Source organism: Malurus melanocephalus, unplaced genomic scaffold, assembly GCF_030028575.1.
Source record: "Malurus melanocephalus ecotype Western Australia unplaced genomic scaffold, MMel_1.1 scaffold_190, whole genome shotgun sequence".
Classification (NCBI taxonomy): domain Eukaryota; kingdom Metazoa; phylum Chordata; class Aves; order Passeriformes; family Maluridae; genus Malurus; species Malurus melanocephalus.
In genome coordinates this window covers 123,947-180,674 of record NW_026623422.1, presented here as the reverse complement: position 1 = coordinate 180,674, position 56,728 = coordinate 123,947, and the positions used below count along the sequence as shown (strand labels likewise).

The window sequence follows — 56,728 nt, the reverse complement described above, 5'->3', positions numbered from 1 at the left end:
TGCGGGCGGGGAGCGCCGGGGATGCGGGCGGGGAGCGCCGGGGATGCGGGCGGGGAGCGCCGGGGATGCGGGCGGGGAGCGCCGGGGATGCGGGCCCGCTCGCTCCCCCCGTGTCGGTGTGTGAGCCGCGGGTCGTGCCCGCGGAGGGAGGAGAAAGGAGCCCCTCGGGGAGCGCCCCCGCCCCGCTGTCACCCCGGCACGGCGCTCAGGTGAGGCGTTGTGCCGGTGACAGCTCGGCGTTGTGCCGGTGGCCGCACGGTTGCCGTCGGGTCCCGRAGCCAGGCCGGCGGTGCCACTTCCATTCATGGCAAGAGAGGCGCCGCCGTTGCCATGAATGGAAGTTGGGAGCCAGCTCCTGGGTCCCAGCCCCGAAAGAAGCATCGGGCGCTCGGGCACCGGCAGGATCGGGCCCGTAAGGAAGGGATGCTTTTGTTGGAGGACGCGTTCTGGAGCTGCTGGGGGAAGAGATGGAGGGCGGCATGAAGCGGCAGATCATTTTTCAATGAAAATAGCGTACAGCTGTGCCTGGCGCTCTTTGTGCGCGGCTCAGCATTTGCTTTCACCCAGGGAGAAGTTGGATTGCGTGATTTATTTCCCTGATTTTTTTCTTTTCTCCACCCCCCGTTTTTCATATTTTTTTTTTTTATTAGCCGTTTGGTTTAGTTAAGTTAGGGTTATTCCCCTCTTTAAAAGATAAAAATTAATGATTTTTTTTCTGCTGAGAAGGGGCTGGCCGCCGGCCGAGAGCCATAGTGAAGGACCAGGGAATCATTACTCAAAAAAAAAAAAAAAAAAAAAAAAAAAAAAAAAAAAAAAAAAAAAAAAAAAAAAAAAAAAAAAGACCAGAAAAAGCCGGGGATTTGTGGTAGCACTTTAATTTGTGCACTTGACATTGCAGATTGGAACCAGATGCGGTGCTGGCTGGGGGAGGGGGCGCTGGTGGCAGTAGGTGGCGCAGCGAAGTCATCCCTTGAACCCATCACCTCCGCCAGCCTGGCTGCCAGCCAGCCCCGGGGCTCCCGCAGGGATGGGGGAGACTTGGGATCGCCCCTGTGGTTCTCCAGAGGATTGTCTTAAACACCTCTTAAAAGCACCAGTGCTTGCCCTGCATTTACCCTTTGGTCTCCMTTTGCCCAAGGATAGGCTGGACAGGGCTCTGAGCAACCTGGTCTAGTGGAAGATGTTCCTGCCCATTTCCCAAAGAAATTGGAATGACATGATCTTTTGGGTTCCTTCGAGCCCAAACCATTCTATGATTCTATGACTGGTTCCATTGCACAGCAAAGATTGCCTTGGGTTTAATGGGTTGAGCACTARTCCATCTGTGAGCATCAAAACTCATTGCAATGAACTTCTCAGAGCACCCCTGGGTGCCGAGCAAATGATGCACTCAAAGAAACAAAAGTACCTGAACCTTTCTCCTGCCTCCTCCACTCTCCCCAAAGCCAGAGCAATTAAAGGATATGAAGCTGAACAGATGATGGATAAGCAACATTATAATACACAGGGGGAAACTGATTGTGTTGACCGTGGGTTAATGAGTGCCTTGCAAAATAATTTCTTATTGCTTCTTTTATGCCATCAAATTACCTTCATAAATAGCCTTAAAATTCATCTCGCTGCAATTTCATACGATTATAATGGGAGAAGAGGAAGAATTACTCTTCCTTCCTGCTGCTCTGCAAAACTAATAAAAGGGCTGTGATCCCAGCCCTGGGAATCTTGCTCTCTGGATGGCAGACTCTAAGCTCATAACGTGCAGCAGAACAAGGCGGTTCCCACACCACAGGCACTTGYTGGCAGAGCTGTTTGGTGCCATTGTACGAGCAGATGTGATCTTTGACTAACACCAGTGTGGTGGGGAACGTGCCCTGTTAGGCTGGCACGGCCGTCCTTGCCCTTTCCACGTGCCCAGGTCTGCTCTGGCCGTCTCACACAATCCAGCTTTGTTCTTACAGCTGTGGTCAGCACAGCACGTTGGGCTTCCAGGATTGTGGAACATGCTCCTCATGCAAAACTGGCTGGAACAGGCTGGGATGAAGTGCCTGYATAATTCTTCACTTAAGTATTTATCCAGAGCATCCATCTAAAATGTCAGGGCTTTGTTCGGTTTTTATATGAATGAATATCGACGAGGTATTTCACAAGGCTTAGACAGAGCAGTCTGTTGGTCTTTGGTACCCTTTCACATCTTCCCCACGGAAGGAGCTGATGTTCTTTGTCCTCTTCTTTTGCAGAACTGCCTGAGGAGGAGGGATGCCGGGTTGTTAAATCAGTTACAAGAGCTGGATAAGCAAATAAGTGATCTCCGCCTGGACGTGGAAAAAACGACAGATGAGCACCTGGAGACAGACAGCCGTCCAAGTTCAGGTAAGGGCAGWGCTCAGCAGAAATTCAGCCTCCCTTGGTACCTGGAATAAAACTGGCTGTAGATTTTTGTGCTGGATTTTTCAGTACTGCAACAGTTCACACTCTGATCATTAATTCCTGCTAACAGAGTTTACCCATCACTSGAACGGCTGCTGTTTGCAGACAACSTATTCAGAGGAACATTTTGAGYTTAATTAGATTTTTAGTGTTTGGGGCATTTGTTTYTCCAAGGCCACCCTCACATTAGTTCAAAAAGTTCTAATTGTCCTGTATGTTAGGAAGGAGGCTGAAGGAAAAATGGTCAAAAGAAGCCCCACCATCAGGAGGAAGATAYCAAAAGTGATCATACAGCCAAAAAGAAACATTGAATCAAACCACTGCATCCCCCATATACTGAATTTCATCTCATTCTGTGTTGAAGCCAGTAAGTGGAATTTAACKATGAGGAGCCTTTCCTAGAGGCCTCTACACTTGTCCTGAAGACACACTAAAAAATGGAAAATCCTCCAACTGGCAGTTGTTAAGCCATTGCTGATTTCTAGTCTGATTCTGTCTTGCTCCAGCACTGGTATTTTTATATCCTTTTCTCCCCTAAAGAAAGGTTTTTTTTAATACCCAGCTTTTCCTCCTCTTGGAGGTACTATACAGTRTAATTCCTGGCTTTTATTTGATGAGCTAAACAGGTCAAGTTCTTGAAGTCATTCATTGTAAGGCATTTTTCCAAGTTTCTAAATAGCTTGGTGGCCTCTTTCCAATTTTTTAGCTTTGTTTTAAGAGTGCTGGATTCAAGGACTGGGCTCACCATTCCAATGTTTCTTACCAGGGCCATGTTAGACTGCTGAAGTCATTTCCCTGCTGCTATTCATTAGTCTCTTTGTACATCCAACAATCTCATTAGATTTTTTTTTTGCCATATCATTAAGCTTGATTGAGCTGCTTTTCCACGCTGACTAAGCCCTTTCCAGGATTATTGTTTTTCAGGATGCATCCCCATTCTGTAGGCATGCTCTGCATTCCTTATTCCTAAATGAACAATTTAGATTTTGGTTCTGGTGTGTCATTTTTCCTTGAGTAGTCCCGGTTTACCAGGAAATTAAATTTGATGTGCCTGCACATTATTCACCATTTTCCTTCTTTCCTGATATCCGCAAATATTATGTTTATCTCCAGAACTTTGAGGAAAGTAATGGATAGCATTGGGCYCAACAYTTTTGTAGTTAAGTAATAGTTGGASAGTCTTGTCTTGGAAGTATAACACACTATTAAATGTGTGGGCTGCCAAACACAGCCTGGATCCTTGTTGCTAAAATCTGAAAATTCCTGTAATGGTTAAACCCCCAGCTCTTGTAAAGTTAAAAAAACTTCCATCTGCTAAGTTCTGCTGTTTTAAGTGCTTTACTTTTAAACAAAATCCTTCATGGCAATAAGGATATTACTAAATTGTGGGCTGCTTTTGGGGTGACTGAATGAAATCCCATAACTGCTTGTGTCAGAGTAAGCCAAGTCAAACACCAGTATGACTGCCCTTCTAGGGACACAAATAGTAACTTTGTGTAGACATAACTAATGCAAATCCAAACTCTTTATTTTTATAGGGTTTTATGAGCTGAGTGATGGAGCTTCTGGATCGCTTTCCAATTCATCTAACTCAGTCTTCAGTGAGTGTTTATCCAGTTGCCATTCTAGCACTTGCTTTTGCAGCCCTTTGGAGGCAACACTGAATATCTCAGATGGACGCCCTAAATCTGCAGGTATAGTAAAAGCAGGTCGAATGCATCATACTCCAGGAGGTGGCTTTGGCTTTGGAAATACTGCCTCAGGAGTAGCTGGGTTGGATTAACCCTTCTCCCTTTCATGTGCCATATTGTAAAGATCCCAGTGCCTCTCACGTACATTGGTCACGAGGAAGGATTTTTGCCCTCCCCTGGTCCAGCCTGACACRTGAATGTGCCACTCTAAACACATGAAAATGGCATGTGAAGGTATGACAGCTGCTCTACCCAGCAGAGGGCAGTGGTACCTGCACACAGAAACACAKCAGTCAGCTGATTTCTCCCGGTTTCCTTTAGAAAAGCATTTTTAGTAAATGGCAATAATTAACGATAGCTCTTAGCCACACCCTCATTAAAGTCACAGAGTAAGGAGCTAGCTACAGGTTTTAGGGGGTCAGGGAACAAGTCAGACTATTTTTTGGCAGTCATTTTGTCAATTCTGATGGTCTTCAACCCCCAGGTGAGCATGGTGAGGCGTGCCCTGTCCTTACAAACAGACATCATGAGCAGGCAGATTTTTTGTCTCTTTGGCACAGAGCTGTGGGCTTTCCTTGGACACCAATTAGAAGGTGCAAGCCTTGATTTGTGGGATGGTTCAATAGGAAAGCCCCCTCTGTGCTCCAGAAAAGACACTTCAGTAGGACTGTKGTGATCAAATGTTATTTATTGGCTGCAGACATTTTCAAAAGCTTTAGCTTTTTCTGGGCTGTGGAGAATGACTCCAATCCCAGTATTTCCAATTTTCATTCTGCTCTTTAAGGTTAACTTGTAGTGATTTGTTGTGAATCAAGGACAGAATAATTCATGCTCTTCTGTTTCTGAACTGGGAAAAWACAGCCTGGGATACATTAATTCTGAGATGCTGATAAATCCTCTAAGTTATCCTGTGAGCAGCTTGAGGTAATTTAATGCTCCCTGTTGTAAGGTACATGTGATCTTCATGTGCCATACACTGAAAAAAATATCACACAGGGAATTCCAGCTGATTGCATCGCTGCTTTTTTCTGTATAGACCACAAAAACCGAAACCTCTCATTATTCATACAATCTCACTTGAAGGATGAAATTCCACAAACTGACAGGTTTCAAAAATGTCTTTTTGTCAGCGTTCCTTGAAACCATTGCAGAATTTAGGAAATATGGGAAAACTGTGAGGTCATCTGGAGGAAGTTTGTGCTTTTAATCCCCTGTTCTTCCTCTTCTGCTCACAYAGGAACATCATCTCTATCAGGAAATTTCATCAAATCCCATGAGACCTCTTTGAAATAAGCCTTAGATAAGTGACAAGCACTGAGCATTCAAATYGGAGTACCCTGGCTGAAGTTTCCAGCCCAAGGGTAGAAAACAGGACTGGCAGAGGCTCATTCAGATTGTACCCCTACCCAAGAAGACARGGACAATTAAKCTTAAGAAAACAATAATAATCTTAGGTGCTTGGGTGGAAGCCCTGCTCTTAAGGTCRCTTACCTCCCTAGTAAGCGCTTTAGCCATTAAATCTGACTCATGCATCTTGAAACGCACTGGATTTYTCAGGCAGAGCTCTCTTTGCAGAGCCAAGGCTAGGATTGACCTGCACTTCTTGTACTTGTGTGAAAACATCAGCCTGTTTCCCATTTTTTAACCCCTTACCACTCAAAAGGAGCACCTGTTGTTATTAGCATTGCCATAAATATTATAATAGAATAGCAACAATAATAAAAAGAATGATAAAAATAAATCTGGATTTTTTTCCTGACCCGGGATATGCTTGAAAGCATCTSGAAATTTGTCAATAAGCTACAAGAATTAATTATTCTTCTGTCTGTATTTTTTATGTTTGGATTTGGATCCAATCTCTTTGGAATGGGCAAAGTAAAATATAAAAGTCATATATGCTGAGGCCTGCAGAGAGTTTCACAGGTGTTCATGTAACATATAAGAGACCCTTGCAGACTTCTGGGTGGCTTGAAAGAATGATAGGGAGCTCTTAACAACCTGGGCACAGATTTGAAACCAGTGTAATGTTCTCATTAGGGCTGAGACTTAAATTGTTTTACCTGTGTGGTGATAAGTGGGGTAAATCCCACATCAGTGCAGTTATAGAGACCCACAGAAGGATAGTGCTGCTTTTTAAATTGCTTGAACAGCACCCCTGGTTGCAAAATCGCTGCTGCTGTAGTTAAAGCTTTGCATCGTGTGCGTAGATGGACCGGCGTCCTTGGCAGCACATTAAAAACGTAGCGCAGCTGTCCCTGGCAGGCTCTCTAAACTCTTCTAAAATGCCTTTCAGATCTCATAGGCTGGATGGACTATAATAAGGAAGGCCAGCGTGAGGAGCAGCCCGCAGGCTCTGTCTGTCGCTCTTTGTCCACACCGCACTCAAATTCCCTCGATGTCGTTGCAGATGTACACCCCAAGTACCAGTGCGATCTGGTGTCTAAAAACGGGAACGACATCTACCGCTACCCCAGCCCTCTCCACGCCGTGGCTGTGCAGAGCCCCATGTTCCTCCTCCCTGTGACCGAGAACCCCCAGCGAGAAGAGGAGAGGCTGGCTTGCGACATGAGTGACGTTTGCACCCCATCCGAAACGGACTCGGGACAATCCGCCGGCGCCTTCCCCCCGCAGAGCTCCTGGCCGGTGCCGTGCCCTTCTGCCAGCAGCAAGAGGATAGACAGCTACATCCTCAGCCTGGTTCAGAAAAAGACTCACGCGGTGAGGACTAACAAACCCCGCACGAGTCTCAACRCCGACCCCACCAAAGGGATCTTGAGGCACGGCAGCATGTGCGTGCGGCAGCCGGCAGCCATGGTGGCCCACGGCAACGTGGTCAACCTGAAGAGCTCCAAGCAGGTGTGTTTGCCTCCTGGTGGGACCCCCGCTCCGGACCACACGGCTCCCTCYCCGTTGAAGCAGAGGCCGAGGGAGCCGGCTGGGGAGCAGATGGAGAGCAGGAAAGCCCCTTTGCCGGCAGCATTCCCACCCGGAACAACAACGGAACTCCAGAGCAAGCACCTGCCGCGGGGCAGCGTGGCCAAAGCGGCGCCGCCGGAGCTGGGGCGCAGCGCCACGGCCACAGCAGGGGACGTCCCCAAGGAGAACGGCCAGCTCTTCGCTGCGCCTCCCAAAGACACTCCGGGGAAGCCGGTGCTGCTGCAGCCGGAGAACAGGGTCAGCCAGCCGCCCAAAAAGATCCTCTTGAAGAGCAGCTTGCAGGCGGCTCGCTCCTCATCGCCGGCCGTCGAGGAGAGGCCCGCGCTGGATTTCAAAAGCGAGGGCTCCTCCTCGCAGAGCCTGGATGACGGGCTGCTGGTGAACGCCCAGTACATCCCGGCCCAGCAGCAAAGCATGAAGCTGCACAAAGGCACCCGCAACGTCAAGATCTTGAAAAGCTCCGCCTTGAAACACCGGTCCCACCTTGCCAACGGGGTGGAGAACAGCTCGCAGACCTTGAGGGAGAAGGCCAAACCGGCCGGCAAGAAGTGCCGCTTTCCCGAGGAGTTGGATACAAATAAGAAACTGAAAAAGCCCTCGTCGCGGGGGAAGAGAGGCAGCGGTTTGCCGCTGGAGCCGGGTCTCCCGGGCCGGCAAACCGGTCTACACCGATCCGCCCTCCGCTCCCACGGCCACGGCCGCGAGGTCGTGGTGGCCAAGCCCAAACACAAGCGGGCCGACTACCGCCGCTGGAARTCCTCGGCGGAGATCTCCTACGAGGAGGCCCTGCGGAGGGCGAGGAGGAACCGGCGGGAGGCCGTGGGGGTCTACTCGCAGGTGCCCCTGCCCTACGTCAGCCCCTACGCCTACGTGGCCAGCGACTCGGAGTACTCGGCCGAGTGCGAGTCCTTGTTCCACTCCACCGTGGTGGACACGAGCGAGGACGAGCAGAGCAACTACACCACGAACTGCTTTGGAGACAGCGAGTCAAGCCTGAGCGAGGTGGAGTTCGTAGGGGAGAGCACGACCACCAGCGACTCTGACGAGAGCGGGGGCCTGATTTGGTCCCAGTTTGTCCAGACGCTCCCCATCCAAACGGTCACGGCGCCGGAGCTGCATGAAAATGCGGCCAAGGCCTTTGTCAAAATCAAAGCCTCCCATAACCTCAAGAAGAAGATCCTCCGCTTTCGGTCGGGCTCCCTGAAGCTCATGACCACCGTCTAGCGAGGTGACTTGGTGGAATGTATCTGCTTCTGCTTTCAGAAGCAAGGTGCTTTTTTTTTTTGTACATATTTCCACAGATTTTTTGTTTTTATACAAATATTTAAAACTTAAGGTAAATTATGTCACTTGTCTTCAGAACTTGGGTGGATACTAGTGCCTTTTACGTGGAAATAAAAGACAGTTACACTTGTTTAAAAAAACCCAACAACACAACACTGCCATTTCAGTGGTGAACAGCCTCCAGCACGTGGTGTCAGAAGGCTTTGAGAAAAGGCTGATGTCTCTAGGAATGGATCTTCCTTGCYCAGTGTTTCCAGTTCTGGGTCTTAAACAGGATATCGACAGCTTAAGGTCATAAGTTTTTAGGGAATAAAGAGGAGGGAGTGAGGGTGATTCTTCATGTTTTTGCTTGTCCCTTTCTGCTGCTGCTGTTGCCACATCTTGAACTTCTTCCTTCTGGTACTCTGGTCTGATTTTTTTTTTCTTCTCTTGTTGATTCTCTTCTTGAAACTCACTCCTGTCCTCCCCCAGCCTTCCCCCACCAGGAAAGGGCTCCTGTTCCATCAGTCTCCGAGGTTAAGTTGCCTTCCCTGGAGTGCACTCTGCTCTGATCTCCTGGGAGTCCCGCTGTGGATGGTGGCGGTGTCCAGAGTAAACTGTTGGAGCAGCTGACCAAGGCTCAGTAACTTCATTATATTGTGTAAAACTGCTTTTGAAAAAGAAAAAAAAAACCCATATGCATGTCACGTGCATGAGTATCAGTAGTTTTAATATTCCTGTTGATGTCCAATTTACTGTACATCATCAATGGCTGTTTTTATATATATATATATATATATCATTGTGTAAATTAATATAACACATCATATGCTGTAATAAACAGTCTGTTTTAATACTTTTTAAAGTTTGTTACGTTGGTACAGACCCAGTCAATGCTTTTATATTGGTTTTGTCACCACTTAGATGTCTCTGATGTGTCCTGTTAACATTCCCTCTATTTAGCCATGCAGGAAATGGGACAAGTTTAAAATGTTGCTGTGGATATGACTTGTGCTTTGAGGGAGTTGGCTTGTCATGGCTCCTCTTGTTCTTCCCATAACTTTGCATTTTTCCGAGGGCAAGGTGGGATTTAGGAGCTCAGAGGCATCTTCAGGTTGTTGCTGATGGGCAGCTCACGTTGCAGAGCAGATGGAAGTGTAATATTAATCCTCCTCTCTGTCTGGGTGCTTGCAGTCTTTGGTTGGTACAACACGGGGGCAGATGGTTGRTTTCTGTAACCAAATCGATCCGTGGGACACAACAGGTGTCCCCCTGGAATGTCCAGTAAGTGAATCCCCAGGAGCTGTGTGCTCTGGGAGCTGAGCTGGGTGGAGGAGAGCAGGGGCTGGCTGCCCGTGGTGCCCTCTGTAGCTTTGGCAGGCTACTGTCCCAGCTCTGACAAGGTCACAGAAGGTGACAACTGGGTCACCCACCAGTCTCTGTCTTGGCTTCTCCCACAGGATGGAGGGGAGTGTGGCAGCAAAGGAAAAAGGAGCCCTCCACAGGCACTCCTTCCACTCACAATGGAAGCTTTGGAGCTTCTTGGTGGGAAGGCTGGAGGTGTTGGGCAGGTTGAGCTGGTTCCTACAGGTTCATCTTCTGCTTTGGCATCCACAGAGCAGTGGACAAACAACCGGAGTGGGTGCTGTGGCTGGTGGGGATTGTGTGGAGCCTGTCCCTTCCGTGGCAAGGTCTGCYGAGCAGAGCTTCCCTTTGTGGTTCCTGTGTGTCCTCCCTGCTGTCACCCACCTGAAAGGCAGAGCAGTTTTTTTTCTCAGGTTTCCTTGAATCGCAAATGTAGGAAGGAAAGATCCACCCAAAATGAAACATTTCTGGGAGCAGCTTCTGAGACAGGGGGAGCACATTTCCTAAGAGGCAGATTTTCTTTTTTAATCTACAATGTAGTACATCCCTGCTTACAAAATCACTTGTTATTTTTTTCATGTTTTCTTTTTAAGGAGTGGAAAATTAGTTTCTGTAAGGGTTTTGCAGTACATCACCAGGCTGTGGATTCARTGACCCAGAAAGTCCTTGCACTTCCACCTCCCATGAAACAGCAAAAGCTGTAATTCCCCTCACCTGCTCATATTTMTTCTATTGCTTTACACATGGAAGGGCATCTTGTGACTATATGTGTACATGTATAAAAAATTTATACATTGATTTAGAATAATTCATCCAGAAATTACTGGACAAAGGCTGCCACTGCAGAGAGGGGAGACAAGTAATRTTTGTTGTTAAATATGGCATTACTAAGGCTAAGCAGCAGCTTAAAGCCTTCCCATTAATAACTGATGGGTGTTAYATCAAACAAAGGGAATGTCTTGTGGAAGCTAGTAGTTTCTTTCCTAGAATATCTCTTAATCATGCCACATAATCTCTCTTTGAGCGAGAAAAACATGTGCAAATCCCTGTAAATCTCCTCAAAGGTGTAGCAGAGCAGCAGAGAGGATCCCCAGCCGTGCACTCTCTGGCTGTAAAGGAGCTGCTGGTGGAAAGACAAACCAAYGACCAGTGGCATTTTGATGATGAGTTTTTAATTGCAGAGCTATAGCAGATTGCCTTGTGCTGGGTGAGGGAGGCTGGCTTTCAAAAGTGAGCTTCTGAATGGTTTCTTTTCAGATAATTGAGTTTAAAAAAAAAATAAAATTACCACCTAAATATCRCTAAGACTGTATCAGCTGCAGCCACGGTATTCTGCAGTTCTCTTGTTGAATAGCTTAATACCAGACTTGGAAATGGGCTGATGGTATCTCCTSTTAATTGCATCTGAGTCTTTTCAGTTTGGGGAAGGAATTTTCCTTTTCTTAACATGATTTAGGTAAGCATCCAGAATCCTTTAAACAGGCCTAGTTTTTTCTATTGACACTCGACACCCAACCCCTCCTTTTTTAATTTTTTTTTTTTTTAATAACAGATCTTAACAGTGCTGGAAAAGTACTTGATATGGTCCCAATACACAACACACATTCTCGTCTCTGGTTCTGATTTAGGAAACACAACTGAGTTCGTAAGTTTTTTCAACRTTAGGTTGGAAAACATCTGCTGATCTTGGAGACCAGTTGAGTGTCTGGCACTTCTTTAAGCTACCTGGCTTTCCAGCTTCACAGCCTGGAGTCCTTGCCAGTGTGTTTTTCACGATGTTCACTTTTTAATTATCCCCAGTGTTTATGGTTGTCTTTGGAAGTCTGCAGCAGGAACATTTCATTGCTCTGGGAGCTGTTTCAAGGTGGGGGTAGGTGGTAGAGGGGAGGTTTGGGATTAGGAGTTCCCATGCTCCATGTGTAGCTGAGTGCAGGAAAGTACAGAAGCATAAAGGAAAGCGAGCAGACCCCTTTTAGGTGGATTCCTTGTGATTCAGTTAATAACAGTGTTTCTGCACACCTCTGGATTACCATCACTCCCACTGAGGGAATCAGCACCACACACACTGAGGGGATGAGTGTGTCACTGGGCTGTCTGCCTCTCCCCCCATCAGGYTTTTTGGGTTTATCCTCTGCTCCCTCGCCCCAGCCACCAGCTGTGGGTCAGCAAATAGAGAATCAAGCTCTGTCTGGTGTGTGGGGTCAGAGAGAGGCCCTGGCATGGTGCCCAGATGTCCCAACTGCATGGGGCCCCTGCTGTGGATCTCCTGCTCTCTGTGAGAAATCCAACGTGCCTGTGGAGCAAGGGCTCAGACAGCTGGGTCTGAGGGAAAATGGGAATGCAGAGTCTGTGAAAAATAGAGTGGTCTGATCCTGGTTCATCCATATTTCCGGGACAGGCTGGAAGAGGAGGTGTTTAGCCTAGCTCAGTGAGTTGGACTGGACTAAACAGAGTCCTCCAGGGGATTCTGCCTCTTTTTTTTTCCAGAAGTCTTTGAATGATTGAGGCCACTATCAGCACTGCCAGTTGCTGAGGTGCTTAAATTCATCTGACCAAGTCCTGCAGGAGCTGTGGACAAGTGATGAGCTTTCCAGGTGTGCTTTTGGCCCTCCACAGCACAGCCCCTGCTTGCAAAGACTCTGCAGGTCCCTGTTCTCTGCAGCTTCCCCTGGGGCTTCAGCAGAATCTGTCCATCCCTTACAAGTTTTCTAGCTTTCTCATGGCTTGGGGTTCATGCTGGACAAGGCCTGAACACAAATTCTCCACAGCAATCCTGCGCCTTCAGTAATCCCAAATCTGTTTGTTGGCTCAAATCAGGTGGTCCACAGGTGGCAGCCAGCAAAGCCATCCCTGGGGGACCTGCACCCCTTCCTGTCACAAAGGGCAGCAAAGGTGAGCTGTGGTGGCCACTTGGCAGGTGATTCACTATGCTGGGCACAGCTCTCTCGCAACACATGATTTTTCTCACAGGAGGGAACGAGGACGTGGACATTTTTGAGGAAGCAGAAACAGCTGAACATATTTTTAACTGCTAACTTCAGCCTGTCGTRTGTACCTTTGGAGTAGCCAACAAAAATAAATATGACTGAGCTGCTAGTACAAAAAACTGAACCATTCTCAACTAACATTGTAGATGGAGAACTGTGGTGGGAAACGGTGCTGGAGCATGTCCAGAGAAGGGCAATGGAATGGATGAAAGGACTAGAGCAGAAGTTTTGAGAGAAGTGGCTGAGGGGGCTCCAGGGTGGTCTGGAGAAAAGGAGGTTTAGGGGGGGACCTTTTCACCCTCTACAAGTCTCTGAAAGAAGGATGGAGACAGATGGGTGTTGGTCTCTTCTCCCAATTTACAAGCAATAGGACAAGAGGGAATGGCCTCAAGTTGCACCAGGGGAGGTTTAGGTTGGATATTAGGAGAAAATTCTTCACTGAAAGGATATTCAGGCATTGGAACTGTCATCCCAGAGAAGTGGTGGAGTCACCATTCCTGGAAATTATCAAAAAATGTGGCACTTGGGGACTTGGTTTAGGGGTAAAATGATGGTGCTTGGTTTAAGAATTGGACTCGATCTTTGAGGTCTTTTCCAACCTTAACTGATCTATGATTCTATGAGCTGCTTTGAGGTTTGAAAATTCTCACAGGTCTGGAATGAGGGGAGATACATGAAAACCAGGGGATCTATGTAAAAGGGATACTAGAAAGTGTTTTTTTTACACAGCAGGGAATTCACTTCCACTGGAAAGAGGGACAGATGTAATACCAGCAAGTTCAAAAGGAAAGAGGAGGTAGGGATGGATGTGCTCTACCAATGATTGTGGCTGCCAGGGAGACTGTGAGGTGTCTGGACTGCAAACAGTGGCCAGGCTTGTGTGCTCCCCCTCCAAGCTGTCTTTCCCTGCAGCTCCTGGAGCCCCATTAGCTGGAGGAGATACCCCATCCTGCTGACCCAGCAGAGCATTTCCTGTGTTCCTCTGATCTTGAAGTAACTGATGGGAGTTGTCTATGCAATTGAATTTCCTCACTCGTTTTTGGTCTTTTGCCCACCCAAGTGCTGCTGAAGGCGAGTTTTTCATTGCTTTGTGAGGCAGTTCACTTTCCACRCTTGGCTGATGGTGACATGCACTTGTTCAAATTATGGACACATAATTCTGGTCACTTGTCCTCTGGCACAATAAATCCATCCACCCTTTCACACGGGCAATGTGTGCTGAAATCCTATGTTATGGTGACCATCATCCCCTGTACACAAATCCTGTTATGGACACAATCCCTGCATGTTCTTCATGACTTCAGGCCATAAATGGGTCCACCTTGGGAGTCACTGCTGGGCAGCAGTTTCCTGCAGTTGCTTATAAACTGTAGGAAAAGTGGTGACCTCCAAACCAAATGAACCATCTCAGAGCCAGAGTGCCTCCACTGCTCCTTGCCTTGCAAATTTACTGTCCTTGGGGAGTTCTTCTCTCCATTTGCCTGTGTCTCCATTTGTGCCTTGGTTTGGAGCAACAGAGCAGTCTGGAAGTGAGTCCTATGGTCACCTCCACTTGACCAGGGTTGGGTGGGACAGCAGAGCAGCTTTCGTGTGCCCTGGTAGAATGCTGACCCAGACACTCCAAATGAGGGGCACAGCAAAWGTGCTTCCACCTGAGCAGGGATATGGGGTCTGACCCAGGGATGGCTGCCTGGAATGGCTTCCAGTCAAAAAACACRGGCAAGCTTGGTCCAAATGACACTGGGGACCAGGCAAAGTCTAGGCTGAAGTAAACTCTTGAACTTTGTTTATTGTACTTGTGGGGACCTCAGTTTATGAGGACCTGAGTTTGGATCTGCTCCTTTCATGCTGTATGACTTGTTAATGTAAACAGAGCCTCTCTCTCAATTAATGGCCTTTGTTTCCATGCTGTATTCCTTTAAGATCAATAAAGTGTATTAACATTAACAACTCGATKTCACTGAGCCAAGCTCTGAAAATCTGGCTTTTGTTCTTTCTAAGGGAGTTKTAAGTCCTGAGAACCAAGACTTCCTTGACAACACTAAAGGAAAACTTGTGTGATTTGGACTCTGACCTCATTATGGGGTTCATGCCATCAGACTTTGTAAATAAATTGTTTTATCCCCCATGAAAAAGGTCAAGTCTTCTGTGGTCAAGGGGCAGGAARCTGGAAAATTTGCAACCTGTTGAAAAATGTGTTCCCTGTGTCTCCTTATGAGCTTTGTGCCTTCAGAAATGAGGTTTTCGTGAGGAGGGGAGGTATGAGGTACAGGTAGGAGAAGGACCTAATCAATCTCAATCTCTGAAGTGCTCATGCAGTAAATGTTTGAGCACATGATTAAGCCCATTCTTGCTCAGTGAAGCGTCTCAGTGCACGCTTTGGGGTGAATTAAGCACGTGCTCAGAAATGCTGGTGGATCAAGGCCTCTGAGCTCTCCAAATGTTCCATGCCTGTTTGTATGAGCTGCCACAGTGGCTTCTTTTGGCTCATGTTGGGAGGAACTCCCTGCTCTTCCTTAAAAGCCCAGACTGTGGATGGTGAACCTGTATTCAAACTGTTAATCTGAATTTGGGAGAAGCAGTACCTTGAGTCCTTGATTTAAGCAGTAATAGCAAGGAGAGTATTTAAAGGAAGACATTAATTTTGTTGTATTTGAGGACACTGAGATAAAAAAACTTTGAGGTATACAAGAGTGAATGTGGTTTGTGGTCTGCATCAGTAGCAGGACTTTGTGTAAAYCCTGGGAATGGCACTTGGGAAGAGACAGAATAATCCTGTCTCTATCTCCTCCCTTCCCTTCCCTTGGATGCCCAGGTGGAGCTGGGAAAATGAGGCAGGCAGGGAGGGYGAGACACAAACACCAAATGTGTTTGGAGGGTCTGGGGCAGCACTCATTCATCTGCCTKGCTAATCCAACTTTAATCCCAGTTTCAGGCAGTGGGATTAGCAAAACAGCAGGATCTCTGRGCTACCCAGAGCCAGAGAACAGAACTAGAAAGCAGAGAGGGTAACTTTGCCTGGCTTCAAAGGAAAGCTGAAAATTTAACTGAGCAAGAAGTAGAGGCAAGGGAATGGTTAAAGGTTTGCCTTCTCTTCTCAGACACATTATTTACAGTGGGTTGGTTTCCTTTTGGAAGGGCCCTCTGTAAGAGGAGACGTTCCCAGCGTTTCTGTGGGTTAGACCTGTATCACRTTACAGTTTTCTTTCCTGGACTCTTGACTGACACGATTTCCTGAGGTTGCTCTTCTCTCGGGAAGGTGAACTCAGGAAAGAGTAGGTGTTTGCTAAAAATCCAGAGCCTTGGAAAGCAGAAGCACATTGATGGTCTTCTTGTGCTAGACATAAGGTCAGTCCTCAGCACTGCATCATGCTCTGCATCTCCCAGAACAGGGCAAGGGCTGGGAAAGGAGTGGGAGAGGAAATCCATCAGGTTTGATAAGAGAGAGGTTTGTGAATCCTGTTGGAGCAGCTTGCAGAGGCCAAGACAGGAGCCACAGGCGAGCAGCCGTCCCACCTGGTGGGCAGTGAGGTCAASGGCAGTGTTGGCCACTGACCTGGATATCCTGACCCCTGCCTTTGCTTAAGCCACCTTCCTGCCCCCAGGCCACAGCAGTGTGTTCATCCTGGTAAGTGTTTCCTTTACTGCTTTTTTTTTTTTTTCTTCTTCATGAAATAAATTGTGGCTTGGCATTAAAGCCTGAGTGCTGAATGAAAGTGAAGTTCTGGCTTGTTTCTCCTGTCAAACACCTCACGATAGTGTTTTCCTTGATGTTCAGTTGCTTGGAAGGAAGAGATATGATCCCCTTCTCATCTGCAACATATCCATGTTTTTTTAACAGGTGCCTTCTGAGTGGTTTGTGTAGAACAGCAAACACATCGAGGTAACACATCACTCCTCAGCACTGTGGGACACCCTGCAGCAGCCCTGTAGCTGCACAATCCACACYCCAAAGTATTTTTCTCTTACAGGAATATCTCTTAGAGGCATTGAGAGGTTTGGATGTAACTGATCCCACCTGAAACCCACCAGTGCTTAGGGTGAAGATGCTCCTGCAGGGAGAAGAGGAAGCACACTCAGAAGTGTTTATTATTGCTGTTACATGACGAGCTCCCTTTCTTTCCCCTCCCCTTCTCTGCCATGGAGATAGGAACCTCTGCTGTGGTCCCTGCTGCTTTCTTTTTCCTGTGTTGATGTTTGGTGAGACTTGCTGCCTTTGAAGGATGGTCTAAGCCCTGAGAGAGGCTGTTATTGCTGAGCCACTGACATTTGATTCAGAGCATGTGTCTGGCTTCCCCTGGGCCCATTGCAGATGCCCACTGTCACCCTGGGTAGGCTTCTTGGGCTCATGAACATGGTAATTATTCATTGCAGAAATATGAAACTAAAAATTCATTTCATATTTAACAACAACAAAAATAGGCAAGTGGAGAACTAGGTTTTCTTTCTGTTGTGTACCCACCATTTATTAGCTCCTCAACACAAGCAGCATAATATGGACAAAAAACAGAAATAAATAAAAAAAATAAAAAATGACCATCCCTACCATCTATTGCGTGGGGCAAGGAAGCAACTTTGTCCTGCCAAAGAATCCTCATTGTTCTAAAACCCCAAATAATTCACTRATCTAGAGCAAGAAGAGATGGCAAAATGGACAAAATGTCCCTGTGCTAGAAATTGGTTCCTCTGGCTGTTGGATTCACTCCTGGTCCTGCTGATGCATCCTGAGGCCATTTTCTTGGTGGTCAGGGCTGCTTTCAGAAAGCACTTCTGGTGCACTGACGAAAAGGCCAATTTTGTGAGTAAACATCCTAATAAGCAGTTCTTGACAGATGGTTTGTTGCTCGAGCCCCACATAACCCTTCAGCTGGTGTCAGTGTCTCCCACAGATGTTTCCCAGGAGAACTTCCCCATGGTGTGCTCGGCAGCTCTCAGCTTTCACAGCCCATCTGGCTGCATCCCAAGGAGGAGCCTTGGTGCTTGCAGGTATGTCTTGGGAACAGCAGGCTCCTGGAAACATGTTTCTCATGGTATAGATAAATTCAGGCTCTCAGTGGAGTCTGTTGGTGCCTGAACAGGGTAAGCAAAGCTGCCTGTGCACAGTGGCTGCTGCTGCTGTCACTTGGTCCATGAGCAGTGAGAAATGTTCAGTGTTACCTGGAGCAGAACAAGATGTGTCTCATTTACTTTAGGTATCCTTCAGAGYCTTTTGTTTTGGTATTGCTTCATCTCAATCTTTCCAGAATCTGTCCCCCCCTATTTTCTAGCAAATCACAGAATAAATGTCATTTAAGCAGTGATTTTTCCAAGTGAATCTCTTCCTTTYCCCCCATTTCCTTTGTCTGTGGTTGATGAAGTGTTCTGAGCCCCAGGGCCAACCCACAACTCTGTAGTCACCATATCAGGTGTGCAGTCCTCAGGCAGATCAAATATTTAGACCAGAAGCTGATGGATAAACACAGAGATTTTGCCTCATTCTCCTCCTGTGGCGAGCTCGTGGGACTGTAAGATTGCTCATATCATCTGTCTTCCAGAGCAGATAATTTAGATTTGGCTGATTTGTATATCCCTGCCGTGTTCCTGGTGGGCTGTACAGGATGTGCAACTCTCTGCCCCTGACCTGAGAGCAGCTGGAACTGGGCTGATGTGCAGAGGCTGCTGTTGAGAGGAAAATGAGCTGTCCTGTGAGGGTGTCTGCTAGCAATGGGCTTATATAGAAGATTACGGTTTGGGAAAAAACTTCATTTTGATGAAATTAGGCTGAATTCCTGCCAAAATAGAGCAGAACACAACCAGGTAGAAATTCAGCAGAATGGAATAGTGTAGCAGCTCACACTGTGAGTTGTCTCAAGAGCTGATTCCTGGATTTTTGAGCTTCTCTGCTGGGTTTATGGGCTCTCCATCTGCGGATGCTCTAGTGCTTCCTGYCTGAGGTGGTCTCACACCCAGGACACCCCGAGCTGAGAAGTGTGAGCAGTGAAATCCCCTCTTGCTAAGCAGCCWGTTTGGCAGCAGGCTGCCCCAGGGCCCTGGAAACCTGAACGGTGGAGGAACCAGATGGGTGACCAGGCAGGAAACTCAGCAGGTTTCTGATGTTTGGAGCCCTGTGCAAGTTTCATGGGAACCTGRGCAAAATTGACTCACCTTGCTGAGATTTTGCTGAATTGGTGAATTCCTCTGAAATGCTGTTTTGCCTGAAACCTTCCGAGCAGGTGCAGTATCTCCAGCTATCTTTTGAAGACAGAGACAAGGCATTGCCCTGTGCTTCCAGCTTGGGGCTTTGGGAGTCAGAGGCACACTTGCCTTTGCTGCTGAGCCCTCTGCCAGCATTCACACTCTTGGAGTGGTGTCGAGGAGGGAGGACACAGCAATTTAGCAGTGRTGAGTAAAGGATGCTGACAGGTTATTCTGATCCTTAAAAAATCATTGTGTTCTCATCACACTACACGTCACCCACCTGCTCTGCCTTGTCCTGCAGACTATAAGTTCTCCATATTAAATTAATTTCYCAGGTTCTCCATTTGTTTCCACAGCCTCTAGCTGAGTTTCCCAAGTGCTGCCCTCATACAAACAACAATAAAGACATCTCTGTCCTGCTGCAAACCACTTCTGAGAATGTTCCCTCTCATTCTCTTCCTTGTTCAGCGTTGTATCATTAAAAGGCATGAGGTGGTTAATTGGAGGCTCACAACTTTTATGACTGATGCAAACCAGTGTGTKTGTGTGTGTAATTGCTTGCTGCAAACGCTCAGGTGAATGCTTTAAAAGAAAAGGGGGAGGACACAGATGGCCATGAGCAGAAGGTTCCCTCTGACAGGTCAGTGGAAAAGGTTAGTGACAGGGCTGCCCTGAAGCTGGAAAAAAGAACCTAATACCTGGACAACTGGTGAGGAGCCTGGCTAGAGCCAGGCTTTGTTCCCTAAAGGGGGCTGCCTCTGCTGCGGAAGAGATTGTACATCAAAGCTCTGGTAAGAAAACACAGCAGAGATCGGTATCACCCAGCCCGTGGCACTGGGGGAAATGGATTGGTTGACAAGTCAGAGGCCCTCTCTGGGCAGATGGCCGGGTAGGAGTTACTGGCTGCTTGCAAAATCTCGGAAGGAGCCTTTAATCTGCGTGTGATACTGTATGTTTTAGCGAGCATCTAGATGCTTATCTCGGCTGCATTAGTCACCAGGAGAGTCTGCTCCCAACCTTTTCTCTGCCATACCTCAGCTGCAGGCTTCTTTCCCCAGTTTTGGGAAAGACGTGAGCTGAACGCTGTAGGATATGTTGGGTTTTTTGTAATTTTGACAAGGAAATATAACAGGAAYAGTTTTTTTCAGTAAAGCTCTGCAGAGCATGTTTAGTGCTGTGTTTTCACACGTGCTGTGATAGACTTTCAGAGCCTTGCCCGGGGAGCCAGTGGTCTGAAAAGTCTTATCACKCTCCAAAACAAATAGTTCTGTCTTGAAGCCCATTAGAATAACAACTACAAAGCTTCTCCCAACCTGATGTTAAATGCCTWGCTGTGCCAAAGGTAAACAGGATCAATCAGTCACCCTCCCAGGGACCCTCTGATGGCAGTCCATGAATCAAGCTTAGCTTTTGAGGTCATTTTTATCTGCCTTGGGGAGCACAAGCTGAGCAAACTGGGGTCTTGCTCTGCATGAAGAGGCTGAGGAAGAGTAGAGTGGAAGCCTGGGTCTGGCAGGGTGTGTTAATTAGGCGTACCCAGTGTAAATATATCTGTTATGATGAGGTCTGCAAAGCGGTGAGAGCTGGGCGTGCAGGCTCTGGCCACCTCTGCTCTCCTACMAAGCCAATATTGCCACCTTGCATCTGCTGGCGTGGCCAAACAACAGCTTGGTGCTGCTTTTCCTCCCRTGCCTTTGTACCTGCAGCGTTTTGTTTGTCTTCTTTTTGACTACGCCAAAAAAAGAGCTTAGCTCAGTGGGGAAACCAAACCCCCAGCAATGCCTGAAGACTGCAGACGGTGTAATAGTCTGGAGTTTTGCTAATCCAGACAGTAACATGAGCTCAGGGTGTTCAGCTGTGGTCCCACTCTAACTCTGCACATCACCCCATGAGATTTAGAGCCTACCAGGTCATGGGCTGTGTATGCAATTAAAAAGCTCCTTTCCCCAAGGAGTTTACAGCACAGAGACAAAATATTAACCTCCCAATTAGTTTATTGTGGCAGACTGGGGCACAGAAGTCAGATTATCCAGGGGCAGGCTGAGACCATTCATGTGCCATTGAACTTGGAAAAGGTTTTTTTTCACAACATCTGGTTTCAATCAATTTGTCGTYGATTCAGAGTGCTGGGCTCATTTTTCTGGGACCATTAAAGTACACAGCACTGACACGGGGTTGCAGCTGGAATCCAAACACAGGTATCCAGAGTSYTGCTGYCTCTCACCAGTCAYTKTGTGGAGAATGACAATCTGGTGGCYAGGGTCWTCTGAATRAAGCTCCTTTGTCCATCTGAGAAAGCCTCAGGTTGGGTCGACCCCTTCCATTGTGCCATTTACAGCAGGGAGCCARTCTCCATGAGGTGGGGAGGAGATTCATACCAAACCTTCTGGAAGTCTTTGTAAAGGCTCTCCCTGACGTGGAGCAGGCTCCTTCCCCAGTGTCCCTCCACATTTTGCTCTTGGGGCTCCAAACCAYCTTCTTGTGCAAGCAGCCACCAGTGGCTGTGACTCTGCCAGCAGAGGAACGTGCTGAGAGGAGCCTGCTTCATTTAAATGTGTGGAACCACAGCTCATGCTTTTGCAGCACATATTCAGTGAAGCAATGCCTTTATCTGCAATACTTAGCCTTTATCTAACATCTTTTCAGTCTAAAGCTTTTTTTTTTTTTTTTTTTTTTTTTTTTGAAACACAGATTAAGTAATAACAACGTAGGATAATTGAGCGCATTTTTTCACGGTGACATAGTGATACTTATCTGAGGCTACTGAAAAGCAAGGATAATATACTTTGTCAGTGCTGTATTATCTTGCCTCTGAAACGGGGCAAGTTTGGCATTAGGGCTTAAGTAATTGAAACAGGGCTCCTTGTACCAMAGCCTGTTTGTTTACAATAAAGCCTAATACATCTTTCTAATGGACGCTGCAGTGTCAGAAGCACTGACACGACCCCTGGCTCTGTGCAAGCTGKGAGGCTGATGGTGTGTTGAGTCTGGAGGTCACTCTGTGCAAGGGCTGTGTTGGATGTGTTGGGAAAACCCATCCTGCTGCAGGAGGAGGTGACCTCTGGGATCAGGGTTTGTAGTGTGGTCATTTTTTGGGTGTCAGGTGAGATACAGCTCTGAGCATCCTCTGCTTAGCMTCACCATGGCTTCTCTGGGTAATTTGTTATAACTGTTGTGAGCAGACCTTGCAAACCCACTGGGTGATTTTATTTGCACGGAAGGCCAGGTGGAATAAAATGACAGGCTGGCACGGCAAAACAAGCTGGACTCCCTTTAAATCCCACTGAGTGAGGAGGAAAACCTAAATTAACACCCCTTTCCAAGCCCTCAGACGCACAGGTGTCTTCCACAGCTAAACAGCATGTGCACTTTGCAAGAAAAAAAAATGGTGAATCGATAGGAAAACACTTAGATTTCAATTGACTTACTGTCCAAAGTGGTATTTGAGTCCCTCTTGCATTTGCTCAGGCAGAACACGATGGTGTGTCTCTGGATAATTTTCCACCTGCCTGTTTTGAATATCAGATGGAATCATTTAGCTGGCGAGCTGGAACGGTGCCAAATTTCGCGGGAGCCTTTTCTCCCGACTTCTGCTGCTTTTGTAGCTACTTASACAGAATTATCTGAGCATGCCCCCGGCTGGCACGGGGTAAATGCTGAGCAACACAACATGAGTCGACTCTTCCACTCTTCGTGTGTCACCACAATTCCGTAGGAAATGTCAAGCAACAAGCTATTAGGACCCGTTTAACTGTAATTCACAGGCTCTCAAAGGACCAGAAGGGTTTTTCACGTCATCGGAACCAGCAGAACGACACTGACCCATGGGCAATGTCATTTCGGACACTAAAAAAATCACTCACACCATTTTCTTGCCGTGGTTTTTTTTTTTTTTTTCTGCAAGTATCCCAGTGTGCATGACAACGGAACTGCTGAAAGCTTCTTATTCTGCTAAGCATCCTCTAATAGGGTGGAAGTGGGGGTTAATTCAGCAGGTAATGTGTTGCTTTGAAGTTGCTCAGCCTATTAAGTGTTTAGATGTATAAGCGCAGTGGATGTAGCTGGAATACTGATGTCAGGATCCCGCTTAGCTCACCTCTTCCTCCCCTGTGAAGCCTGAGTGGCATTTATCCTGAGGAAGGAGCTGGTGGTGCTGGTAAATGTTCTCCCGAGTGGAAAATGAGCATGGTCAGCCCCGTCCTCACATGTGGTTGGTATCTGGAGAGYGCAAGAATTTGTTAGCTTAAAGCTTTTCTCTAAATAGGTGACAACTTTTCTCCTGATAAGCTGTGGCTGCCCTACATGTGAGACCTCAGACACCAAATAAACAGTGCTGGCATCAGATAATTCCGTTTAGAATGCTGTGGCCTTAGAAGTGCCCTATCTTTTGAAATGCAATGTTTTTTTCATGGGTTGTTTACATCTTCCTGCAGTGACTTCATGTCACCTCGTAGCTCTCCACTGTCTTTGAAAGCTTCAGCCACTGATCCTAGAAAGTATTTACAGGATTTGGTTTCTTTTTCTCGGGCTTTTGGGGAATGATTTATCTTTAATACGCCCTCATGCTCCTAAAATCTCCACTGGAGCGCCGGTGGACAAACCAGAGCTCGCAGACATTTGAGAKGCAGCATTTCTGGAAAATTCCTGACTTGGTGACGTGCTCTGAGGGTGAAGGTTTGGCTCAGTGAGATCTGAGTGGGAAATGACACAGAGGTTCTCATGCTCAAAGTGTAAACCCTCACATCCTTGGGTGTCAAAGCACTGTGGGGATTTCTGCTCACCCCCTTGAAAACATGGGTTGCAAACTGTAAAGATCACAACAATTTGAGGGAATTTGTGTGATTTGGGCTGGGGAGCTTTGACGCTCAGGAAGCTGTGAGCAAACAGGAATGAAGGTGGCTGTGTGAAATCACAGAGCCTGCCCGGTGCAGAAGAGAAAGCACCGAAAAGCTGAGAGTTTTGAAACTGTTTATCCAAGTTTCTTGCGTGGCCCCTCTTATCACAGCATCGCAGCACCTCCCAGATGGTTAATATGTTTTATCTTCTTGCCAACACCCTCACAGGGTTCCTACCCCGATTTTACAGTTAGGAGACCCAAGTGGAGGTGCTGAGTGATATGCCCAGTGGCACTTGGGGTTTCTGTGGCAGATCAAGGAATGAAGCTCAACTTTCCCATGCCCCAGGCTAATTCCTAAACCCCGTGAGATCCTCTTGGAAATGAGCAGAAGGGCTTAGCAAAACACTGCAGCATGTGGAAATAATGCTCAAATGCAGTATGGGGGTGCCCATCCAGGACTTCCTAAGTGTTGGCTTTTCAGGTTTGGTTTTTTGCAGTAGGATGATTCTGCACTATGGAGAGCTGACAATGGCTCTGGAATGTGCAGAACAGGGCTGCCATCAGGAAAGGTTCATTAGTCCACCCTAATAAYGAATTATAGCGCTGTGCTGACCAGGCTGTGCCACTTTGGGGGCTGAAATGAGCTGCTGGGCGTGTGGCTCTTGCTGCCTGTGCAGAAGAACTGGGATTTCAGGCTCTCTCATCACCCCAGGCCAGAGCTGCTGGCAGGTCAGTGGATTCACCAGTGCTGTTTGCCCTTGAGAAGGCTCCATCCCAGGAAGATGTTTAGCAAAAGCAGAYTTTGAGATGCCAATTTCCCCAGCTACACTGAGCTCTTACTCCTCCTTTACTATCCCCTTTACATCCCTTGATCTCTGCTTTTCCCATTCCTCAAAAATACCTTCACCCTAAAAAAATGTTTTAGAATCACAAAACGTTGGTGCAGGGGAATGAATAATTTAGGGACAGTGATTATTTAGTGTGTCCAGACTAATTTTATTTTATTACCTAATAACCACCTACTTTGTTTATTGATAATGTTTAAACTATAGAAATTGGATCAAATAAATGTTACTAAATAATGCCATGAAAAATGCTACTAAATAATGCCTGATAAATGCTACTAAATAATGCCATGGCCATAATTGATTGCAATAATCCATCAGGGAGAATGTTTCAAAATGCCAACATTTCCCTGCAATTAGCTGGAAAACTAGTTCTTAGCATGAGTGCTGGGATAATCCGATGTTTGAGACACTGCCGGGTGTGTTGGGTGCTGATTCTGAATGGTGACTGCACTTTCTTACTCTGTGCTGTACCAGTGTCCAAAGGCCTTTTTAGGAGGCCAGAGAAATGATGGTTAAACAGGCAGGCAGCCTCAGTGATGGCTGTGTTCAGGAGGGCAAGTGAGGCTGCAGAATGAAAGGAAAGTGAAGATGAGCACAGGAGGCAGAAATCCYCRCTGGSTGCCTGYTCCTCCTCACTCCTCTCCGTGGAGRTTTMGCTGAACAGGCGAGCTGGTGTGCTGTCASCTGGGAATGCTGTCAGCTCCTCAAAACCTCGGTTTCTGAGCTCTTGCTCTCCTATGCACACTCAGCGAGTTTCCAGCCTGAGCCAAAAAAAAAAAAAGCCTTTCACTGTCACTGCAAGSCAGCGGCGCATCCCAAAGTCCTCATCTGAGAAGATCCCAGATGAGTGTGTCTCATTTGCATGTCTAACAAAGCCTTGGGTAATCACCAGGAGGACGCTGGACTCAGTTGAAAGACTTGGACGATAGCAGCAGGTATTTGGAAAGAGGCATCTGTGCACGGTGATTCCTTGATCTGCCTCAGATCTCASTTTGGGTGCTTGTCTTGCAAAAGGATGTTGCAGCAGCTTCAGGACGCATCTGGAAATTCCAGATTTTTGTGGAAGGCATRGGACTGGGAGCTGGGAGGTCTGGGACACCCTTCAGCTTGTTTTCTCAAGCGCTCTCCTGCAGCAAAAGCAGTGTCAGGAGTGCAGGATCTTTCCCAGGGAGCAGCAGAGAAGAGAAATAACCGGGGGCTGCTCACACAGCAGAGATCAGGGATGGGGATCCCAGCCCAGGTCTGGCTGGTCATTGAAACTTTCCTGTGACACTGAGCAAAGCCCTTGGAAGATTTCCTCTCAGCAGAGCCTGCCACATCCTCACAGAGGTAAATGGGAATGATCTAAATCTTATTAGGGACTGTAAAGCAGTCAGCACGCTGTGGGTGAGTGTGGCAGCAGAGGAATTGAACAGGCTGACTCTGACCTTGAGATGCAAATGAAAATCCGCAAAGAAAAGAGGTTAAGGATTTTGGAATATGGGGAGACGAGCAGAGTGCAGCCCTCGTACAGAAAGACCCCTTTTTCTGAAGCTCCACAAAGCATATTTCCACCTGAAACACCATAATGTCTATTTCCTTCCAACCCTCTTTTTGTTTTTTCAGTCACAGGTATGGTTTTGCCTTTACCTGCCRCTGTGTATGACTGGTAACTCATTACTTTGTCCCAAGGTGACTGCTCACATCTGGGTCAGGTCATTCTCTGAGTGTGGAGGTGACAGTGGCGTGGCCAGGAAACACTCTGGACTTAATTTCCTGCCATTCCCCCTCACTTGGAAGTGTTACATCCTCCAGGCCGATCAGTGGACCCCAGCACAGATGTCCTTAGCTTCACAGACACATTTTTCACACCTCAGACCATCTAATTCCCAACCATATGCTGCTTGTGCTTACTTCCCTCATAAAATATCTCCCTGATTTCTCTGGCCATGTTTGTTCCCTCAATCTTGACAACTGAACTCTGGGGAAAGTCAAAGGGAGAAATCCCATGGRTGGCTGAAAAATATTTCTTCACCCTCCTTTTTAATTTTGATTTGCATCTCTGCAGGGCTAATTTTACCTAATTTCTTAGGTAGAATTCCTAAGAAACAGGAACATGCCTCCTGCAAAATCCCAGCCCTTTTAAAATAAAACCAAAGGACTGAAAAAATTTGGACAACTCTTCATTTGTAAACACTGCCATTTGCTTACACTAAAATATGAATATTTCCAGTAATAGGATCCTCCTTTGCAAGTTTTTCAGGCAATGTCATGGTGTGCTGGGAGCAAYGATGGAATCACAAAATCACAGGATGGTTTGGGTCACAAGGCACCTCAAGGATCATCKAGTTCCAGCCCCYCCTGCTCCTTGTCTTGCTGTTTGTGCTGAACTGTTCCTCTYCTTGCAGACTAAAAATTCTTCCATGGAGCAGAGAGATGATGACTTTGCTGGGAATCCCCACCTTTTCTCAGAAATACTGCTGCTCTTTCATCACCTCACAGGCTGATTTCAGGAGGGATTACTCTGACTTCAGCTATGCCCTCCTGGCAGTGGGAATCCTCTATTTCCATTGTGAGTAAAAATGAGCATTTCTAGGGGGACTSATTTGAAGCAGGCACTGAATCCTCCTCCTTCCTGAGCCAGCTTTAACAAATAGCAGGGTGTGAACACAAATTGCTGAGTGCTTGCTGAAGGACAGCTGAAGAAATGCCTTAAAAATCCAAGCCTTTGCCATGGGTTTCGTTTGGAGCTGCTGGTGGTCCCACGGTGTGGGACTGTGAGTTTAGCTGAGAGCAAGTGTGGTTTCATTATGAGGTAGTTTGCCTGGGAGACACTTCAAAATCCCTGGAGCTGACAATTTCCCCAGCTGATTGTGCTCACCGTGCCACTGCCCTGCGTGTGCTCAGCATCACCAGAGCAAGGGAATGGTGACTGTAGAGCACAGCACCRGCTYCTCTCCCTCTCCTGCTCTCCCCAAGCACGGGAGGAGTTCATTTCTTGTGATACAGTCCATATTTTCTCTCTTCCTAAAGGGCCTCGCTCAGTGGGAAGTTGCCATTGTTGGAAACTCAGGACCATTATAATCATCGTCACGCAACTGTGTGACATAATTTTCATTTATTAATCAAACCTTCGTCTGCTTTGGGTACTGCAGCCTGAGAATAATCATAGGTCGGTTTTTTAAGTGGCATGAGCTCGGTTCTGGGCTGGTGCCTCATCCTGAGCTATTGCTGATTCCGTGGATTTGCTGCACAGGCTCTGCAGGGTGTAATCGCCGGYGCTTTGTGGCAGTTTGGCAGCGCTCTGCTGTGCCAGGTGCCTGCTTCTAACAAGAGTGGGGGTTTTTCTTGTTGGTTTTTATTTTATTCCTTTTTTTCTGAATGACTAAATAACCTGTAATCAGTATTAATTCCTTTGAATGCTCCGGAGTGAGTTATTGCTGATTGCTGTTGTCTGACCCTAGTTAAGTCCATTTCTAGAAAAACGCTTTGTGCGACTCTGTGTGTACAGCTGAAAGGAATGCAGCTTTCCCCTAATTACACACTGGTAAATGCAAGAGGAGACATTTCTAGCTCTGCTTCTGAAACTATTTCCTTTAAGCACTGATGAGCCAGTGATAGCAGTAGCCTCTGAAACCGTTTTGAAAAGGAGAGACAAGGCAGGAGCTAATAGAGTTTCATCACTCGAAGCCTYTGCATAGATTGTAGCAGCAATTGAGCCATCAGTGAACCACTGGGGATAATATCTTTAAAATGCTCTGTATTTTAATGAGATTAAATTGATTCGGGTCTTTGCCAGCCTTTTCAAAGCCAGTGCTGCATGATGGTCAGTATTTCAGGCAGCTCTGCATTGGGAAGCAAAGAACGAAGATTTTTGTGTTTAAACTGAAGAATACCAAGACTCCTTTTTTTCATGTGCAATATACTGCTTTAGAAATACACCAAAATTCTCCCTAAAAGCAAGTCACACTTCCTTATCAGCTATGCCTTTCTGATTTTTCTACAGCCTTTGTTCTAAGCTCTTTAATTTTATTTAGATCTCCTGTCAGAAGCGTGAAGGCATTTCTTACTGTGGGTGCTGCAAATACAATGAATTTCTTACAGAAGTGMGATTAATTGTCAATACCATTTGTTACAGTATTAGTTAAGGAGCTGTGCATAAATCAAAAGGATTAACATGATCTCTYGGGTAGAATAGAGGAGCAGAACATTATATTGCTCATGTATCATTGATGAAGAATATTTTCCCAACCTTTCATTTACAGAAATGAAAATGTATTTCCCTAAAGTGTGTTTTTTTCTGTGTTTTCAAACTGGCAACACAATTTTTACCATTTAATCCTTAAAAACAGTGTTTAAATCAGCACTGTGTTTTCTTATGGGTAAATATTACTTTATTCAAATGTACTTGGGATGCTGTCTCAATGCATTTGACACTTCTCGAGTTGGGCATTTCATTCATGAATTATTCTCTCCAAAGCAATTAGAAGAAAGGAAAAGAATACAAATGAGTTTATCGCCGTTCCTGAGCTGTGTTACAGAGATAATCCTGTGTTAGCTCTGGGCGAAGGGCGTTTGTGTGGACATTTCCTGGAGCTCAGCTGACCTGTGGTAACTGCTGCTCATTACAGARCAGCAACATCCTCGCATGTACMGACCCACAGGGCAGCCAGGAGTGARTATCTTATTATGRAATAACCCTCCTGGTTTAGTTGAGGAGTTTAGGACATGATTGTGGTCTTGGAGTACCTGTGTAGGGAAGAAATTTCTAATGGGAGGTGATGCTTCGTGTTAGCAGGAAAGGTTACAATGGAAATGAGTCAGCTCAATTAGAGCTGGAGTACGTGGAGCAAGGAAGGCAGCTAACCTTGGAGCAGCAATTCAAGGGCGAGGTGGATTTTCCATCTTCTGAGTCTTTGTGTTGAGTGTGCGTATTTCCCCGGGGATGGGTCATAGCTCAGCCAGGAGTTACAGACTCGAGGCAGGAGCTGTGATACATCTTGTGCAGAAGGTCAGGCAAGGCGTTGTTAAAATCTTCCTGGGCCCTTGAAGTCYATAGATTTCAGTGAGAATTACTGCAGGTTCACCASAGCTGAGCTTGAACTTGTTGCAARCATTAATTGCCAAATACTGCTTGTCTAAAATATCTTATAAATTAAGAAGTACATGGCAGAGTTGCCCTATGGCTCATTTATATCATGACAAACGATGCAGAGGTCTTATTCTTTGGTTTATACCAGGTTATAGCATGGTTTTGGGATAAAGCCATGGTGGAACTCACAAGATCCTGGGTTTTTATTTGATCTGGGCTAAGCTTTTCACCTTGGCTTCACCTGGGTGTTTATTTTCCCAGTGTCCAACATGAAGGATTATTGCCTCTTACAACAGATAACCAATCTCATACAGACCACAGCTCATGCAATTTCCAACTTTTACATCTCCTGAGCTTCTGCAAGGCAGAAAAAAAWTCCCAGAAATGTGTTTTCAGTCCTTCTGATTCTGAGCAGCACAGAAACTGGGCACTTTTTCACTAAATCTGTCTTTAATTTGCATAATCCCTATAGTACAATGCAATGACATTGCAGACCCTAAAAGTGACACGAATGGCATGCGAAAAAGCGTCTATATTTTTAAAGTGCCACTTAAAAATAACTCGTCATTAGGACTGTGTCCAAAAAACACAAGATTTAAAAATAACTCTCTGTTAACGAGAGCAGATTGGCAGTAGCAGTGTTAGAGGTTAGATTTGTCTGAGTGTGCCCTCCACAATACCCAGCCCTGTGACAACAGCAGGGACATGGTGCCCTCAGTTCTGTGGGGTTTTTCTCTCTGTCTTGGAAACCCAAAGGTCTCAAGAGACACTTTTGAAAGCCTTGAAAACCCAGACCCCAGCAGAGTCCCCCGAGCAGAGGCTCTGCTGTACCCACCACATGTCACATCCATGGAGAAGCCTCCTCTCTCTCTGAACGGGTCCTGCTGTGCRTGGAAATATGAAAGACGCCCTCAAAAAATCAACCTTTCAGGTTACAGTACAGATGGAGCGAGGAGGAAAATTAATTTCAGCTTTCAAGTGACTTTATTCAGTCTCCTTGATTGACTTGCTGGTTTTAATATTGTAAATTGGGGGATTGCGTGTAATGCATTCACGCCGTCCTTGTCTGGAATGAAGCAGGAACATAATTTATGGGGATATTCTCATCTCAGCCTTTGAGGAATTAGCTTCAATTAACTCTGCTGGGAATTGCATGTRTCGGGTGTCAGAAAGCCATCAAGTTTTCTTTAGAAACGCCGGCTGCCGAGCGCGCCTCATTCTTCGGCTGTCTGAGCGGCTTTAGCGGTGGATGAGGATTCAAAGCTTGGGAAATGCAGATCTGGGTGACCAAGTTTCAGGGGGTTAATGCCACATACAGATGATGGACAGGACTGTAGCTGAATGTATTGCAGGCTGCTATAATTTATAGCCCTCCAGCAGAGGTGAGAGAGGGTTTGGGGAGGATGCAGCAGCTTCTGAACCCAGAGCGCTGAAAGAGCAAACTCACCAGGAGTCATGGGCTGTAAAATAAGATCTCTCTGGATAAATCTTCCTGACATCCATGAGAATTAGAAAGGACATTGATTTCAGGCCGAGTGTAGCCAGCACTTCTGGATCTGAGACCTTTAGGTTGTGATCCCATGTCCATACTGCTGCCAGATTTGAGGCAAGCCCTACAGAAAGTGRGGTGATAAAYATGTGGGACAGGGATCCCCACAGTYCGTGGTGYTTGGGTGYTGTGACAGAGTTCAGTGTGGTGTTGTGTCACTCTTGAGTCCTACTCAGCCTCAGGAGACTTGGCCATTATGGGATGGACAACCAGAGGGAGGTGACTAAGTGAGACTTCTTTAGGGGAAAGACTTKTAGGGGAAAAATAATAGCTTTGGAGAAAAAAAGTGATCTTTATCACTTCCAGGTTCTTCTTCTGGAAGAATACCTGACCTTGCTGTGTGCAAGAGGACAATGTGACAGGGAGCACTGGGGACTCAGAGCMGGAACAGCTCATCTTTGGATTAAACCCAGCCCTGGTGCCTCTCACAGGTGCAGTGCTGCTTGTCACCAAAATGGGAAGGATACACGTCCTGCCAGATATCACTGGGCAGCTGTATCAAAATACAACACTTGGAGATCCCTGAGGCTCCAACAATGCCCAAGAAATGCTCCCCGTGCCTCCCTCACCAGGGATTCCTCTGTAATTCCCCTATCAGGTGTCATTTCAAACCTGAGGTGAGTGGCGGGTGCTTGTTTTCACTCTTAGCACACATTCCTCAGCACTCTTCTAATTTCTGTGCTAGTGGAGACAGAATCAGGCAAAGATGCCTGGTGCTTCTTGAAAGCCAAAAATCCCCCTCTGCCCCCACACCCCAGGTTATCACTTCATTATCAAGCAGCACTCGCCAGATCTGACTCTGAAGTAATTTAGTGACTGGTGCTGGCAGCGATGCATTTCTATCTAAATGGCTGATTCTCTATCCACAGCTTATCCCAAAGATTAAAACCCCAACCGGGCTAGATCTGAGCAAATCCAAAGCAGGAATCCTAATCAGTTCTGTCGCTAGAAGTGCATTAGCGCGGCACAAGAGAGAGCGTGGCTTTCTTCCAGAAGATAMAACAATCACGGCTCATTTGGGCGGGGAATTTTTCCACCGCTGTGTATTGACACAAAGGAGCACTTAGCTTGATAATGCCTCCTGGCTGCTGCCACGATCTGAATATTAAGAACAAATTAAGGTGGAAAATTGAACTCTGGAAGTTGCTACCTGCTCGCAGTGAGGCAGCAGTTGCATCTTCAGCTTTTTCACACCAAAATATTGGCTGTCAGCGCTTGAGAGTTTAAAAATAAAAATTAAGCTACTGCCTTACATTGGAAACAATTAGGATCTCGAGTCTCCTGCGATATTTCTGCTATGGAATTTTTAATCTGCAATTAAATCTGTCATGGACTGCAGTGCCCATGAACTCTGACTTGTCAGGGTGGTTTACTCATGGRGGCGGTTCAAAGAGGCACAAATACAGCAGTTCCCATGAATTGACAAGCTTTGAGCTTGTCACAGCCAAAAAATCCCCAAAGGGTGAGATSTAGGAGACCCAAAGGTGGAGAACGAGTTAGTCGTGAGTGAACTCTGCCTTTTCGTGCAATGAACATCAATAATGACAGCCACAGCTAAAGGGGGCGTGTGGCTGGGATGCAGGAGGAGTCTCTTGGGTTACAGGTGGTAAATCTGCACAAAAGTGGTCCCTTCACACTTGAGATCAGGTTAAATGCGGCACAGTCAGAGCTGCAGCCGCTGCGGAACGGGGAGGAACCGGGAGAAACGAGAAGCAGAGGAGATCAAGCCTTGCTTTGGAAATACATGAACTAAACAACATGGCTAAAAATAACCTTATTGATGAGATGGGAAAGTTGGAAAAAAACACGGAGAAATTCGGGTGTAAGACCACACATGAAGGACGAGCAGCAGAGCTGAGGTGACGGCGCTGTCTGTGTGTGCCGCTCCGCTGAGCCCGACTGTCCCCACCCCGCGGGTCCTGTCCCCTCCTGGGCACTGGGATGAGGTGACGAGTGTCAGGAATTCAGAGAGCAGCCCCGGCTGGAGCTAAGGGAGGCTGCTGGACGCGGTTTTGCTGACACTGAGCTTAGCTAAGCACCCGTCTGGACAGCGGATGAGGAATAGGGGAGAGATCAGGCAACAGCCCGCAGCTTTTTGAAAGCCTGACGTGCCGGTGAGGAGGAAGGGATGGATGTTTTAGGCGGTGAGAGATTTAACGAATAAAACAGTGGTGCGGTAAAAAGAAAAGTGTGATGAAGACAMCTCTTAAGGCATTAAATGGCTTTTTCAGGGGAAGGGGTGGAGTCCCGTCCTGTGAATTCGGGATATTCCAGTACAACCGTGCTGATGGAATTGTCCCTTGAGGAAGGTGGGAAGAAATCAAGGCACTTCTTTCCCCATGCTTTGAAGGAGAGCTTTGCACCATCCTGTCCTGCGCAGCAGCACCAGAGGATTGCTTGCTCTTAGCAAGTCTCTGATAATTCTAAGTGAAAAATTTTCTTTCTGAAAATGCTGAGATGACTTGGAAAGACCTCTTATTTTGGTGAGCAACACATGGATAAGGCTTCATTTATGCGTTTCCAGCCTGAGCTGSAGCACTTCTGAATTCACCCTCCTCGGGGACAGTGTATTTAGATGTAATGAACTTTATTCCCAAATTCCTCTCGGGATCTTGAACATTTTGCTCAATAGTGGACATGAATCGTTACAAATGTGTCCAGCTACGCAGTYAGCTCAGCGTTTCTCCCAGCGATACAGATTTGCTGAGGCTACTGGAAATGCKCAGCTGGATTGGGAAATGCAGGAAGTAGCGTGTGGCTAGGCAGCAGCTTAGCAAATCTTGCCAAAATCTCTCTGGCTGCCTGGGCTTTTCCTCTGTATTTTTTTTTTCCCCTTTCATCTTCATTAACCTTTTATTACTCTGTCTGATTACCGCAGCATTCCCACCATTTCCTACCGAAATGCCACTCTAATAGCTTTGTTATGGGCAGCCAATATCGACGCTGGCCATCGCAGGGTTGTTAACTTCTAAGAGAGTGATTGAGACGGGATGGAGCTGTCTGGAGCGATGCTGACTGTCAAAACCACCGCCGGGATCGTGAGGAATGCATGTCGGAGGGGAGTGGGAGGAGGAATGCATGTCAGAGGGGAGCGGAGCCCGTTAGCAGCAATCTCTGTACGAAATTCACCTCCGTGGGTCTCCCAAGATCGCTGATAACGCCGTGAGAAATCCAACAGCTTCTGGAACTCATCGAACCAACTGCACAAGTTTGAGGCTTTGTTCTTTCGCAGCTGATATTTGGGGCCAAGTTTAAAACGACAACAAAACCAAAGGAGCTCTCTCTCAAAAAAAAAAAAAAAGTTCCTGCTGAAGAGTTTGGAGAAGATGCTTGTCAGCTGCTGGAGCCTTTGTGAGCCTGGGTGTGGCTTTTTTTGGATATAACTCAGAAATTTCCATTGTCTAACAGCAGCTAGCTAAGGCATTAAATCGTCATGGATCACATCTTTTTCATCACACATGCACAAACCTGGAAGATTAATTATAGTCCCCTTTGTAAAACTTGGTATCCCAAGTGATTAGGGAAGAAATGAATCAAGAATATGAATTTAAGTACCTAAAAGCGACACAGCCATAGCTTGACTTGAAAGAAAACAGCTGCCAAGAAAAACAGTAAAGCAAAAATGTGGAGCAGCCTCTCCAAGGCTGGGRGAAGGGAACAGGGTTCAGGATGGTCCCAGAAGAGAGTTTAGACTGACCTGAGGCCTTGACACTTTCAGATGGGATTTCATAATCTGTCTTTTACTGAGCTGGGAGAAACTCAGGGGGAATTTCTGTAAGGAACAGGCCGGCTAAACTGTGCAGGAGGTGATGTTWTCCCTCTCACTTAGGACTCAAAAACTCCTTGCCTGTTGGTGATTGCAGCTTTACAATAAAGRCTCAACGGGTCTCTGCTGGTGTTAGAGGGAAAAGAGAGCATCCACATCCAGGAATGTATGCAGCATGTTTTGTCTTTTCTTATCCCTGCTGCACAACATCCTACGAGGTTTTTTTTTTTTTCTGCTGTGCCTGTTGAGGGCTCTGTGAGAGGAGATGCAGTGAGATGTGAGAGGAGCAGGAGCTCTCCCACAGAAGGTGTTGGTGCTGGCAGAGCACACGAGCTCAGTGGGTGCAGCAGCAGAGGGGTGGACGTGTGTCCTGTCCCCAGCCATGACAGGGAATTTCAGAGGAGGAGCTGCAGCTGCGTGGGTGGAAAATGTGCTTTCCTGGCTGAGGTGAGTCACTGCAAGGCGCTGTCTGTGCAGGGGCCATGCTCCACGAGGAGGGGGAGCACTGAGAGAGGACCACAACAAATGATGAAACAAAGCCTTATCCATAGAATTGTGGGATCATGGATGGTTTGAGTTGGAACAGACCTTCAAGACCATCTTGTTCCAACTCCCCTGTCATGGTAGGGACAGCTTCCACTRTCCCAGGCTGCTCCAAGCCCTGTCCAACCTGGCCTTGGACACTTCCAGAGATGGGGCAGCCACAGCTTTTCTGGGCACCCTGTGCCAAGGCCTCAGCACCCTCACAGAGAAGAATTTCTTCCACACATCCTATCTAACCCTGTCCTCTGTCAGATTGATGCTAGAGCATGAGGGTTTGGTCTGGTGTTTACTCTTTCTGGTTTTGTAAATATTTTGTAACTACATCTCACTTTCTGACATCTTGCAAGGAAAGCCTTTAGAAAAGCTTTAAAAATGGAAAACTACCTCAAAACACAGCCTTACACATCTATACCAGCCCAGAGGTGGTAATGGGATGTTGGCACAAGTTGTGCTGCAAAACATCTCTGGGCTCTCATAGTGCCTGGCTCTGGTGCCCCTGCTGGGACCTGTTTTAAGGCTCTTTTTTATGCTTAAGCACTTTTTGAAAGCGCCACACCACCCGCTCCTTCCAGCACTGTCACCAGCTCTGCTTTGTGCATTATGACCAAGCACTGACTCTTTGTTTCCTCYTGAACAAAATGCCACTGCTTGTCTAGAGGAGAGACGCAAACGTAGCAAAGCCTGAGTGGGAGATGTAACCAACTCCAGATGTGCTGGGAGCAGGATGGGAATGAACCATTCCCTGGGTYTGCCAGGGACAGGAAAGTGTCTGGGCTTAAGCTGCAGTGAGGAACATCCAATTCCACAAAAAGCTTGGAAGGGTGAAAGGAGAGAGGCGAGGGAAGCAGTTGCTCAGGAAGACAGGAATTTCAGCCAGTGGGTATTTTTAGCACTGGGTTGGGCAATAAACTGTAATTTCACCCTGCCTTTGGGGGATGAACCAGGAGACCACTCGAGGTCCCTTGTGACCCCATTTGATGAATTGTGTTGCATTTATCTGTTTATGTAGCATTTAAAGACTCTCTTTTGGGGGTTTGTGGGTGCCTGTCCCTGCTCACAGGGATTTGAGTGAGGGCAGGGAGCTCACCGTGTGACCGGACACTGATGTATCAGAGTGCTTATCAGAAYGATACACAGATAAGGGAGTTATGAACCTCTCATTTTAGAGAAGAGAAAGGTTTCAGATGTGTTTCCATGAAAAGCAGCAAGTGGGGGGAAGGACTGGCAGAAGTCCCACACTCCCTTCCCTCCCCTCTCCCACCCTCATGTTCCCAGGGCTTATCTCCCCCCGGCTCCAGGACTGGTGGGATCCCTGCAGGAGCTGATAAAAGCCACAGGGATGGGGGAACACCGACCCAGCACGGGCACAGGGATGGGGGAACACTGACCCAGAACGGCCACAGGGATGGGGAACACTGACCCTGAGTTAATGGGCTGAGGTGGCTTGGGAATGACCACAGAAATCTATGATGTGGCAGAGATTTTACCTACACAATTTCCTCTTTGCGCTGCCTTTTAGGAGGAAGTAATGTCAGAAAACAGTGTTTTGGTTGTCTCTACACCAGAAGGTCCCTCGCAGTTGTGCYGTGCAGTAATTTGGACAGGTTTTGTGAGCGGCTGGGGTGGGCTGTGCTCCTCTGTGAAGCTCATCCCAGCAGTGCCTGCTGCCAGCTCTGCGCAGAGGTGCCAGCCGAGCTCTTGCGAAGCACTTTGGGATGGAAATCACAATCTATATTTGTAACACATCGGCCTCCTCAAACACAAAGAACAGAAAAAAAAAGAAAAGAGAAGAAAGAAACCTTTTTTTCTTCCTCCTGGGAGGAGCTCTTATCTGATTGCCGAAGATCGTTTTAGCGTCTGCGCTATTTTTGTAGCTGGAAGTGCAGTCTGCTMAAGAGCAGGCAGCGCTGAGAACCTCCCAGAAATTCATTACGAGAGTAGGAGGCCAAAAGTTGAGCGGGGACGCGGAAAGGAAAGCAAACAACCGCCCGCTTCTCTGTCTCCGAATTTGATCTCCCTCTCTGAAGTCCCACCAGCCGTATGGCTCCCGAGCTCAGACAGCTGGGCTGGAGCAAACAGCCTCCACACAGAGGTCTGGGGGGCAGGATAGAGTTACCTGAGCATCTTCAGCCCATCGCTGTCTAAAGTGTCGCACTTRGTGTCTGCTATCGACTTTCAGGGTTTGGGATCCTGATGGCCATCAACCCACAGAGCTGAATCAGCTCCTGGCCTTTAGAGGAATGATGGTGCAGAGCTGCAGGGTTCAAACCTTTCACCAATTCCCTGCTCCTGCCTTCCAGGTTGGCCATCTGAATGCATGAAATGGTTATTTCCAAAGGGAAATGACTCAGGGAAGTGGACCCCTCTGTGCTGCTGTTCCAAAAGGGTGAGGGGTGCTGGGATAATTGTGGGATTCCAGGCTGCTTCACTCTTGTTCACTCAGGAAAAAAAGAGAAGAGCTGACAATTTTTTTTTTTTTTTTATTTTTCCACACAGCATCTGAGGACCACGTGATCAAAAAATCCTACAGAAGGTGGTTTCTTTTTTTCCCATTTTCCTTTTCCCCCCTTTTTCTTTGGTTAATGCACAATCCAAAGCACTGATCTCCTGGCATATGGCTGCTGACAGGTGCCCATCTGCTCCCCGTGGAAGCCCATCTTCCCTGCCTCTCCTTTTCCCCAAGCAGAGCAGGCTGTGTGCTGCTGGCACAGYGGAGCGGCTCCGCCGGGAGCTGCAGCCGGACGGGATGCGGGATGCAGGATTGCATCTCCCCGCAGATGGTCCTCACTCTGCCGGCACCTCTCGGCCTCGCCGGTGTCGGGAATGTCGCTGTCTGCCTCTCCCGAGCCCGCAGGGAAAGGGGRAGAAGATAAATCACACCTCTGTGCGCTCATCACACACGGGGATTTTTGTTGGGAGCGGGAGGTCTGCGAGTTGCCGGCGGGGAAGTGGTTAAAATTTTGATAGCGTTWCTGTTAAGCCAGGAAAAGTTTGACCTCTGCCCGTTCTTTACTTCTGACTGAATTCGGGAGATTATGACAACGGCTGTGTAGGCGTGTTCCCAGTGTTTGGTTTCCAAAAGATGGAAATATCATCTCCCCCAGCCTTCAGTGGGTTTAGGAGCAGGAGCAATCTTGGCGCAGGGAGCAAGAAGCCCCCAGCTCCTGCACCCCAATTCCTTCTCTGCATCCCCCTCACTCCATCACTGATTGCAGGGTTTGCCAAATTATCGGCAGCGTGGAAGATGGGGCAGGAGGCAAACCTTTCTGCGCCGTGCTCTCCCGCTGGAAGTGATTTATGGCATTTTGGGGGTCACGGAGAAGCCAAAGGATGTGCACGCTCTTTCCCTCCCTCTTTCCCTCTGTGTACGCACAAATATCTATGAACGCCGCTACTGCTGGTTTCTGAGCGTATCAATATTTGTTTAGCCCAGGATTCCTCCCACCCTAAATTTGCCTGAGGTGCCTGAGTGSAGCACGGACATCCTCGGGCTCCCTCTGTTGTCGATGGAGCGAAGCACCTGCGGGAGGTGACCCAGCTCTCAGGTGAGAGCTCAGTTCATTCATTTCTGCTTTATTCTGTGCCTGCAGGCAGCTGGGAGGGACCGGGACCCACAAATCATCCTGGGTGGGGGACCCCCAGCCGGGCTCTGCTGCTCCAGGCGTGGCACAGAATTGGGGTAGGGAGGTGGCCCTGCCCATGGAYGGTGGGATCTGCTGGTGCAAACTCGGGAGCAGCAGGCACAGAATCCCGGAATGGTTTGGAAGGGACYTTCAAGATCATCTCATTCCAACCGCCCTGMCAAAAGCAGGGACAGCTTCCACTGTCCCAGGGTGCTCCAAGGCCTGTCCAACCTTGCCTGGGACACTTCCAGGGATCCAGGGGCATCCATAACTTMTCTCTGGRCAGCCTGTGCCAGGGCCTCCCCACCCTCACAGGGAGAATTTCTTCCCTGTATCTAATATAAACCTGTCTTTTGTARGTCTGAAAYYAKTYCCCMTTGTCCAGTTGSTAYCTGYCCTCATAAAAAGTCTCTCTCCAGCTCTCTTGTAGACCTTGCAGGTACTGGAAGGTTCCAGAAGGTGCCCTCAGAGCCTTTTCTTCCCCAGTCTGGACACCCCCWCTCTCTCAGCCTATCTCCAGAGGAGAGGGGTCCTTGGAGCATCTTCATGGCCTYCTCTGGCYTTGCTCCAACAGTTCCAYGTGTTTTTTGTGCTGGGGKTCCCAGAGCTGGACACAGCACTGGGTGGGCTCTCGGCAGAGCAGGGTGCAGGGGACAGTTCCYCTYCCTCACCCTGCTGCCCAYGCTCTGGGGATGCACCCCAGGACTTTCTGGGCTGCCAGAACACCTGGCCASGTCAWGTCCAGCYTCYCATCCACYARCATCCCCAAATCCTTCTCCTCAGGGCTGCTCTCAGTCCATTCTCTTCCCATCTTTTACCTGGGATTGCCCTGCCTGAGCTGCAGGATCTCACACTTGACCTGGCTGAGCTTCATGAGGTTTCCATGGGCCCAGCCTGCCCAGGTCCCTCTGGATGGCCAGTTTAGGGTGGAAGAAGAGGAACTCACACTTGTCTGGACCAGCTGGTCAAGACTCAGGTCCTGAAAGCAGCAGCCCCACAATCCCAACCCCTGTGACTCCCCTGTCCATTGCTCCATAAGGAACAGAGCTGGGAGAAGGGCAGTGAGTGCCACTGCAGGAACCTCTGGGTGCCACCTCTGAACAAGGAACTGGTGGTGGGCACATCCTGCACTGCTCAGGGAGGGAAGATGGCATCTCCAGAGCCAGGAGGAATGAAACAGCCAGAAGAGATGAGAGATAGGGCAGGGCACACCTTGAGATGAAAGGCGCGTGGTTGGTGTTTGAGGAGCAGTGACGTTCAGTGGAGAGGAGTATTTATTTCTTCATTAACTCAGTGCCAGAACAAGTTTATCTTGAAGCACTGAACAAGTGTCAYTAATGTTTCCTTTGAGCAAACAAGGCCCTTTGATAACGCTTACCCTCTTCTGACCTTTATTTTAATTTTGAATGATACTAATTAACACCGATCTTTCATTCAAACACCAAACTGGTTGTTCCTGCTAAATGCAAAGCAAATGCTTTGTGTCAGGAGCAAAATGTGGGCAGGCTTCTGTAGGGAAACTCCAGGGCTGTGGGACACTGGCCCTGGTGTGTTCAAACAAGGGGATTTCCTCTCTGCTCCTGGGGGAGTAGCTGGGAATAACAAATCCCTCAGGAAAAGAGAGGAAGCTCTCAACAGATGGATTGTGGRGGCAGTGCTGGGACTCAGAACCATGCACACACTGTTCTTTAGGTTTTTTCCTGAAGTATTTATTTTTCAGCTCCCTTGGTGAGTGCATTTGGTGGTGGCTGAACAGTTTAGCTCTTATTCCAATGCTGTCTCCACCCCTGCTGGGAGTGCTGACCAAGGATGTTCTGCCTCTGGTCATGGGGGATGATCCTCCCTGCTCAGAGGAATGTTCATCCATCCTGTGCACCGAGCTCAGCCTGCTCTCCAGAGCAAACCTGCCCACCAGACCGGCCAAAACTCCTCAGACCTGGGCTTGGAGGTTSTCTTCACCCAGTTTTTCCAAAATATGGCAGAGACGGGGGGCTCAGTTTGTGCCAGAGGGTCTCTGACAGGTTTGGGGGAGGAGAAAGGAGATTTACTGCAGGGAGACCATGGGCCAGGGTTTTCTTTCTGTGTACAAACCATCCCTGGGCATTTTACTTGGATAACTCATGGACAGTGAAATATTTTACTGTGAGAAAATCACCCTGGTGCACCCACCACGGGGCTGCTGGTGGTGTGAAGGAGAAACTGGACATTTCCCCACATTTCCTACATTAGCTTAAGGGACAAACCAATATTTCGAGCTCCAGTGTGAAACCCTTGAGTGTCATATGAGGATGAGTAACCACTGTGGCGAGACAGATTATGGCCAGGATGTAGAGGCGGGGGATTTGGAGGTCAAATCCAACTGGAAACAACTCCACCAGGGCTTTAGTTTCCTCTCCAAGGAATGGGACTAAAATATTTCCCTGCAGAGAGTCCTGGATCTCCACAACAAAGTGCTTTTTATCTGGTTTAGATTAGATATTACACAAGACAGCAGCCTGCTGAAAGACAGGACCCGTCTATTTTGGTCAATATTTTGCACTGTCTTGCACTCTGCCATCATTGTGTGCCCACAATATTTCCAGTACAAGCAAGGGAAGATAAAACATCCCCTGGCAATGAATGTCAAGCCTGTAACAGCTTCCAGAGCTGGCCAGTAGATATAATTATGACTTTCTGTGACCAACAGCTTGGCACAGCTGAACAAAACCTCTTCCTAGACCCCATGAGAGTTTTTAGCACCCACAGAACAATCAGTTTTCCACAGCTCCATGTCTGTTAGGAACTCAGCCTGCTTTTTTCTGTGCCTCCTCAGCCTGGAAGCCCTTTGAGTCGGATTTTAAGCAGGATAGTTTAAACTTCTCCTTCAGGAGCCCCACCACATCAGAGGGCAGCAAATGAATCACGTACATGCCTTTATCTGATGGTGTGTTTTTGTAAAATGAGCCACATGCAGTGAGGAACTTGCTGTTGCAGGGAATTTGTGTTTACATAAATCTCCAACCCACAGATTTATTTTCCTCTGCCATTCCCTGTATGTAAAATCCTCATTGGGAGCTATTTAAAAACCATCAGCATACAAATAGTTTACAAACTGAAGCTGGGAAGTGGGAGGAAATGCATAATTGCAAAGGGATGTGGTGTTTTGTGGCTCTGGGGAGACCTCAGAGCACCTTCCAGTACCTAAAGGAGCTCCAAAAGAGATAGGGGCTTTGGACAAGGGCATGGAGTGACAGGACACAGGGAATGGCTTTAAGCTCAAAGAGGGTGGATTTAGATTAGATTTTAAGCAAGAGATTTTCCCTAAGTGTGTTTTTTTGGTTTTTTTTTTAAATGCAGAAAGGAAGGGTTATGTTAAATGTCCATGAAGATACCCAAACCTAAGGACATCAATAGCACATTAACTCTACCCCTGGCAAGAATGAATCAATTTATYACACATCAAGAAAATGCTTGCAGGCCTTGAATTTTAAAAGGGCTCTGAAGCAYGGTGTCTCAGATCTGCAGTGATGCTTAATTATCCTCAAAAGCCTTGAGATCAGGCCCTGAAATCCCACAGATTTATGTGATTTGGCTGACTCCTGATCCTCGCCCTGCTGTCTTGATCCAAACATCCCCCAGCAAAACAGCTCCTGTACCCTCCCTTCTGGAGGCTCTTGCACACAAGACCACACACTTGCCAAGCCACTCACTGCAAACTTGGACAGCACCASAAGTGATTTTCTCAGGCAGCCCTAATTCTCTCTCCCTGTCCATACTTTYCCCCTAGCTCTGTTTGGGGCTACCTGCCTGCAAAATGGACTTCCTTGTCTGGCCCTGCCATTGAATCCTACCCAAATCCAGATCTCCCTTTCCTCCATGTGTTTATGCTTTCCTGAGCAGAGTTTAAAAGTTCTTCCTAATGAACACAACAGCATCCTTGAGTCCTGRGTGTCCTGTGCAGATGAGGCTGGAAAATCTCCTTTGGTCACAGAGTCACAGAAGGGTTCAGGTTGGAAGGGACCTTCMAGATCATCTGGGTCCCCACCCTGCCATGGGCAGGGACACCTTCCACTGTCCCAGGCTGCTCCAAGCTCCATCCAACCTGGCCTGGAACACTGCCAGGGATGGGGCAGTGACAGCTTCTCCAGAAAAACTGTGTCAAGGCCTCCCCACTCTCACAGGAAAGAATTTTTTCCCAACATCTGATCCACCCCCACCCTTGGTCAGTTTGAAGCCATTCCCCCTTGTCCCATCCCTACACATCCTTCATGGAACAACCTCCCCCACCAGAACTGCAGCAGTGAACCCCTGTTCCTGCATCACCAAAGGAGGACAATGCTGCTCCCATGCCCTTTCCTGGTGGGGTTCCATGCACTCTCTTGCAGGACAGTCCTGCCCCAAGAACACTTCCCTTCCCAAGCCTCATGCCAGGCTCAGCTCAGTTCTGGGAAAACCCTTTGGCTTGGGCAGCTCTRATGCAGGATGCTGAGCACATCTGGAGTGCTGAGAGTTGATCATCATCACCCCCTTAACCCTGAGAGGAGCTCTCTGCACTGCCCCAGGTTACTCTGTTCACCAGGGTGCTGCAGGGGAGAGCAGCCTGTGCTCACAGCCATCATCAAAGGCAGGCACACGAAATAACTGGGCTGCACTGATGGGTTGTGCCTGTTATTATCATTACAGAGGTGCCCGGGGCTCAGGCTGGGATCAGCACTCTTGGTGCCATGCAGGTGCTTGGGGAAGAAATCAGGATGCAATTTTAGCAGTAGGTAGTTTAMATTGGGGTTTTGTGAGGGGCTGATCCTGCCCTGTGTCAGGTTGGATTGAGGTTTTCCTGTGCCAGGAAGGATGTTATTCMAAAGCCAGCAAATGCTGGAGTTGGCAGCAGGATGGAGGAGTCCTGACTCTCCCTGATGGGTTGGAAAGGAAGCAGAAAGCAGAGACCAAGGGGGGTTTGCTCTGCTGGGATGAGATCTGTGGGTGGTGGGGTGGTGTGGTGACTTTCCCAGGCAGAACAGCTCAGTCAGAGCATCTCCAGCTTCACCCCCTTGGGGCTGGGCTGCCTGTTTGAAAGGAAACCAGAGAACCTGTCCCATTCCTGTGTGTTTGAAAGGAAACCAGAGAACCTGTCCCATTCCTGAAAATGCTCCAGGCCAGGCTGAGTGGGGCTGGGAGCAACCTGGTTTGGTGGCAGGTGGCTGAAGGTCCAAGGTGGGTGGAACTGGGTGGATTTGGAGCCTCTTTCTTATACAAACCATTCCATAATTCCATGGAATCCATAATCCATAATCTGGTTCCATGAAACCAGAGGATGAGCAGGGAGCCCTCCCAGCAAAAGTGCAAAGGAAGTGAAGATGAGCCAGAGCAGAGAGGAGAAAAGAGGGATGAGGTGAAACACTTGAGCTCAGTCATTCCTGTGGGCAGTGTTGGGGCAGTTGTTTGCACAGGATGCAGCMGGGATGTGTCCCAGCAGATTCTCTGCCCTGCCCTGCAGCCCCCTCAGCAACAACTCCAGCGAGCTGAAGAGCAGGGAATCCATTCCATGCCAAGCAACAGGGGATTCATCTCTCCAGCAGCCTCCTGAGTGTGTCCCAGACACCCAGGGGAGTGTGGATTCAGCAAGAACAGGGGTCAGCCCAGCTTCCTGCAGTGCCGAGGCAATCCTTTGGTCACCACATCCAGATGGGAACATCTCAAGTGTTGCAACAGCCCGAGGGCAACTGAGGGTGAGAATGCCAAGGAATGTGCTCAGCRCTGGATTGATCTRTGCTAGGGAAAGGGATGAATTTRTATTWAAAAAAAAAAGGCAATTTGGGCAACAGGCCTTTGCTTGTAACAGGATGAGAGGGAAAGCTTTGAAATATCCTTGAAGGATATCACAGATCTATTTGCCTTGCAAAACAAAACCCATCCCTCTTCACTGTGTTTCCACAGCTACACAGATACAAACACACAAAATCCAAGGTTATTTCTGATGGGTTTCTTCAGTGCTCAGAGCAGGCTCTTTCTGGAGCAGAAGCATTGTTAGGAAAAGCTCATTCCAGCAGGAGTGCCCTCAACAGTGCTATTTATTGAAGCAATGCCTTTATTTCATGATGAGCTGCACTGAGCTGGAGGACATGGGGGCTTGTGATCTCAGGGACTAATCTGCTTGTTCACTCTGTGGTGAGGGAAGCARTTATTCAGGGCAATTTTAATGGTTGGAGCAGCTGGGTTGTAAATAACCCATGTAGGACYGAGTCTGATTTTTCCCTTAACAGGATGCTCCCGCAGATGTAACAATTAATCACCTTGATCAGCATTTCTGCACCAGCATTTCCAGATAAACTGAACRAGGTGTTCTTGCTCCTTCAAGGGATCGAACCAAAAATTAAGTCTGGAGGCTTAACACTTAGTCAATACTTCCCCAGAAACAGAGGATATTGAAAGAGAGAAATTACCATGTGGGAAACGTCTCTTGGACTTGCAGTCTGAAGGCCRCAGCTGGGATTTATTGGAAATATCTTGGCAGTTGCCATGGCATTCATTTTGCCTTTAAAAGGTCTTCCAGGTGATGCTCTTTGACGTTAGAAGCTCTAAGTGCAAAAGGAAGCAGGTTAATTGGGTTTCTTTGGGAGACAAAACACAGGAGGACCCAGGCTGAGAAGCAGCTGGAGCATTTCCACTCAAGGCTGCCAGCTGAGCCTCTGGATGCCCTGGGCAAGGAGCTCCCAGCTGGCAGACAAAGAGGAGGAAAATGCTGCAGAAGAGGCTGCTGTACTCCCCACATCTCTATAAAAACCATCTCAGAGGGGGCTCAGTGATCCTCACAAGGACAGAGGCACWGCAGACCTGAGAACACGAGTATGGAGTTGTAGAATCCTGGAATGGTTTGGGCTGAAAGGGAACTGGGGATCATCTTGTTCCAAACCCCCTGCCATAGGAAGGGACACCTTCCCCTAGGCCAGGCTGCTCCACACCCCATCCAAGGCCTCGAACGATTCCAAGGGGCATCCACAGCTTCTCTGAGCAGTCTGTGCCAGATTCTAACCTGAACCACTGCCCTCACAGGGAGGAATTTATTCCAAACTTCAAAATCGCTCATCTTTGAGTTACAAACCCCTTCTCCTTGTCCTATCACTGTCTGCCCTGACATGATCAGGAAGGGATRCCACATGCCATGCCACATGGATATGAAGGGTTGGCTGCAGAGACAGATTTGGGATAAAGTCTGCTCCCAAACGTGGAAGAGGCTGCTTTGCTTTGGGTGAGCCATTCCTCCCTTTCCTTCAACCTCCTGCTCTGCCAAACTCTGGCCAACTCAGGAAGCACCTCTGCTCACAAAAGGGCTGGAGGAAGGCTGGGACCATCCCATGGGAGTTCCCTCATCCTGCCCAGCCAGAGTGACCCATGAGTTTATGGTGTCAGGCAGGAAGTGCCTGCCTCTGGGACTGATRGTATCACAGCCATGTGTCACCCAGGCACTTGAGGATTTATTGGGGTGCTGCTCTCTATTTTACAAGCCTGAGTCAGGGGAAAGGGAGGAGACATTTCTCCTGATCCCACCACAGCAGGGGAGGGAGCCTGGATCCCAGGAAGGAACCTCAACCCCAGCCAGGACTGTGACAGAAATCCAAGGAGAAGGAATTGTGCCTGAAGTGCTCACATTGTCCTGAACTGTTGTAAACACCTACTGGGATGGCAGATGAGATATTTTGGCTTGGTTGTAACTTTTGGAGAAAAAGAAGAGTTGTGGTTAATGGAGAAAGAAACAGGGAGCTCCAAATGACCATTTGCCCTGTGCTGTGTCCCTGCTGCTGCTCTGGGATGCAGCAGATGAGCCAGTGTGTGCCTGGATAATCATGGGTATAAAACAGACCAGTGTGGGTGAATAGTAAGCAAAGAGAACAGTAAATAATCCCTGTAAAAGCCATGTTGTTTATTTTTTTTTCTCTTGACACTCCAGTGTTTTTTTCTTTAAAAGCCAAATAATCATGTCCRTGCCTGGGATTTTCCATCCTGCTGGGAAACATTGGGTTTGATTAGCACATTAAGTGTCTGTTGAAATTAAAATTATCAGCAGTTAAAAGATGACCCGAATGGTGAGACAAGAGACAAACCTTCTAAACAAAAACTTTTTTGTGAATGAAATGAGATGGAGAAAGGTCCTGTTTTTCCTCCCAGGAGYACATGCAGGACACTGCTCGTATTTCTTGCTTCTTCCCTCTGCTGTTGTTTCTCTTCCCACAGTGACCCTCAGATCACTTGGCCGCCACCAGACTCCTGATGGGCATTTTCACAGCCATTAATTGAATTATTGACAAGTGAAAAATGCTCYACTGTGAAGCCAACCTGCCTCGACCCTCCACCTGCCTTAGAGGAGAGAAGAGCAACGCATGAAATATCTCATTATGAGAGAGAAGGTGAGAGGAGCCTTGTGAGCAATCTGCTGGGCTCCCATGTCACTGACAGAGAGGTGGGAGATTTTTCTGTGGCTCCTGTGAAGACAAGAAGGTCAGGAAGGGCTGATGGCACCCAACAGTGCTGGCTGGGCTGGCCCCACTGGTGACACTGCAGAGCTGGCACTGAGTGGTGGCTGATGCCATTGCTTCTTCCTCGCTGGCCTCAGCTTTAACTTGTTCAATCCCCTTGGCCATGAGCAAAACAAGAGGGTTCTGTGGGTTCAGTGAGTGCCAGAGCCACGATGCCTCTGCCCCTGGAGCACTTGAGCTCCCCACAAATGCTGGTGAGACCATGTCACCTCTTCCTGACTGCCACCCTTCCATTTCTGTAGCTCCACATCCACGGTTCGAATGTCTCCAGCCCAATCCTGCAGCTTTGTGACGTGATTTTGTTTCTGCTGATCCTGGAAACTGGCTCTTCTTGCAATATTTATGGGCCTCAGCGTCGGCATCTTTGAACTCCCTCTTGCATTAGCGGAGCAGATTGACTTTCTAACCTCTCACTCAAAACCAGCTTTCCCCCTTTATTAGAGCTTTTCTCTGAACCATTTAGAGCTTTTCAACTTTCTTTTTGAAGTGAGAACCCCAGGCACGGGTATGTTTTTCCAGCAGCAAATGGTGAATGTKCTGTTCTCCCTCTTGGCAGCCCCCATATCCACAATCCAGGACCCTGTTTATTCTCAGCACTTTGGCAAGAGGAGCTCAGGGGACACCACCAGCCACCAGCCAGGCCCTTGTCTGGTGGCTCAGTGAAAATTAAACACCACAGCTATTTAATTTTGATGGGTTTGAGGCTTTGCTTTTTTTCTGGCGATGATATTGAAACAAACCGTTGTCCAATCTGTAGATGTTACCTCTGTTCCTGACTTCGAATGGAGCCAGATTAAAACAAAAACCTACAGACTTCAGAAGAGCCCAGCTGAGACCTTTATGTCTGACAATGCCAGGGTGGGTTTGGCACTGCTGTGTTGCTTTTCTGACCCCAAAGTGTCTCTCTTGGCTGATGGACAATGATATAGACTGAGAYGAGTCTGAAACTTGATTAATGAGCACATACACTACAGGAAAATGGCTTCGGCATTTGCAAGAAGACAGACAGCCTCAGGCATTTTGTGGCTTTTGACAGCTGGGAGCCATGAATGTCTGTTGTCTTTTTTTTTTTTTTTAAAAAAAAAAAAAAAAAAAAAAAAAAAAAAAAAAAAAAAAAAAAAAAAAAAAAAAAAAAAACACATTCAGCAAATGGAAAAAAAAAAAAAAAGAAGGAAAGAAAACATTACTCCCAGCTGGGGTGAGAAAAATCTAGTCTATCAGTGAGATTGTCTGGTGGCTAAAAGGCAGCTTCCTGGGTTTTGATGTTGGTGGGTTCATTCTCTGCATTCCTCCATTCTCTCTTTAGATGGCTGGGTAGATTCTTCTGAATTATTTATTTTTTTTCTTTCTTTTTTTGTGTCTTCATTCAGGAATGACATTTGAGCTATGCAGAGAACTTGCAGCCAAATTCCCCTGGGAGCAGAGTGCATGCACTTGGGTGCTGGAGGAGAGCAGGACACTCTCTGGTCAGCCTGGAGAGCTCAGCAGGAGTGAGATTCCACTTTTAGATCCAGAGGAATCCTGAGAGTGTAAACTGGGAACTGGGAGTCCTGGCCCAGATTCACTGCGTGGGATGGGAGGGTTGAATTCTGACTTTCACCTGAAGCAAGGGATCTGTGATATTTGCCYCTCAGCATCACTGCTGGTTGCTCACACAGCCAGACAGACCCTGCTGCTGCTCCTTGCAGTCACGAGTGCAGGAAAAATAATTTATGGCATGAAAATACGGTTCTAGAGGAGATGATGTATCATGAATGTGTCGTGCAGGTTGAAGCTGGCCAACAGATTGTGTGCTTGGCATGTCTGCTTTAAAATTAATCATTTGTTTCAGTGATATCCTGATTTGGGGTGCTTTCCTGAGTTTGGGACCTAAAACGCAACTTTAGGGAAAACTTCCTTAATCCAACAAATAAATCTGTTGCAGACATAAGAGTGTTTTCTGTTGTTTTTCATGGAGTTCTTTATAGCTTTCAGATGGGACACACCCAGAGTCCTCCAGAAACTGCGCTTGCAACAAGTTCAACTTCTGGTCAGCCCCGAAAATCCACAGAGTTTAAAGTTATTTGGGGTCCCAGATATAAAAGCCAAGAAGGACCAGCAATACTTAGTGATTACATTTGTTTCCTTTTMATAGGAAAGGATTGATTTCTCTGTTAAAAGGAGAGTATTTCTTACAGAGCAGGCAGCATGATGGACGGCCATATTCATAATATAGGATTTCTTCTCTCAGATGTGGGAATGGGCTGCAAATTCAGCTCCTCACTGCTCTTCCCTTACAAAAGGTGGAAATAGAGACTAATTTGTAAAGATAGACTGTGGTGTGTGATGGCTGGCAGACCATGTGATGGCTCCACGCTGGAATATTGCACCACAGGTCTCAGATATRGCCCCAAAATCAACCTTCTCTTGAAAGGCTGACTTTCAAGAGCAGATTCCTGTTTTCCCCGAGGTCTGTGGGATGAGTGTGTGGGTTTGAGGGGAGCGGTCCCTTCACCTGGGGAGCGCTTTTGGCAGCAGAGCCTTTGCTGACTGCTCAGGTGCAGGGCAGGAACAGTGGGGCAGAGGCTTTGCACAGTGTGAGGGAGGCAGGGGAGAGCTGGCAGGGCTGGCAGGGGGAGGCTGAGGCTGTAATTTTCTCCCTCTGWTCTGCCTCTCTTGTAAACAGCATTTCCAGCGCTCGGGAGTGGCCCGCACATGGGATGCATCCGCTGTTCTGTTGGCCAGCTCCCCCAGGAGCGGGTTCAAAGTGAAGGCAATGCTCCATCAGAGAGCTAATTGAGGAACTGAGCCTGGAGTCTGGCTGCAGAACAACCTGTTTCCTCCATCCTATTTGATTTCAGTTCCACTTGCCTGGAAAGCTCGGATCTGTGCATCCGTATGCCAGCTCTGCTCCTTTCCCCATGGCACCACATATCTCGCTGCAAATTATCAAAACCATGCTCATGCATTTCCTTGTTATCCTTTGGGTGCCTGTATTTTATATTTGCAATAACCTGGGTTGTTTTTTCCTGCAGKTGTAGCCGTGTGTTTTGCTGGCAAAGTCCAATCTTGCTTAAAGGCCATTTTTTTTTTTTTGCTTTCCATTCTGGGAGGGAGATTTTGCTGCTTATATATCAATATGATGGCTTGCAGTGTTCTGGCAAGCTGGAGAAAGAAGATAAGAATGAAAAAAATGCTGCATTTCATGACCCAGTGGCTTATGCTCTGTGTGCTTCACTGTGGACATTTAACAATCACGAGCGAAGCTCTTCTATGCCCCTTAAAATATCCACATCTTTAATGTAAATGAATCAGAACCATTTTTTCATGGTTGGGTCATGGGGCTCTGGAGTYAGAGGGGATAACAGTGGGTATATTGTATATATGGATGAAAAGAGAGAGCCCTGACACTGGAGCAGACACTTGGTACAGAGAGTTGTAATAAGGAGATGCCTAACCAGCCTCGTGTGTTTAATTTCTGTTTCACATTYGGTTTCTCTTCTAAATGCACCTGAAATGAGAGGTGACACGTGCAGGTCAGCAGGGTGCTGAGCTCAGGGTTGGGAGCTGGATCCGTTCTTGGCACTGCCACTGCTTTTCTGGGTGATTTTAAGTGAATCTCTTCCCTCTTTGTTTTCCACTGTAGCTTTTCTCTCTCACCCAGCCATACCAAAAGGGCTTTGGGGCAGGGAATGTCTGTCCCTCTCTGGTTACTCAGTGTCTGGGGCCACGGGGRTTTGCTCTTCTCTCTGTTATTCCTTCAGTGTCATTTTTGTGGGAGCCCTGACTCACTCAAACACAGGAATCAGGGCAGTAGATGGAGTTAAGGAGAAATAGGGTGGGACTGGCAGCTGTCCTTCCTTACACASCCAGGCAGGTTCACTGCAGTCAGGCTGGATTTGGGTTTGACAGCCTCTCCTCGTGGTCAGAACCCACCTCTCTGGCAGGATGTGTCACATCAGTTCCCTGTTTGCACCAGGGATGCTCCGTCAGCGCTGGGTGCTGCAGAGCAAATCCAGAAATGCTGTGGGGGCAAAGAGCCCAGCAGCCCCACTGCTCCTGGCTGGAGGTGACACTTGCCCCAAAACACAGTTTGGCCCTTTTGTCTGACGAGGGAGAAGCCATAAAGAATGGTAACACAGCAATAAAACTACAAAATTCACACAAATGCCATTYTTGGAGGAGCAAGTGGTGGACCCCGGTGGTTCAGACCAGGTGGTTGCTGCCTTGCTTTGCATCCCATCCCACACCCCAAAGGGCTGCTGATCCTGCAGTTCCCTGCAGGGCTCTCTGTGCTTTCAGGAGCTTGTTGGGTCCCTTAAGAAGAGCAAAGCATTTTTTCCTGAAGGTCATGCTTTCAGTGTGACAGCAGGAGAAGCTGTGTGTAAATGAAAGGTTTGCATAAAAAATGAGAAAGGTACAGCCAGACTGGAAAGGACTTTTTTTCCTGGGCATGTCACTGACATTTCTCAAAGGTGACTGTGGTGATGAGTGTGGCAGAGCCAAATTCATGGGACATTTGGGGCCAGCTCTTTATACCAGTGATATGTAAGAGGATCTGAAGTGCCCTGGTGGTTTTACGGAGCTGTGTATGAATTTTCAGTATGAATGTATGGATTTCATGCTCTCAATGTGTGTGGCTGAGATGCACAGGCAGCCTCCTGCATACTGATGAGCCCCTGACATTAGTATTCAGTGCCAAAAGCCAGAGCTGTTAGACGAGGAGTGATGGTGTGAAGGGGAGAACTGATAATTGATTAGGCTGTATTATAATATCGACAGYCCTGACCCAACTCCCTGGCAAAGGACATTTCCCAAGTACAAATTTAGAGCCTCAGCACCACAAATAAGTCACTGTGGAGGGCTTGTGTGTTTTGGGTGCTGGGTTTGTCCMTGGGGAATTTGCAGAGAGGGAAACACATGATTGACAAGGGGCTAGAAAAGTCCAGTCCCAGGCTCCTGTGTCAGTCTGCACACACATGGTTTCCATTAGCAGGGCACCCACCCCTCCTTGGCACAGCTCTTGGCACAAAGTTAACTTCAAATTAAGCTCAGGCTAAGGTGCTTTTGTTGAGCAGAGCCCTAAGTACATGATCACATGCAGCACTTTGGGCTAAGAGCGCAATGGGACCGCTGGCAGTTTGATGCATTCCAGATGTTTCAGCTGAAGGTGAAATTTCCCCTTTGCCCTCTGGATTTGGGTTAAATTTTTGGGGTTGGGGTTGCCTGAGGTGTTTGATATTGGGGCAGGTGCAGCGTGCAGACTGAAGGTTACTGTGCAGGGGTGCCCTGCAGCTGTGGGAGCCACAAACAGATTTCACGGGTAAATTAATTCAAACAGGTGAATGACTTTGCTCTGGTTTGTTGTGTTTAACCTTGGCTGCAGTCGATGGTTTATCTAGACCTCTGGATAAACAACAGAAAAACCCAGAGGCTAAACCAATGCGATGTTTTTTTTGTCTAGTTTTCAAACAGAGCTGATTTATAGCGGGCACAAAAATATGAGCACGTGGTTATGCTTTTTAAAAATAAATTAAAGACAACATCAGCAGTGAATGAAGCACATGACCGAGCCAAATTTTTCCTGAGCACTTTTTAATGAGAACAATAGTGAGGAGCAGCCTCTGATTTTATGATTAGCTGAGAATGGCTGCGAACATTTCCTTGACACCAAAGGCAAACACAAAGCATCGTGAATTAATATTTGCAAKGCGGCATTTTGAGGTCTCTGAGCTCAGCAGACCTGCAATAAAACAAGGAGCAGCGATCATTACTTCTGTTTGCAAAGCTCAGGGTAGGCAGTGGCTGGGGACCAATCTCTGAAATGATCTGGTTGTGGTGGATGTGATTGGGGTGCAGGCAGGGGGTTTCTAACGGGGTGGGTTCAGTCCTCGTTGGGGAGGTGGGGAGAGGAGGGCTGGAGATATCCATCACGAGCAGCAGACAGCCCTGAGACTGATCTGCACTGCGGCAATTCTCTCCTGACTGGGCAATCATTACTTGTCAGTCCCAGCTGTTACCTGGAGGACCCCAGTTAACAATTTCTCGAGGGTGTTATCACTGGTATCGATTATTTTATTAGCTCCCTGATGAATCATTTGTGTCTCAGCCATCTGAGCCTTCCAGACCAACCTCTGGTGCACATCACAGACCCTGGGAAGCTCCAAATCAGCTGCTGCAGCTTCCCAAAAAGCAGGAGGATCCCATGGGTCACCTCCCTTGCTCTGGAAGGAGCCTCTGCTCACCACAGATTGCTTGTGGCTGCCTCATCTGGCTCCATTTTTGGAGCCACCAGGCAATGCCAGGCAGGAGGAGGAGATTGTGGCTGTCCCACCACCCTAAACAGATGGCACAGCAGAGCTGAACCCCRGCCTCTGACAGCAAACACCAGGGCCCATTGTTCTCAGGGCTCCGAGAAAATAGATGGGTGACACACAGGCAGCTGCAGAAAATGTTCTCCAGGCTGTGCTTGTGCAGTGGATTAAAAAAAAAGAAAGAAATAAATATCCCCCACCCCCCCCCAAAAAAAAAAAAAAAAAAAAAAACCAAGGAAAAATGAAAGAGGACTAGTTATTAATTTCTGTTTAATGATGAGCAGTTCCTGTGGGGAGTGATGACACAGCAGAGGAGAAGGACTGGAAGCAGTTTCACATTGCAGCTCTTGGTTTGCCATATTTTTAACCCAGGATCTGCAGGAGCTTTGGGCCTCCCTGTTCAGCTCTGCCTTTCCTAATCAGTGTCCTCAGGCAGGAAAGAAAAATGAAAGAGAAATGCCACCAGGTGAAACCATTCCCACCTGGTCCTAGAAGAATAAAACTTGTTGATCTGCAAGTGGAAGGCCTACAAAAGGGGTGGACAGGGRCTTTTGACAAAGGCAGGGGGTGACAGGACAAGGGGAATGGCTTCAAACTGACAGAGGGCAGGCATAGATGAGAAGTTAGGAAGAAATTCTTCCCTGTGAGGGTGGTGAGACCTTGGCACAGGTTACCCAGAGAAGCTGTGGCTGCCCCATCCCTGGCCGGGGTTGGTTGGGGCTTGGAGCAACCTGGGATAGTGGAAGGTGTCCTTGCCCATGGCAGGGGAGTGGAGCAGAACAATCTTTGAATTCTTTTCCAACCCAAACCATTCTGTAATTCTTTGAGGTGTGGAACAATGACTTTCTGAGCAGTGCCACCACTCACAGCTCTTGTTCAGCTTCAGCTGAAGCAGCTGCAGAAGGCACAAAGCTCTTACTGAGCACATCCTCTGGGTACCCACCTCCTCCAAGGCCATTAATGGCAAACACCAGATATTCACATGATTTAAAGCACCCTGCCTTGCTGTGGCCTCGTGGGTTTGAGGATGATGGTATAAATTGGTGATGTAGAATAAACCAGTGCCTGAGGTCWGAGGAGCAGACACCTGAAGGCAGCCCTGAGATGGAGGATTTCCATTTTGATTCGGACACCGCAGTCGGTTTGTCCGCGTTTGGCTCTGTCTCAGTGTATTGCAGCTCTTCAGAGCTGAGAGAAAAGATCCAACAGAGTGAAAATCTCTGAAACAGGAGAAAAAAGAGCAAAAACATAGCCCAGGGAGCCTGTCTAAAGAAAACAAACAAAAGGCAGAGCGGAAATGGGAAGCAGTGGATGGTATGTTACACAGTGTACAAGCCAACGAGCAATATCTGCAGGTCATCCATTCCTCCCAGCCTCGGAGGGGACAGAGGTCYCTGGGTTAAATTACAGCCACCCCTCTCCCCCCAGCCTCCATTATTTTGTCTCCAAATGCCCAGCAATGGCAGCGACAAAAATAGTTCGCAAAGTCTGACAAAAATGTTGATTTCCCAAAGTTTTGCCAAGCTTTGTTTCAYGTCTGAAGTGCTCTGGCTGTTCCTCCTCAGCTCAGCTCTGACCTTCTGGCTGCTCCATCCCTGCYTGATCTGATGGAGGTGGGAACACTCTGCTATAACCAGCACCCTGCCAGCCCTTCAAAGCCCTCTTCCTAGCTCTGCCCTTCAATTTTTATTTTTGTTTCYCTTCCTGAATGCCTTGCCTTTAAAGTGAGGTTTTCTTTGGTCTGTAACGCTTCACACTTCATATTTCCTTCATGGCGGGAGGGCTGTGGAAAGGGAGCAGCGGGGGAGTGTTGAAAGCTGCCTCTGAAGGGATGTCCTCAGCCTTTTTTGGGCAGCCCCACAGCAGGGAGGGATCACTCCTGGCATTCAGAGAGCGCCTCGGGCTCCCACCCTGGCACAGGGACGTGGCACGGAGCAAATTCAGCTCCTTCAGTCATTCTTCATGTTACAGACAACAGATTGAATCGTCTACAGCGAAGCAATTATCTTAATAAAGACAATTTCAGCTTCGCTGGGGTTACTGAGAAGAGCCCACAGACACAAAGAACATTTGGCAGTGACTTATTCTTGCAGTTTATTTCTGGGAGTGTTTATTTACTCGCCGAGCATCGGGATGGGAGTTGCAAAGCGGAAAGCTCTGAGATGCAGTGGGTAAATCAGGGGAATAAACAGATACCCCTCCCTGCTTTCAACTGCAGCTGATTATCCAGCTTGCTGCTATGCTTGGTCCCCCTGCAGCTTTTTTTTCTCATTTTCTTATTTTCTGTTCTTCCTCTGGRTTTTGCTGACAGAGGAAACTGCTGTCAGGCCACTTTGGAGTCCACGCAGCCGCRCTGGCTCGTGCAGCAGAACCACAGACAGAGAGAGGACACTTTGCTGCTTCACCAGGAGAGCTGGGCTTGTCTGCCAGCACTGGASATCCATGGAGACACTCCCAGCACAGTCCCAGAGCTCAGGAAAGGCAGAGGACTTGCCTCAGAGCACGTGGTCCCTGATGCTAACAATGCCAGGTATTAGGAGCTGTCGCCTGGTTTGCTGCCTTCACTGCATTTTTGGCTTTTTTCTGCCAAGGACACTGCTGTTCATCCTGTGGAGGGTGAGGAACTTCATGAGAGCTTCTTGTCAGCTTTCCCCAGGATTTGCTTGGATTTAGCTCAGTTTCTTCTTCTTAGAGAGACACAAAGTGGAGAGAGGTGTATACCCTCCACTCCTGCTGGAGGAGACATGGAGAAGAGAAGGCAAATCAAGAGACAGGCCAAGCCTGGAGTTCCTCAAATGTCCACAGAGAAGGGAAGATGGGATTTTAAAGAGAATAATGGAA

General features: G+C 47.7%; 1 protein-coding gene and 1 long non-coding RNA gene across 3 annotated transcripts; both read left to right on the top strand.

Annotated features, from left to right (window-relative positions):
• The first annotated feature begins 2,102 nt into the window (after positions 1-2,102).
• Positions 2,103-10,213, top strand: DACT1 (dishevelled binding antagonist of beta catenin 1). Its single transcript, XM_057373220.1, has 3 exons — positions 2,103-2,370; positions 3,966-4,028; positions 6,526-10,213. The coding sequence occupies exons 1-3, from the start codon at positions 2,118-2,120 to the stop codon at positions 8,277-8,279; spliced, it is 2,070 nt and encodes a 689-aa protein (XP_057229203.1). The 5' UTR covers positions 2,103-2,117; the 3' UTR covers positions 8,280-10,213.
• Positions 10,214-19,459: 9,246 nt separating this feature from the next.
• Positions 19,460-49,514, top strand: LOC130577700 (uncharacterized). 2 transcript variants are annotated; one of them, XR_008965797.1, is made up of 5 exons: positions 19,460-19,638; positions 37,958-37,994; positions 38,890-39,006; positions 47,293-47,465; positions 48,965-49,514. It is a non-coding gene; the product is annotated as an uncharacterized LOC130577700 (long non-coding RNA). The 2 variants fall into 2 exon arrangements; XR_008965798.1 differs by lacking the exons at positions 37,958-37,994; positions 38,890-39,006.
• Positions 49,515-56,728: the final 7,214 nt, after the last annotated feature.